This window comes from Symphalangus syndactylus, chromosome 2 (assembly GCF_028878055.3).
Source record: "Symphalangus syndactylus isolate Jambi chromosome 2, NHGRI_mSymSyn1-v2.1_pri, whole genome shotgun sequence".
Lineage (NCBI taxonomy): Eukaryota > Metazoa > Chordata > Mammalia > Primates > Hylobatidae > Symphalangus > Symphalangus syndactylus.
Window position 1 is genome coordinate 55,782,246 of NC_072424.2, and position 72,089 is coordinate 55,854,334.

Sequence of the window (72,089 nt, forward strand, 5' to 3'; positions counted from 1 at the left end):
AATGGCAAATTGGTTTATATGATTAGACATACATATCTGTGTGTTGTGCACAGCAGCTACAGCTGGAGAAATACGTAAGATAAATATTCTCAGCTAACAGAAAAATCTAAAGAGGTAGAGGCACGGCAAAGCCATGCAATTTAATACGAAATTAACGTGTAAAAAATAAAATCCTTTGGATATATATGTATATATATCCATATATATATGGATATATGGATATATATATGGATATATATATATATGGATATATATATATATATATATATATATATATATACACACCCAGTAATGGGATTGCTGGGTCAAATGGATTATAAGTCATTCTACTATAAAGACACATGCACACATATGTTTATTGCAGCACTATTCACCATAGCAAGACTTGGAACCAACCCAAATGCCCATCAATAATAGAACGGATAAAGAAAATGCAGCATATATACACCATAGAATACTATGCAGCCATAAAACAGAATGAGTTCATGTCCTTTGCAGGGACATGGATGAAGCTGGAAACCATCATTCTCAGCAAACTAACACAGGAACAGAAAACCAAACACCACCTGTTCTTACTCATAAGTGGGAGTTGGACAATGAGAACACATGGACACAATGAGGGGAACATCACACACTGGGGCATCTTGCGGGGTGGGGGCAAAGGGGAGGGATAGCATTAGCAGAAATATCTAATGTGGATGACAGGCCTATGGGTGCAGTAAACGACTATGGCACATGTATACCTATGTAACAAACCTGCATGTTCTGCACATGTATCCCAAAACTTAAAGTATAATTTAAAAAAAGAAATCACTGCAAATCAAAACCACAATGAGATACCATCTCACACCAGTTAGAATGGCGATCATTAAAAAGTCATGAAACAACAGATGCTGGAGAGGATGTGGAGAAATAGAAACACTTTTACACTGTTGGTGGGACTGTAAACTAGTTCAACCATTGTGGGAGTCAGTGTGGCGATTCCTCACGGATCTAGAACTAGAAATACCATTTGACCCAGCCATCCCATTACTGGGTATATACCCAAAGGATGATAAATCATGCTGCTATAAAGACACATGCACACATATGTTTATTGCGGCACTATTCACAATAGCAAAGACTTGGAACCAACCCAAATGTCCAACAATGATAGACTGGATTAAGAAAATGTGGTACATATACACCATGGAATACTATGCAGCCATAAAAAATGATGAGTTCATGTCCTTTGTAGGGACATGGATGAAGCTGGAAACCATCATTCTCAGCAAACTATCGCAAGGACAAAAAACCAGACACTGCATGTTCTAATAGGTGGGAATTGAACAATGAGGACACTTGGACACAGGGTGGGGAACATCACACACTGGGGCCTGTGGTGGGGTGGGTGGAGGGGGGAGGGATAGCATTAGGAGATATACCTAATGTAAATGACGAGTTAGTGTGTGCAGCACACCAACATGGCACATGTATACATATGTAACTAGCCTGCAAGTTGTGCATATGTACCCTAGAACTTAAAGTATAATAAATAAAAAAAGATCACTGTACAATATCCTTGAGCATTTTCAACATGTCTTCTGAATAGGAGCAAATCCAAATTATTGTATTTGTAGAAGATAATATTTTCCAGATGTGCTACATTTAGATTTCTTATATCCTGTGCTTAATATTATAATAAAACCCCTGAGCAACGAGTTCAGAATCTTCAATGTGTTTGTTTCTGACAGATGATGCTCAGCCTCATGATAACTGTTGAGGCACTAAAGTGTAACTGAGGTAAGTTTCCAGTAAAATGTGCAGAAGTGTGCAGATTTAAAATTAAAATTACAGCACTATAAAACCCCTAAAATCAATATGGCATTTCTATATTATATCATAGAATGGCATTATAATGTTCATCTAAAATATCTGTTTAATAAAGATATTATAAAAAGAAAGCAAAAGAAAAACAATTTGAAAGTATGTACGCTTAATCATCTTAAAGTGTTCATATTCACCAACACTATTCTAAGCACTGTTCATATATCATTTGATTTAATATTTACAAACATTTTTGGAATATATTATTGCAATGTGATTTTTCAGATGAGAACACTGAAGCATAGACAGTATATTGATTCTATCAAACATCACATGGCTAACAACTTATGGCTCGAGATTTTGGCCCTAAACTGTAGGCTTAAAGAGCCTGCATATTTCATCTCTCTGCTCTACTTTCTTCATGCATTATATTCACATACCCAATTTATAAGAAATTGCTTTTCAGAAGAATAATTTTACCCATTTTTAAATTAACCAGAAACAGGGACAGTATGCCCATGGTAGTTTAGAAATAAATTCTATCATAACTTTTCTTTGTTATTTTCTCATTTTTCAAACTATTACTCTTTCATTTATCCTTTGTTGCTTATGACTCAGAAATTCAATGTAACCAAGTGTCATTTCCAATATCTAGATACATATCTGGCCCTTTAAGAAATCTAGGAATAAATGCTTCAAATCAATAATCAATTACCAATAACATACTTAGTTTTCAAAGGATGTATCAAATTTCACATGCATATTAAAAAGACAGGTCTTGATTTGCTTAGTACAAGGATAGCTGCAATTTCTTATCCTTTGAGATTATATCCTATACAGCTAGAGTAGACCGATGAGACTGATTGGACCTTCCTGTGAAGTTAGGTAGAGGAGGTGTGTGCCAATTCAAGGAGCAGCATTTGCCTCATATACCAGAGGCACATTAATCCGTTGGCACAGGCAACCTTCCATAGCCACCTCTGTAACCTGGGTTTACAGTGGATTCCTAGTCTTGGGACTCTTTTCCAGAATAGTAATCAAGACATGTCAAAGAGCAAATATGATTCTTTACCACTTTTCTCACTGATTATTAAATTTAATAGCATTATCATTTTATATACTTTAACCTTGTTTCTGCCTTACACATTTTTGTGTGGGCTCCATTAAAATAAATTTGTGAATATTTGTTTTTATGTTACTCAAGTTTGCTCGCATTTTTATGATAGGGCAATCTGAGTGCACAAGGCCTCGAGGTTATTGTATTATCCACTCACTAGCGTATATAGTTTTCAAGGCTTCATGAAATTATTCTCTGCAGAATGGCAGACAAGCTTCTTGTTATAAGATACTTTACTTCTTCGATGCATTTATACAATCTTAGACAAATGCAGCTTCTTTATATATTTTAAAGGAAATATCCAACAATCTGCACTGCATATACTTTAATTTTTATTTTAATAAGTACATAAAACATATTATGTAAATTTGATTTTAAAATATTTTGAGAAACTAAACAGTTTTTCTCACTATAAAAATACCCACAAAATTTTCCAAAATCATGTTCACTGTAAATTAATTTGTTGTTTACCACAACTAAGTGTTTGTTAGTGAGAATGTTAAAAAACCAGGTGTAACACCTAATCCTGTACCACTTGGCTGCACACATTAGTATCATTTTGTGCACTTCCGTTTATCATTACCCTTTGGTTCAGATGTCCCAGATACTTGTAAATTCATATAATGCTTTCTTATGGAAATTGATTTAAGTGTGGTTTACACTGGAACATGATAGAATTCTATGTAAGAAACACTTTGGGGGAAATTTTACAAATGAAATTATTTTTCATTCTTAAAAATAAGACAAATTCCTTGGGTTTACTTTGTAAATAAATAAGTAAATAAATAAAGAGGCTTATTGCTTTCAACATTTAAAATCACAGCCCTTTTGAAAAAAAAATACAGGATTATATGATCAATGACAATACACTCTTTCTACAACTGAACGATAACAATCATATGCCAGATATTTGCTACTTTCTGAAATGAAAAGGGAAAATAAAAGTTAGGTAACTCCAGTTACTTAGACTTTTCACAAAAAGAAAAGAAACAAAACAAAACAAAAACCAGATAAGCAAAAATAAAACTGTAATAGCGTATGAGTTTGAAGGCACACATAGAAACATGTCTTACTTTGGTACACACAGGAAAATTTCTGGGATTTTCCCTAACTCAAAATGAAGAAAGGCACTAACGTTTACTATGTGATTTATTTAAGTAGATGTTTTCTAATCATGGGAATTAAGTTATAAAAACATTCTCATCTTTAAAATATGTAAGACTAGTCAAATGCATCATTGCAACAAGATGATCCTGTGAGATTTCTACAGTATCCTTTTTCTATCTTCAAGTAGCACTGTAATACAGAAAATATTTTACAAATTCCCTCAAAGGCAGTTTCCTGAAATATTTTCCCTGTTTTTTCTCCCTTGGAAGACTGGGAAATACATAAAATATGAAACAAAATTCTAAGGAAGTTTGATAAATAGGTAATCATATAAACATGTGTAGTTGGCATTACATGAATGAAATACATAAAGTAATTAAGATGACCTGGGCGGCCCAAGTCTGAAAAAAAATTTCACTTTTCTTCAAATAATTTTTCCCTATTTTTGGCGTTCCGTGTTGACATTTGGAATTCAAGATATTCAGACTCACAGTATATCACATAAGTTTAATCTTAAAAGTGAAAAGAAATATTTATCTCAAGTGAATTGTTCTGTCATTACACTCTAATTTTTTATTTACTTACTTTTTTCTTCCTTGGAAAAACAATCATTTCTTCTAACTTTTATATCTCTCTGTTTCCTGTCTACTTGCCTACTTTTTCAATGTCTTTATATAATAAATTCCTATGTTATATTACTTTGTATGTATATAGTTCCATATTTGGTTGTCTATTAAGAAAATCTTGCAGATGTTGTAAGAAACTGTCTTTGACTTTTTCTGCGATCTGGTAAAGGTTGTAGCTGGAAAGAAAGTTGCTATCTGGTGGTAATGGGAAGTCATCTCTGCAAAAGTTGTGGAGAGGAGAAAGGCAAGTGGGTCAGGAAGGCTAGAGCAGAAATGAAAATCAGTAAAAGTTGGACAAGTAGAGCCAGGAATGAAAATACAGAGTCTGAAGTTTTTCAGCCATATGTGGTAAACCACTGGAGTTCAGCAGAAAAGTGTGAGAATTGATTTACATTTTTTGATGTTTTGTTGTTGCTGTTTTTCCAAAGAACTGAAAACAACATAGTGAGGATAGGATTGGGATTGCAAGGTAGTAAAAACAGAGATAGAGAGGCCAACGAAAACATATTATTGAACTTCTGGCAGAAGGTGATGATGGCTAATGTCTGAACCTTATAAATCATGAATAAGTGAATATGGCTGAATAGAAATTGAACACTGAAATTCCCCAACAATAAAGTGGAAAGCAGACCCTAAAATATGAAGGACTAATTTTAAGGAAATTATAGGAAAGTACAAATGAAACTAAATTTGTTGAGTGGCACTGTGCTGGGCACTTGACATGTATTATATGTCTAAATCTTCTCAATCATCAATGAAGAATTGATTGTCATTCAAAAGGTTGATGAATCTGACTCAGATATTAGATATATGATCTGAGCTAAAATGTTTCTTGGTTGCTTAATGGGATTTATTTCAAAGCATTGTCTGACAGAAATGTATGGGAAATACATGACTGAAAATTTTATCCCCAAGAAGCACATACAGATCAAAACAGAATGAAGAAAATGTAGATTAATTTATGGATGATTGCTTTAGGGTAGATTTTTAAAGCACTTATTAGTAATACATACACGGTGTCCATTGCCAAATGACGGTTGGGAACAATGCAGTGAATTATTTTGTGGTTTGACTCCGTGTATCTCATTCTTAACACTTTAATGAAAGATGAAGCCACAAGTTAGGAGTAACAACTCAGTCTCTGGAGGTCCCTGTGAGGAAGCACAGTTGTGCTTGAGCCAAGTAATCAGGCAGACACTGGGTGCCTAATTAGATTTCCTGACAGAGGGAGCTCTTTTATTCATGGTAAAAGAAAAGGAACTTCCTCCCCGTTCCAATTTAGCGGTTGAAAAAAATAACTTCCTAATGTTACTGTTGACAGTTGATGTATGATTATAGGATATTATTTAAAAATATTAGCAAATGGGTTTTTTTAGAAAGCACACATTATACAAATATTCAATAATTCTATTACTTGAAAACTTTAAGAATCTAGAAATGTATTTAGACATTTTTGCTTGAGTTTTTAAAAGTCATTTTCATTGCCTTATTGTTTAAAACGTCAATTACTTTTTTCTGATGATGTTATTAAAATTATTACTAACTATAGCAGATTTAGAAGGCTTCTTGGATATCTAAAATTGTAGTTTGGATAGCTTTGATTTATTGATTGATTGAGGCAGTCTGTTGCTCAGACTGGAGTGCAGTGGCATGATCTCGGCTTACTGCAACCTTTACCTCCCTGGTTCAAGTGATTCTCCTGCCTCAGCCTCCCGAGTAGCTAGGATTACAGGCGTGCACCACCATGCCCAGCTAATTTTTGTATTTTTAGTAGAGATGGAGTTTCACTATGTTGTTCAGGCTGACATCATAGTGATCCTGACCTCAAGTGATCTGCCTGCCATGGCCTCACAAAGTGCTGGGATTACAGGCATGAGACACCGTACTCAGCCTGATTACTATTTTCTATGTTGTATTGAACATTATTTCTAGCAACTTGGTATTCTCCAAATAGCATTTACCTTTTGTATTTTGGCTTAGATATTTTAATAGGTTTACAGCATTAAAAATCTTTAAATATCTTTCTTCCTTAAAATAGAATATAAAGTTTACTGTATGAAAACATTCCTGAAAGAGAACTCTGACGAGCAATGCAGTATGAAAATAAATGCTCAAGGTAATAAAAGCCACAGTTTAGACAACTAGGCTTTATAGTTACAATCACTTTCCATATTCAATGTCATTATTTTTGTTAGTGTGGCAATTTATAAAACTTATTTAGCAGTGATTCTTTGGTGGCAACCATTTCTGAATGACATTTTAAAAGATGCAAAAGGAAGCTACTGTTAAACTTACAATTCGTTTAAGTGTAAATAGATCATACAATATAAAATATATTCTTAAATATATACTTGGCAACACTATAAAATCATATACCCAGAACGTTTCATGATATATTTTGCTCTCCCTTGTAAGCCATGAATGAAATGTAAATTATCGAGGTTTCTGAGGGTAGCAGTAGAAACCCCTTTGTTTTGTATAGTGTAAGTTAGTATAAAAAATAAAACATTTAAAAAGAGGTATGTGTATCACAACCATTCAGAGATAATGCCTCTGTATATATTGATGCCTTTCGATAAATTTTTTCCTACAGTGATATAGAAATTTTCCTTTGACACCAAATATTATTTGAAAACTTTATTCTCAATAAATAAAATATCATGAATCATATAAACGATCCCCTATGATGAATATTTAATCCAAATTCTATGATCACATGATATTACAGATGACCTTCATATCTAACGTTTTAATCATATTGATTATTGTTTTCGTTGGATAAGTTAATACATTTTAAAAATTTAAATAAATTAATAGCATTCCTTTATATGAAATTAATGAATCATTCCTTTATATGAAATTAATGAATCAAAGGAGAGAAGTACGTTGTCTTTTAAACATGCTTACAAATGTTTCACAAAAGACTTGTGTAATTTAAACATACATCAGGAGTACATGACAGTCCATGTCACTGAACTTTGAAATGCATTGCATATTATAGTTGTTATGTTATCAAATAGTTACCTATAATTATACCTGTAACATTTTTTATTTAAATAGTAGCTACTTTAAAATACTCATGCTTACTAGACATTAATTCTGCCTGAATTTCCTGTTCATTCCCTTTTCCCAGTCTTAACTAAGAATGGGCCTCTTCTTTTTCTTAATGATTTCTAAAAACACTTTGAGTATTAATTATACTAAGTTGTCATCTGTTTCAAATAATTTTTCAGAATTACTGTATACCTTTTAACATTATAAGGTATTGTTGATATTCTAAAATTGTAAACTTTTGCAGTATAATTCTCTACATTTTACTTTTCTGTAATTATTATGTATAGTTAATGGTTGCATATATTCGGGAGTACATGTGATGTTTGGTACAGGCATATAATATGTAAAGATCCAATCAGGGTAATTGGAGAATTAGGTAAACACTAATTCCACTGCTTTATTTATTTAAAAATATATAATAATTTATTGTTAACTATAGTCACTCTATTGTGCTATCGAATACCTGTTCTTACATTTTCACTTTATGTTTTCCTCTATTGCTCTTGTATACAAGACTTCTTTTTCAATAGTAGATTTTAAAATACATATGCATCATTTATTTACATTGTATTATATTATCTTATTCTTTATATTTATTTTACATTGAAATTTTCCAAACATTTGTAACATATTTGTTCTAATTTCAAAGTAAATTTTCTGAGTATTAAAAATTAGGTAATTACATTATATTACATGTTTATTTTCTGTTTGATATTAAGGGCTATCTTTTTTTTCTAAATTGTTTTAAATTTCAAATACCTCAAGTTTGTCTATTCTGGTTTAAAATAATGGTTCCTAGGTGTGTGTGTGTGTATATATATATATATATATATATATATATTTGTTTTGGAAGATGATTGGAAGATGGTAAGATGTTGTGTTAGTCCATTCTTCTACTGTTATAAAGAAATACTTCAGACTAGGTAATTTATTTTGAAAGGACAGCATTAATTGGCTCATGCTTCTGCTGGCTGTTTATGTAGAAGAGTGCTAGCATCTGCTTCTGGTGAAGACCTAAGGAAGCTTACAATCATGGCAGAAGGTGAAGGGGAGCTAACATGTCACAAGGTGAGAACTAGATCAAGAGTGAGAGAGGGAAGAAGTGCCACACTCTTTTAAACAACCAGATCTTGCTTGAACTCACAGCAAGAACTCACTTATCACCAAGGGGATGGTGCTAAGCTATTCCTGAGAAACGAGCCACCACAATCTAGTCACCAGCTACCACGTCCCACCTCCAACACTGGGAATCACATTTCTGTATTTTTAATTTTTGTGAGTACGTAGTAGGTGTATATATGAATGGGGTACCTGTTTTAATACAGGCATATAATGTGTAATAATCAAATCAGGATAAAGGAGTTATCCATCACCTCAAGTACTTATCCTTAGTGTTACAAGCAATGCAATTATACTCTTTTAATTACTTTTAAATGTACAATTAAATAATTATTGACTACAGTTTCTCTGTTTTGCTGTGAAATTCTAGGCCTTGTTCATTCTTTTTTACTATTGTATTGAACCCATTAACCACCCCTGCTTCCTCCCCATGCACCCCACTACTTTTCCCAGTCTCCGATAAACATGCTTCAACTCTGTATCTCCATGAGTTCGATTGTTTTAATTTTTAGCTTTCACAAAGCTAACTTGTGTAATTTACCTTTCTGTGCCTGGCTTATTTCATTTAACATAACGACCACCAGTTTTATCCATGTTGCAAATGGCAGGAATGCATTCTTTTTTATAACTGAATAGTACTCCATTATATATGTGTACTACGTGTTCTTTACCCATTTGTCTCTTGATAGACACAGAGTGCCTCAAATCTTGGCCATTGTGAATAGTACTGTAATGAACATGGGAGTGCAAAAACGTCTTCATTATACTGGTTGTCTTCTTGTGGGTATATATTAATACCTAGAAGAGGATTGCTGCATTGTATGGTAGCTGCAGTTTTAGTTTTTTGGGGAACCTTCAAACTGTTCTTCAAAGTGGCTGTACTAATTTACATTCCCACCAACAGTGTGTGAGGATTCCTTTTTCTCTACATGGCCACCAGCATTTGTTATTGCCAATTTTTTTTTAATAAAGGCCATTATAACTGGGTTGATATGATACCTCATTGTAGTTTTGAATTGCATTTTTCTGATGAGCAATGATGTCAAGCAGCTTTTTATATGTCTGTTTTACATTTTTATGTCTTTTTCTGAGAAATATCTATTCAGAGCTTTTGACCATGTTTTAATTGGATCATTAGATTTTCTTTTTCCTATAGAGTTGTTTGAGTTCCTCATATACTTTGGTTATTAATCCCTTTTCAGATGGGGAGTTTACAAATGTCTTCTCTCATTCTGTGGGTTGTCTCTTGACTTTATTAATTGTTTCCTTGGCTGTGTAGAAGCTTTTTAACTTGATGTAATCCTATTTGTCTATTTTTGCTTTGGTTGCCTGCGCTTGTAGGGTATTGCTGAAGAAATATTTGGCCACTCCAATGTCTTGGAGAATTCCCCCAATGTTTTCTTATAGTAGTTAAACAGTTTGAGTTTTTAGATTTAAATCTTTAAATCATTATGATTTGATTTTTGTATATGGCAAGAGAAAGGGGTCTAGTTTCATTTTTCTCAATATAGATATCCAGTTTTCCCAGCACCATTTATTGAAGAAACTGTCTTTTCCCCAATTTATGTTCTTGGCATCTTTGTCAAGAATGAGCTCACTGTAGGTGTGTGGATTTGTTTCTGGGTCTTAATTCTGTTCCATTGATGTATGTGTCTGTTTTTTGGCCAGTAACTTGCTGGTTTGTTAACTATAGCTCTGTATTATTATTTGAAGTCAGGTAATGTGATTCCTCCAGTTTTGTTATTTTTTATCAAGACAGCTTTAGCTACTCTGGGTCTTTTGTGGTTCCATATACATTTTAGGATTGCTTTTTCTATTTCTGTGAAGAATGTCATTGGTATTTTTTTAAAGGTTGCATTGAATCTGTAGACTGCTTTGGATAAAATAGACATTTTAAAAATACTGATGCTTCCATTCCATGAACATGAAATAGCTTTCCATTTCAGGGGTCTCTTCAATTTCTTTCATCAGTGTTTTACAGTTTTCATTGTAGAGATCTTTCAGTTCTTTGGTTGAGTTAATTCTCAGATATTTTACTTTATTTGTAGCTACTGTAAATAAGATTGCTTCCTTGATGTTTTTCAGATTGTTCATTGTTGGCATACAGAAATGTTACTAGTTTTTATATGTTGATTTACTATGGCGCAACTTTACTGAATTTATCAGTTCTAATGGTTTTCTGGGTGGAGTCTTTAGGTTTTTCCATCTGCAAATAAGGATAATTTGACTTCTTCCTCTCCAATTCGGGTGTCCTTGGTTACTTTCTCTTGTCTAATAGCTCTAGTGAGGACTTCCAGTAGGATGTGGAATAACAGTGGTGAAAGTGGACATCTTGTTATTTTCTAGATTTAAGCAAAAATAATTTTAATTTTTACCCATTTGGTATGATGCTACCTATGGGTTTGTCATATGTGATTTTTATTCGGTTTAAGTATGTTGTTTGTATACCCAGTTTTTTGAGAGTTTTTATCATGAAAGAATGTTAAACTTTATCAAATGTTTTTCAGCATCAATGGAAATGAGTATATCATTTTGTCCTTAATTCTGTTGATATGATGTCTCATGTTTATTGATTTGTGTATGTTGAACCATCCTTACATCCTTGGAATAAATCCTACTTGGTCATAATGAATGAATTTTTTAATGTGTTTTGAATTAAGTTTTCCAGCAATTTGTTGAGAATTGTTAAAATTGTCATATGAATGTTCATCAGAAATATTGGCCTGTAGCTTTTTTTTTATTTTTATGTGTTTTTGTCTGGTTTGGGGATTATGGTAATACTGGCCTAGTAACATGAATGTAGAAATATTCCCTTCTCCTCTATATTTCGGAATAATTTGAATAGTATTGGCATTACTTCTTTAAATGTTGTTAGAATTTAGCAGTGAAGCCAATGGGTTCTTGGCATTTTTTTAAAAGGGGAGAATTTTGACTACAACTTCAATCTTGTTAGTTATTATTAGTCTGTTCAGGTTTTGGATTTCTTTATGATTCAATATTGATAGGTTATATGTGTCTAGCAATTTATCTATTTCTTACAGATTTTCCATTTTATTGGCTTATGGTTGCTCATGGTAGCCACTAATGATCCTTTGAATTTCTATGATGTTAATTGTAATGACCATTTTTCATGCCTAAATTTATTTATTTGGGTCTTCTCTTGATTTTTTTCTCAGTTGGGCTAAAGGTTTATTTTTGTTTATCTTTTCAAAAAAACCTTTTTGTTTTGTGATCTTTTGTATTGTCCTGTTTCAATTACATTTGTTTTTTCTCTGATCTTTATTGTGTATTTTCTTCTACTAATTTAGGGTTTGGTTTGCTCTTGATTTTTTAGTTCTTTAAGATGCAACACTAGGTTATTTATTCAAAGTTTTTTTGTTCCTCTTGGTGTGTGGGTTGCAGGCGAGAGGGTAGAATGATTGGGAGAGGCTAGTCTCTAGCCATCTTGCTCCACCCCTCCCTGGGATTCACATTTCAACATGATATTTGGAGGGGACAAACATCCAGATGATATCAGATGTATTTTTCTAAATTCTGGAGATTAATCATCTCTTGCTTTTAACAGAAATGCTAAATTATCAGAAAATAAATTCATTTATAACTTTCTATCAAACGGTATAATTTAAAAACTATAGGACTTATATGATTATACAGCCCATATGCCCCAAAATAAGCCTTGAAGAGATTCTAACATGTTTGCTGCCCCTCTTTCATAGTAGAATGGTTTACCCAAGTAACAACGTCCATATCTCAGCAGGAATTCTGCCACTGTGCTTTATATTCACAGACCTATCACTATTCACAGTTTATGATATATGAAGAAGTTACATAGTTTCTCACTAGAGATACCATTAGAATTATCTTTATCAAAGACAAAGCTTTTAGGACCTCAAAAAGAATAGGAATTATTAAGACCAAAGGGTCCAACAAAGTATCTAATTTAACTCTTTATTTTAATAATATGAAGCACTACTTCTCTTTCTCATTTTATCCATCCTTCAATTCTGGTGAATTAGCAAAGAATGAACAACTAGTGTTGAATTGGTTTTGTATTAGACTCCCAAGAAGACTGATACAATTCTTTAACTCAATTAAATTCAGAAAACTAGTGACTTGGGAGTAGAAGTAAGAATGAATATTATTCCCTCTTGTCTTCAATGCCACCTGGAAATCAAAAACAAAACCTAAAAGAGGTATAGAAAGAAATCTTTCACAATTTTGACAATGATCATGAGCATGATTTACATCTTATTTGCAGTTATAAGCCACTCATAGATAAATGTTTGTATGTATGTAAGTGGGGAAGAGATTTCTATATGAGTAATATACTTATTTATATCAAATCTCACAGACATCATAATTTGAAAATTTTATCATGCGAAAAATATGATTATAAATTGAGACTGATGTTTCAGGTTTAGCCCAAGAAGATTCTCAAATAGGATGTGTAATTGAATTACAAATTGAATGTGCAATCTTAAATTGTTCAGAGTGTTTTGAGTTTTTCACAGAAAAAAATCCTAAATCAGAATTATTGTTGGTTTCTATTGTTCTGTTCAAAATTTCAGCCACTCCTTTCTCTATTAATGCCATCAATTTGCAAGGATACATCCAAGAGGCAACTCAGAATGAACTACTTGGGGTTACGTTCAACCTTAAATGTTTGTATAACCTTTTCAATATTATTTTTCAGCTATGAGTGTCCAGGTGATTCAGTTATATATAAAGGGATATAAGTAAAAGCATTAGGTTCAATTTCCAGGTGATATCTTTAAAAGGAAGCTACTTGCCCTTCTTGATTCTCTCCCCAAAACACCCCCAACACACACACTCAGACTTTACTTGTAGGCAGGGACACAGTTGTGGTGTTGGTGAAGCATAGGACTTAGGGTGAGGAGATATCTCAGGGAAGGGCAGAGAAACATAGGGAATAGATCTCTGTTCCTGTAATACCTTGTAGGGGAAATTCACAGTTTCCCAATGTTGATTCTCAATTTAGATATTTACAATAAAATAAATATCAATTTTCTGTCTTATTTTTATTCAGTTACTGCTAAATAAATTGAAAAAAAATCTTACCTGTTGTATTATTCTATTTTTGTCTATTATACAGAAATATTTCATTTGAATTCCTCATATATATTCCCATTATTTTTTGTGTACATCTACTCATAGTCCCCAATGTTAAATACCAAGAAGTGAAAATGTCAAGTTAAATTTTTCAATGTTAAAATAATATATGATTAAAACTGCTCTCTAAAATAGCTGAACTATTTTCCACTACCATACAGCAGTGCATGTGAATACACATTTCCTGATTGTCTTCTAGTATTTGATACTATCAACTATTATCAACTATTAGGGTTGCCATGTTTTCCAAGTACAAATATGTTTAAAACCATCAGTACATCATCATCACTGTTTTTAGTCACTATTAATTTTTCTTAGACCCACATATTTATATGTATATTGTTCTGCATTCATTCCTTAATTTCTCATCTTCCATCTGGAATAATTTTTCATTTGCCTAATGGGCACTCACCCCCGTCTTTGTTCTTAGTACTGGCAATCTTGTAATATTTTCTAACACACTCTGTGTGTCCACAGATTATTTTGCTTTATTTCTCAATGGATACTTGCAGTGATAAAATTGTGGTTCAATGGTTATTTTTTTTTTAGCACTTTAAGACCTACCATTTTTTGTGTTCTAGCTTCCATTGTTTCTACTTTGGTTTCATCGTTAACAAGTTAATGTTAGTTTAATTACCTGTGCCAGTTATTAAGTTGTGTTTCAGCTACATATTACCTATCTACAAATTTATTTGTGGGGTTGCTTATTAGAAGGTATAAACCACATTTCTGCTTTGCCAACCAGTTCTACATTAATCTCTGCCTATGGGGATGATTGAAAAAAACGAGAAGACTGGAAGAGAAAGAAGCAACTTGCTTCTTTCCAGTTGCTTCCAAAGGGCCTCTTTTTTGCTTGAGGTTGCCCTTACAGACTTTAAAAATGCCTTTTTTTCATATTTATCTTCCTTTAAATATTTACAATTATTTTAGGTTTTCAAAAAATTACACTAATCACACTATATATTTTATATTTTCCTTTAACTACATAACAATTATGTCTATAAATTTATTCATTTCCAAACCATTTTAATTATGGTTTCCTTTTATATTATACAAATAAAATAATTTATTAAACCAGTTCCTAATTACTAAATTTTGAAGTTTCTTTAAATTTCTATTTCATTATGTTTTGTAGCTATTAATTTTAATATGACATTTACCTGCCATATAATACTCTTTTTCAAATTAAGCTAAGCATTTTATAGATGATCATTTCTGCTATGATGCAAAAACCGTGAGAATAAGTCATTGCTTTTTTTCTTGCTAATGAGGGACTTGAGATTCTGAAAGTTTAGGTGGTTTACTTAAGCTCACACATTAAGTAATTGTTTGGCTTTCTTTTACGTTACACCAAAGCTAAACTATTTTAACAATATTTATATGAAATAATTCTTATTCTTTGCATTTTGTCTGCTAGCATACTTGCTTTATTGCTTTGGTCTCTATCACCTATTTGCTATACTTCTGAAAAGGGGTCACAGTTTTTGTTTGAGGATTAAAACCCCATTCAACCTTAGGGTATACAGTTTGGGTGGGACATCACCTCTACAAATAGGAAAGGGGCATGTAATCTAGTTCTAAACAAGTTGATAGACTTACATCCTCGGTCACAGTTAATTCACTGCTGCCTATGTGACTCAGACCATATCAACCAGACTTACTTAGAGCTATTTTTGTATTTTTTGGGTGAGTAGGGGGAGCATCAATGGCAAATTTGGTTTTGAACCTCAGCACTTGTGAAGCTGCAGTCAACCAGTCCTGCATAGGCACATGAAGAATAAACCCAGCACATGGAGAGGGGCAAAGCTAAGTCGAGAGATGGGGGCCAATCTGCTTCTCATGGTATGACTAGCACCCAGAATTCAATGATTCCGAAAGCCAGTTATACCCATCTAAATCTCCTTTTAACAATCATCTATTAACAGCTTTTTTTTTTATTTAGTTTCTTCACTGAGCCAGTCAATACACTAAGGACTTTATCTGATATAGTAATTTTTAATGCTTAAAACAACTTTGAGATGTAGATATTATTGCTATCTTTATATTACACATAAGAAAAATAAGGCCTGGAGTGTTTTATAAGACTTGTAATATATCTGAATTCATGGAGCAGATGTTATGATTAAAATTTGGTCATTCAGAAAGTTAAGTTTAACATTTCTCTCTACTGTCTTTTTTTTTTTTTTTTTTTGAGCAAGTGTGACTTGTTTTTCTGCTGTTGCAACCACAAATATCCTTACTTATGAAGTAAGGAATTATGACCACCTTCTTTATAATCTCTTCTATTGTTTCGTGATATTCTATTTTAATTTATTCTCCTTTCTAATTGTCAATATACATGAAATAATCTCTGTCTGGACTTTTATGTCCAGGCCATCCTTCTATTTTTTATTTATCACCCTTTTCATGGTGCAGAATATATTGATAATTGGGATTAAATGGAATTTAATATGGTTATGAGTTATATTCCCCATTGTCAGTAACTTTTGCGGGATAACAAGCACTCTTAGGATATGACACATATGCTAGAAATACTGATTCTGTCTTGCTGTCTGTCCTTCACCAAATGAACATATAAACTAGTCCTTAATAATGCAGCTAGCAATGTTCAGGTTCTATCTGGACATAAAATACGTATAAGACATTGTAGACAATAACTTTTTTTTTATTGTTATACTTTAAGTTTCAGGGTACATGTGCACAACGTGCAGGTTTGTTACATATGTATACATGTGCCATGTTGGTGTGCTGCACCCATTAACTTGTCGTTTAGCATTAGGTATATCTCCTAATGCTATCCCTCCCCCCTCCCCCCACGCCACAACCATCCCCAGTGTGTGATGTTCCCCTTCCTGTGTCCATGTGTTCTCATTGTTCAATTCCCACCTATGAGTGAGAACATGTGGTGTTTGGTTTTTTTGTCCTTGTGATAGTTTGATGAGAATGATGGATTCCAGCTTCATCCATGTCCCTCCAAAGGACATGAACTCATCATTTTTTATGGCTGCATAGTATTCCATAGTGTATATGTGCCACAGTTTCTTAATCCAGTCTATCAGTGTTAGACATTTGGGCTGGTTCCAAGTCTTTGCTATTGTGAATAGTGCCGCAATAAACATACATGTGCATGTGTCTTTATAGCAGCATGATTTATAATCCTTTGGGCATATACCTAGTAATGGGATTGCTGGGTCAAATGGTATTTCTAGTTCTAGATCCCTGAGGAATTGCCACACCGACTTCCACAATGGTTGAACAAGTTTACAGTCCCACCAACAGTGTAAAAGTGTTCCTATTTCTCTACATCCTCTCCAGCACTTGTTTCCTGACTTTTTAATGATGGCCATTCTAACTGGTGTGAGATGGTATATCATTGTGGTTATGATTTGCATTTCTCTGATGGCCTGTGATGATGAGCATTTTTGCATGTGTTTTTTGGCTGCATAAATGTCTTCTTTTGAGAAGAGTCTGTTCATGTCCTTGGCCCACTTTTTGATGGGGTTGTTTGTTTTTTTCTTGTAAATTTGTTTGAGTTCATTGTAGATTCTGGATATTAGCCCTTTGTCAGATGAGTAGGTTGTGGAAATTTTCTCCCATTTTGTAGGTTGCCTCTTCACTCTGATAGTAGTTTCTTTTGCTGTGCAAAAGCTCTTTAGTTTAATTAGATCCCATTCATCAATTTTGGCTTTTGTTGCCATTGCTTTTGGTGTTTCAGACATGAAGTCCTTGCCCATGCCTATGTTCTTAATGGTATTGCTTAGGTTTTCTTCTAGGGTTTTTATGGTTTTAGGTCTAACATGTAAGTCTTTAATCCATCTTGAATTAATTTTTGTATAAAGTGTAAGGAAGGGATCCAGTTTCAGCTTTCTACATATGGCTAGCCAGTTTTCCTAGCACCATTTATTAAACAGGGAATCCTTTCCCCATGGCTTGTTTTTGTCAGGTTTGTCAAAGATCAGATAGTTGTAGATATGCGGCATTATTTCTGAGGGCTCTGTTCTGTTCCATTGGTCTATATCTCTGTTTTGGTACCAGTACCATGCTGTTTTGGTTACTGTAGTCTTATAGTATAGTTTGAAGTCAGGTAGCGTGATGTCTCCAGCTTTGTTCTTTTGGCTTGGCAATGTGGGCTCTTTTTTGGTTCTATATGAACTTTAAAGTCGTTTTTTCCAATTCTGTGAAGAAAGTCATTGGTAGCTTGATGGGGATGGCATTGAATCTATAAATTACCTTGGAAAGTATGGCCATTTTCATGATATTGATTCTTCCTACCCATGAGCATGGAATGTTCTTCCATTTGTTTGTATCCTCTTTTATTTCATTGAGCAGTGGTTTGTAGTTCTCCTTGAAGAGATCCTTCACATCCCTTGTAAGTTGGATTCCTAGATATTTTATTCTCTTTGAAGCAGTTGTGAATGGGAGTTCACTCATGATTTGGCTCTCTGTTTGTCTGTTATTGCTGTATAAGAATGCTTGTGGTTTTTGCACATTGATTTTGTATCCTGAGACTTTGCTGAAGTTGCTTATCAGCTTAAGGAGATTTTGGGCTGAGACAATGGGGTTTTCTAGATATGCAATCATGTCATCTGCAAACAGGGACAATTTGACTTCCTCTTTTCCTAATTGAATGCCCTTTATTTCCTTCTCCTGCCTGATTGCACTGGTCAGAACTTCCAACACTATGTTGAATAGGAGTGGTGAGAGAGGGCATCCCTGTCTTGTGCCAGTTGTCAAAGGGAATGCTTCCAGTTTTTGTCCATTCAGTATGATATTGGCTGTGGGTTTGTCATAGATAGCTCTCATTATTTTGAGATACATCCCATCAATACCTCATTTATTGAGAGTTTTTAGCATGAAGGTTGTTGAAATTTGTCAAAGGCCTTTTTCTGCATCTATTTAGATAATCATATGGTCTTTGTCGTTGGTTGTGTTTATATGCTGGATTATGTTTATTGATTTGCATATGTTGAACCAGCCTTGCATCCCAGGAATGAAGCCCACTTGATCATGGTGGATAAGCTTTTTGATGTGTGTCTGGATTCGGTTTGCCAGTATTTTATTGAGGATTTTTGCATCAATGTTCATCAAAGATATTGGTCTAAAATTCTCTTTTTTAGTTGTGTCTCGGCCAGGTTTTGGTATCAGGATGATGCTGGCTTCATAAAGTGAGTTAGGGAGGATTCCATCTTTTTCTATTGATTGGAATAGTTTCAAAAGGAATGGAACCAGCTCCTCCTTGTACCTCTGGTAGAATTCGGCTGTGAATCCATCTGGTCTTGGACTTTTTTTGGTTGGTAAGCTATTAATTATTGCCTCAATTTCAGAGCCTGTTATTGGTCTATTCAGGGATTCAACTTCTTCCTGGTTTTGTCTTGGGAGAGTGTATGTGTCGAGTAATTTATGCATTTCTTCTAGATTTTCTAGTTTATTTGCGTAGAGGTGTTAATAGTATTCCCTGATGGTAGTTCTTATTTCCGTGTGATCGGCAGTGATATCCCCTTTATCATTTTTTATTGCATCTATTTGATTCTTCTCTCTTTTCTTCTTTATTAGTCTTGCTAGTGGTCTATCAATTTTGTTGATCTTTTCAAAAAAACCAGCTTCTGGATTCATTGATTTTTTTGAAGGGTTTTTTGTGTCTCTATTTCCTTTAGTTCTGCTCTGATCTTAGTTATTTCTTGCCTTCTGCTAGCTTTTGAATGTGTTTGTTCTTGCTTCTCTAGTTCTTTTAATTGTGATGTTAGGGTGCCAATTTTAGATCTTTCCTGCTTTCTCTTGTGGGCATTTAGTGCTATAAATTTCCCTCTACACACTGTTTTGAATGTGTCCCAGAGATTCTGGTACGTTGTGTCTTTGTTCTCGTTGGTTTGAAAGAATGTCTTTATTTATGTCTTCATTTCGTTATGTACCCAGTAGTCATTCAGGAGCAGGTTGTTCAGTTTCCATGTAATTGAGCAGTTTTGAGTGAGTTTCCTAATCCTGAGTTCTAGTTTGATTGCGCTGTGGTCTGAGAGACAGTTTGTTATCATTTCTGTTCTTTTATATTTGCTGAGGAGAGCTTTACTTCCAACTATGTGGTCAATTTTGGAATAGGTGTGGTGTGGTGCTGAAAAGAATATATATTCTGTTGATTTGGGGTGGAGAGTTCTGTAGATGTCTATTAGGTCCACTTGGTGCAGAGCTAAGTTCAATTCTTGGATATCCTTGTTAACTTTCTGTCTCATTGATCTGTCTAATGTTGACAGTGGGGTGTTAAAGTCCCCCATTATTATTGTGTGGGAGTCTAAGTCTCTTTGTAGGTCTCTAAGGACTTGCTTTATGAATCTGGGTACTCCTGTATTGGGTACATATATATTTAGGATAGTTAGTTCTTCTTGTTGAATTGGTCCCTTTACCATTATGTAATGGCCTTCTTTGTCTCTTTTGATCTTTGTTGGTTTAAAGTCTGTTTTATGAGAGACTAGGATTGCAACCCCTGCCTTTTTTTGTTTTCTATTTGCTGGGTAGATCTTCCTCTATCCCTTTATTTTGAACCTATATGTGTCTCTGCACATGAGATGGGTTTCCTGAATACAGGACACTTATGGGTCTTGACTCTTTATCCAGTTTGCCAGTCTGTGCCTTTTATTTGGAGCATTTAGCCCATTTACATTTAAGGTTAGTATTGTTATGTGTGAATCTGATCCTGTCATTATGATGTTAGTTGGTTATTTTGCTCATTAGTTGATGCAGTTTCTTCCTAGCCTTGACGGTCTTTACAATTTGGCATGTTTTTGCAGTGGCTGGTACCGATTGTTTCTTTCCATGTTTAGTGCTTCCTTTAGGAGCTCTTTTAGGGTAGGCCTGGTGGTGACAAAATCTCTCAGCATTTGCTTGTCTGTAAAGTATTTTATTTCTCCTTCACTTATGAAGCTTACTTTGGCTGGATATGAAATTCTGGGTTGAAAATTCTTTTCTTTAAGAATGTTGAATATTGGCCCCCACTCTTCTGCTAGATTGGGGAAGTTATCCTGGCTAATATCCTGCAGAGTGTTTTCCAACTTGGTTCTATTCTCCCTGTCACTTTCAGGTACACCAATTAGATGTAGATTTGGTCTTTTCACATAGTCCCATATTTCTTGGAGGCTTTGTTTGTTTCTTTTTATTCTTTTTTCTCTAAACTTCTCTTCACGCTTGATTTCATTCATTTTGTCTTCCATCACTAATACCCTTTCTTCCAGTTGATCGTATCGGTTACTGAGGCTTGTGCATTCGTCACGTAGTTCTTGTGCCTTGGTTTTCAGCTCCATCAGGTCCTTTAAGGACTTCTCTGCATTTTTTATTCTACTTATCCATTCATCTAATTTTTTTTCAGTTTTTAACTTCTTTGCCATTGGTTCGAACTTCCTCCTTTAGCTCAGAGTAGTTTGATCTTCTGAAGCCTTCCTCTCTCAACTGGTCAAAGTCATTCTCTGTCCAGCTTTGTTCTGTTGCTGGTGAGGAGCTGCATTCCTTTGGAGGCAGAGAGGCACTCTGATTTTTAGAATTTTCATTTTTTCTGCTCTGTTTTTTCCCCATCTTTGTGGTTTTATCTACCTTTGGTCTTTGATGATGGTGATGTACAGATGGGGTTTTGGTGTGGATGTCCTTTCTGTTTGTTTGTTTTCCTTCTAATGGTCAGGACCCTCAGCTGCAGGTCTGTTGGAGTTTACTGGAGGTCCACTGCAGACGCTGTTTGCCTGGGTATCAGCAGCGGTGGCTGCAGAACAATGGATATTGGTGAACCGCAAATGTTGCTGTCTGATCGTTCCTCTGGAAGTTTTGTCTCAGAGGAGTACCCGGCTGCGTGAGGTGTCAGTCCGCCACCCCTACTTGGGGGTGCCTCCCAGTTAGGCTACTCGCGAGTCAGGGACCCACTTGTGGAGGCAGTCTGCCCGTTCTCAGATCTCCAGGTGCTTGCTGGGAGAACCACTACTCTCTTCAAAGCTGTCAGATAGGGACATTTAATTCTGCAGAGGTTATTGCTGTCTTTTATTTGTTTGTGCCCTGCCCCCAGAGGTGGAGCCTACATAGGCAGGCAGGCCTCCTTGAGCTGTGGTGGGCTTCACCCAGTTCCAGCTTCCAGGCCACTTTTTTTACCCACTTAAGCCTGAGCAATGGCGGGTTCCCCTCTCCCAGCCTCGCTGCTGCCTTGCAGTTTGATTTCAGACTGCTGTGCTAGCAATGAGTGAGGCTCCATGGGCATAGGACCCTCTGAGCCAGGTGTGGGATATAATCTCCTGGTGTGCCATTTGTTAAGCCCCTTGGAAAAGTGCAGTATTAGGGTGGGAGTGACCCAACTTTCCAGGTGCTGTCTGTCACCATTGTCTTTGACTAGGAAAGGGAATTCCCTGACCCCTTGCACTTCTGGGGTGAGGCGATGCCTCGCCTTGCTTCAGCTCACACAGGGTGCACTGCACCCACTATCCTGCACCCACTGTCTGGCACTGCCCAGTGAGATGAACCCAGTACCTCAGTTGGAAATGCAGAAATCACCCATCTTCTGTGTTGCTCATGCTTGGAGCTGTAGACTGGAGCTGTTCCTATTCAGCCATCTTGGCTCCACCCAACAATCACATATTATTTTTAAAATATAGAGTGACTTTCTTTATGTTTTCTTCTGGTCTTCACACTGTTTTATAAAATTTTAGTTAATGTTAAACACTACAGAGTAAATATTTTTAGATTGAAAAAAATGTTATTTTGGGTAGAAAGAATCTGACGTACTACAATTACTTATAAGGTAACATTTTTATATTATTTACAAGTATATTTACAGCAACATTTTTAACATGAACTTTTAAAAATATGAAGGAATCACATATGCAATTTAAATGGAATACAGGAAAACATTTTCTTTTGTGATAATAGTGTAATATAACTGTAATAACCTTCACAAGAAAATGATAGCATTGTCCTGCCACAGAAATAAAATTTTATGTTTTTTGATAGGAACTAGAAAAACTCACATTATTCTGTTCTAAACTGAATCGTTTAAAAAACATACTGCTGCAGAATCACACAATTTTTTTGTAAAAATATGTCTTATATATCCCAAGATGCTATTATTGAAAACAATAAAATGTACTATTGTAAGATCAACGAGGGTTGAGATGACTATATTCTTATAAGCTGAAAAAGACAATCAGCATGATAATTAGAGCATGTTAATTACTCTCTACCAGAAACAAAAAAGGCAAATGATATACAGCAGGAAATTAACAGCAGTTACTGTTCAATATTGCATGACTTTTCCATTAAGAATCATATGAGAAGTTGTTAAATTATAGAAAATGAGAATAATGAGGCTAGAATATTAAAGGGCTTTAGGTTTCCGGTCTGGCTGTGGAGGAAATCATTAGAAATGATTCTGAGCAAGTGTTACATTCTGTGTGGGTTCAGCAAGCTTGTGGAATACAATGGGGAAATCTTCATGTATGCTTTTGTTTTTACAAGCTTGAACAAGACTGAGTATTCTGGCTCAGCTAGAAGCAGTTCAGTAACCTTTCCTGAATAATACATTTGCCAAAATCTAACACCATTTCACCCTTTTCTTTAAAATTTTTGGACTGATGGAACAATGAGTATAATTTGCCACACTCTCGGGACAATCCAAAGAGTAAGAAAAAGTCTTTTAATTACAAATCATTTTTTAAAGGAAAATGATTATATAACTCAGATTTCGATAAAATGTAAATATGGCAAGAAACTAAGAAACCTTAACTTTTTCATATGTACTACAAAGAAGGAGTCACATGAACTATCTTTTGGAAAGTTTTAATGTGAAAAGAAACTTCATTACAATCATAATACATCACCTAATTTACCATCATTCCTATATAATTTCTTCTGTAAAATGATACAAATAGAGAAGGAGTAAAACCAGAAACTGTGATACTAAATATACATTTGGAAGAATGTGCAAGTGTACTTTATAATAAATACACTTTAAGTTCTGAGGGAAACAATATGCTTGTTCTAAACAGATAATTAATTTATCCAAGCCAATAGGACATGCTTTAGTAGACTAGTAAATTATATTAAAATTAAAATTATTGGTTCATAAAAAAGGAGGGGAGATGAGTCAAAACTGAATATTTGCAACATTTTAGTTTTTGTTTATTTAGGAATTTTACAATTAGTTGAGTACAATCAATGTACGTTTATCTTGATTTATACCATAGTATATATAACAGCCATACTACTTAATGATTTAACTACTTTATTTTGTTTTACTCTTAGTCTAAGATCCTGTGTTTTAGTTTATTTTAAAAAGTTCAATGTAAAATTAAAGACAATGTATTCTATGAGATCATGATCTTTATATGATTTAAGCAATAGCATGTTTTCACCTGTAGAGCAGAGTTTGAAGTTTACTTCTTCATACTGTCCAATAACTCCAGATCCACTATGAAAACATTTTATTTTTTGCTTGAACACATCCTGTTTTTCCTAATAAAATACTGAGTTCTTATCATAATCCCTCATTTGCCTTATTTTCTTCTTAACATCTATTTGTTACAGACTGCCCTTTGGTTTCATTTGTGGAAAGACATTTTAAAAGCATCCTTGTAAGTACTATATCACTAAAACTATTCCACAACAAAATTATTGGCATAAGTAGATCATCATAGCTAAACGCAAGCTGTTGCTAACTACACATAAGCAAGCTTAGCCATCGCTTGTATAATATCACTGCACTCCAGGTAGGCAATTCAGTCCTTTGGAAATATCTCCAAAACATCCCTCAAAATGATTATTGCCCAGTAAATACACATTTTGCTGCTTAGTGCCATGTTCTTATTTTTGTTGTTGTTTTTCCACCACAGCAGTTTTAAAAACAGTTTCTCTGACATTAATATCATACTGTTTCTAACCTTTAGGATCTGTGCCATATTTTTCATCAAAATTCAAACAAATAGATTAAAAAAGTGAGATTCTGCTTGTTTTTTTTTTTTTTTTTTTTTTTTTTTTTTTTTTTTTCTGAGACGGAGTCTTGCTCTGTCACCCAGGCTGGAGTGCAGCGGCACAATCTTGGCTCACTGCAAGCCCCACCTCCCGGGTTCACGCCATTCTCCTGCCTCGGCCTCTCCGAGTAGCTGGGACTACAGGCGCCCGCCACCACGCCCAGCTAATTTTTTGTATTTTTTAGTAGAGACGGGGGTTTCACCGTGGTCTCCATCTCCTGACCTCGTGATCTGCCCGCCTCGGCCTCCCAAAGTGCTAGGATTACAAGCATGAGCCACCACGCCCGGCCGATTCTGCTTAAGTTTTTACAATTTCCACCCTACGTCATTTAGATCATGTAATCTTCTTTCACTGAGCACACAGAAAGCAGTAAGACAGCTTTCACTGCAAACTAATTAGATGAAAACAATCATATGAGCCATCTTCCTAACTACCGCTAATTTTCACAGCTGAATCCATTGTAATATGAACGACACATATTCTGACAACATCCAAAATGGAGTATGTATACAGGCACCACCTGAAGGTGTTCTTATGATTATATTGAACATTAAGTTGTAGAAGTACATAGTGGGCCCAGGATCTGATATACCCTCGGGAGAAACACTTCAAATGAAAGACAGAAGTAAAAGCAAACATGCAACAACAGCAACAAAATATGTATCCTTTGAAAGCCCCTAAACCACACAATTTTTAATACATTTTCAATTCTGGTCCATATAATAGTTCCACATGGCAAATAGGACATGTGTGAAATATTGAAGTTTACAATTAACTTATATAGTAAAGTAAATTTAAGTAATGCAATTTTACAGAGAATATAAAGCATCAAAAGGTAAACAATGAAGTAAATGACATAAATTTCACAGATTTTATTTCAGTTTTAGGACTCCAAATCTTCTACTCTTTTTATGTAACACACAATGATGCCACGCAGATCATTAGCATAAACACAAGTCCATGTTTTATATAACATGTATCACTATTTCACATACATCAGGAGAGTTAATCTTTTTTTAAATTTTATTATTATTATACTTTAAGTTTTAGGGTACATGTGCACAACGTACAGGTTTGTTACATATGTATACATGTGCCATGTTGGTGTACTGCACCCATTAACTTGTCATTTAGCATTAGGTATATCTCCTAATGCTATCCCTCCCCCCTCCCCGCACCCCACAACAGTCCCCAGTGTGTGATGTTCCCCTTGCCATGTCCATGTGTTCTCATTGTTCAATTCCCAGCTATGAGTGAGAACATGTGGTGTTTGGTTTTTTGTCCTTGTGACAGTTTGCTGAGAATTATGGTTTCCAGTTTCATCCATGTCCCTACAAAGGACATGAACTCATCATTTTTTATGGCTGCATAGTATTCCATGGTGTTTATGTGCCACATTTTCTTAATCAAGTCTATCATTGTTGGACATTTGGGTTGGTTCCAAGTCTTTGCTATTGTGAATAGTGCCGCTATAAACATACGTGTGCATGTGTCTTTATAGCAGCATGATTTATAATCCTTTGGGTATATACCCAGTAATGGGATGGCTGGGTCAAATGGTATTTCTAGTTCTAGATCCCTGAGGAATTGCCACACCGACTTCCACAATGGTTGAACTAGTTTACAGTCCCACCAACAACGTAAAAGTGTTCCTATTTCTCCACATCCTCTCCAGCATCTGTTGTTTCCTGACTTTTTAATGATTGCCATTCTAACTGTTGTGAGATGGTATCTCATTGTGGTTTTGATTTGCATTTCTCTGATGGCCAGTGATGATGAGCATTTTTCATGTGTTTTTTGGCTGCATAAATGTCTTCTTTTCAGAAATGTCTGTTCATATCCTTTGCCCACTTTTTGATGGGGTTGTTTGTTTTTTTCTTGTAAATTTGTTGGAGTTCATTGTAGACTCTGGATATTAGCCCTTTGTCAGATGAGTAGGTTGCAAAAATTTTCTCCCATTCTGTAGGTTGCCTGTTCACTCTGATGGTAGTTTCTTTTGCTGTGCAGAAGCTCTTTAGTTTAATTAGATCCCATTTGTCAACTTTGGCTTTTGTTGCCATTGCTTTTGGTGTTTTAGACATGAAGTCCTTGCCCATGCCTATGTCCTGAATGGTATTGCTTAGGTTTTCTTCTAGGGTTGTTATGGTTTTAGGTCTAACATGTAAGTCTTTAATCCATCTTGAATTAATTTTTGTGTAAGGTGTAAGGAAGTGATCCATTTTCAGCTTTCTACATATGGCTAGCCAGTTTTCCCAGCACCATTTATTAAATAGGGAATCCTTTCCCCATTGCTTGTTTTTGTCAGGTTTGTCAAAGATCTGATAGTAGTAGATATGCGGCATTATTTCTGAGGGCTCTGTTCTGTTCCATTGGTCTATATCTCTGTTTTGGTACCAGTACCATGCTGTTTTGGGGGCTTCATTCTTTTCTCTAATTACGTACGAGAAAACTGATTGATAGAATTTAAAGTCTGGTTCAATAAAGCAGCCTGGTTTTAAAAATATTCTAATACCTGGTCTTGGATTCTTTCTACTATATAACAGAATTTACAAATAGGAAGTATCTGGCCTGTCATTTACTCAACAAATAAATAATTATCACCTCCCAAGTGTTAAGTACTTTTCTATTCACACTGAGGGTAAAAAAACACAAAAATATTTCTGCTTTAATGCTGCTTCTATTGTTTATATTATTGCTATTTTTTGCTAAGGGATAGAAAGGTAGTAGCAGGGTGAAAAGGAGCAAGAGCAGCACGGGTGTGGGGTAGCATACCTCTACCTACCTTTTATATGGTTATATTTATGGAGGTACGTGATTTATCATTATTCCCATTTAAACTTAACCCTGAGTTCATAGGGAATTTTTGCTTTTCCTACCATAGGATTTTTTTTATTTTTCTTTCTCTTGGCAAGCATATTCGTATATAGTCATCTCTCTTTCTTGGCCTAGCTGATTCCCGTTTGTCATTAAAGACAGAACTTAGTGATTATCTTCTCTAAAAAGTTGCTGTTCAACTTTCCAATATAAATTGCCACTCCTTTTTTTCTTATTTTCAGCATTTATGATTATCAGAGGAAGTGCTATGCTTTAATTCATCTTTTTGTGTGTTTACATTACCATGCAATATTTTTTGATGAAAAGTCACATTTTTTCCAGCAATTGGCACACTGCCTGGCACTTGGTAGGGAGTCAATAAATCTTTATCCAGTTAAATGCCACTAGAGTTCTATGGTGTTATTTGTTCTAGTGATTGTCACAAACAGACAATAATTACAATGATATAAGTGCTTCTTTTTCCTTTTTTAATGGGAAATTTTACAACGAATATCAAATTTTTGAAATTGAGTCACTCATGAAAAGAGAAATTTTTGTCTTTTTACAGAGCAACAAAACATTTTGATTATCAGCCTGATTAGGAATCATTAATCTAAAGGATATCCTGATCACATTTATATACTCAACGTTTTTTCTTGGAAGCCATTCAGGCACTCCATCTTTTTAGTACATGATGATGTAAAAAGGGGAATAACACATAAGAAAAACTTGACAATGGGAAAACTAACAACCTGATTAGAAAACGGGGAAAACATGCGAATAGAAACTTTAGCAAAGATGTACAAGTGACAAATAGGCCTATGAAAAGATGATCTACTTTATATTTCATGAAGATATTGTAATTTTACACAACACAGATACAACTACACAGCTATTAAGAAATCAGAAACACTGTCAGTACCAAATGTGGTGAGGATGTGGAACAACAGAAACTCTCATTGATTGATGGTGGGAATTGGAAAACAGTTTGGTGGTTTCTTACAAAATTAAAAGTACTCATAGCAAATGAACCAGCAATCATGCTACTTTGTATTTACTCAAATGAGTTGACAAGTTTATATAAAATAGATGTTTCCAGCAACTCTATTCATGATTTCCAAAACTTGGAAGCAATCAATATGCCATTCAGAAAATGGACAGGTTAAGAAACTATGGCATATTTGGACAGTAGAATATTATTCAGCACTAAAAATAAATTACCTACTGGATCATAAAAAGATACGCAGGAAACTTAAATGCATGTTACCTAGTGAAAGAAACCAATATTAAAAGGCTTAATACTATATGATTCCAAGTATACGAAATGCTGGGAAAGACAAAACTATGGAGAGAGTAAAAAGATAAGTTGTTGACAGGGATTGGAGGAAAGGAGGGGTGAATAAGAGGAGCACAGAATACTTTTAGGGCAGTGAAACTATTCTGCATGATACTATAATTGTAGATATATGTCATTACACATTTGTTGAAACCTGCAGAATGTACAATACCATGAGTGAACCGTAATGTAAACTAAGGATTTTGGGAGATAATGAAGTGTCAGTGTTGGTTTTTCCACTGTAACAAATGTATCACTGTGGACCAGGTTATTGATGCCAGAAAGTCTGTGAACATGTAGGGTTAGGGGTATGTGGGAACTCTCTGTAATTTCCACTTAATTTTGCTATAAAGCTAAAAATGCTGTAAAAAATTAGCCCATTAAATTACCTAATACTAAGGCAAAAAAACATGGTATAATAAAATTCAATTTATTTTTCAACCAGAATAGCACCATACGTGAAAATGAGTATTAAGTCATCGAACAAGCCTTGTATCTTCAAACTAGACACATACAAAAGTATCACTATTATTGTTTGGATATTTTGTCCCCCGCAACTCATGTTAAAATGTGACCTCCAATGTTGGAGGTGGTCCTAGTGGGAGGTGTTTCGGTCATGGGATGAATGTCTCATGAATGACTTGGTAATGCCCTCATGGTAATGCATGAGTTATCACTCTATGAATTCAAGCAGGATCTAGTCTTTTTAAAGAACCTGAAACTTTTTCTCTCCTTTTCCCTCTCTCTCTCTCTCTCTTGCCATGTGTCATGCCACCTCCCTTATTGACTGTCTTGTTCTATTCTGCTTGTTCTATTCTGCTGTTAATACTTCCAGTTTTATTATAAAATTACGGTAGTGACAGTTCAGTATAATTCTTTCTCAAGATGGCTTATTTTGTCTTTCAGCTCTTGTATTATTTTATTGGATTCCTTAGATTGGGTTTTAACTTTCTTCTGAGTTTTTTTTTTTTTTTTTTGAGACAGAGTCTCACTTTGTCACCCAGGCTGGAGTGCAATGTCCCGATCTTGTCTCACTACAACCTCTGCCTCCTGGGTTCAAGCTATTCTTCTGTCTCTGCCTCCCAAGTAGCTGGGATTTTAGGCACCCCCTAAAGCAAGCCTCCCGAGACACTGCCTCATGGTAATGAATGAGTTATCACTCTATGAATTCATGACTGCAAGCCTCCTGAGACACTCACCAGAAGCAGATTCTGGAACTGTGCTTTGTGTACAGCCTGCAGAACTGTGAGACAAATAGACCTCTTTTCCTTAGAAATTACTAGGTCTCAGGTATTACTTTATAGCAATACAAAATGGACTGACACAATCACCAAAAGGAATCTCTGAAGCTTCTGTTTGTATTAAACTTTTGATTTACATGTCACAGAACAATGAGTATTATTTTATATTCTTTTTTGTTTATGTTTGCAATTTTGATTATTTATATTTTATATGCGTACCAAACATTTTAAATGTTTTAAAATTCCAATATGGCTAAATAATACATTATCGCCACCAAAAACATTCAAACCATCATGTTTTATGTTCAGAATATATAATATTAATTAATAAAAAAGCAATAAAAATAGGCAGAAGTATTAGGCCAAGATGGCCAACTAGATGTAGCCAGGAAGAGCTTCTCCCATCAGGAGAGACCAGACCATGAGGAAAACCAGCACACTCTGAGAAGATCTTTAGAAGGAAGGCATTGAGAGTATATGAAGACCCTGCCACTATGTTGCTGCTGCACAAGCACATGTGCAGACACCACTACTCTGCTGCCACCAGCATGCAGGCAGACCCTGCTGCAACACTATCCCATTGCTGCCAGCACACATGCATAAGTGTGGACTCACTACCACTGCCCCAATGATGCACTTTTGCCAGCTCCTCTAATGGGAGTGTTACTACCGGTGGAGCAGGAACACCTCATTCCTTCCATCACAGCAGATGCTTAACCTCAGGGTGTCAGAGGAAAAAAGACATGAGCCAGCCATTCAGGATTTGCTCTAACACTGCTGAGCAGAGGCATGCAGTGCTGAGCTAAGCCATCATCCCCTGAAATCATGCAGAAATAAAACCAGTCAAATGAACTCAATTTATACAATAGTCAAACTTGCAAGGGTGTGAAAAGATTACAAAAGCAAAAAAGCCCCATCCAAATAGAGTGATTTCCAGGATTAAAGGAATATCAGGCAACACAGATGAGAAATAAACATTCCAAAAATTGCAGCAACTCAAAAAGCCAGAGTGTCTTCTTACTTTCAGATGACTGCACTAGCTTCCCAGCAATGTTTCTTAAACAGATTAAAATGGCTAAAATGACAGACATCCAATTTATAATCTGGATAGCAACAAAGGTCATCAAGACTCAGAAGAGCAGGACGTGGTGGCTCACGCCTGTAATCCCAGTATTTTGGGAGGCCAAGGTGGGCAGATCACTTGAGGTCAGGAGTTTGAGATCAGCCTGGCCAATGTGGCAGGAACCCGTCTCTACTAAAAATACACAAAATTAGCCGGGCATGGTGGAGGGTGCCTAAAATCCCAGCTACTTGGGAGGCAGAGACAGGAGAATAGCTTGAACCCAGGAGGCAGAGGTTGTAGTGAGACAAGATCGGGACATTGCACTCCAGCCTGGGAGACAAAGTGAGACTCTATCTCAAAAAAAAAAAAAAAATACTCAGAAGAAAGTTAAAACCCAATGCAAGAACTCTAAGGAATCCAATAAAATAATACAAGAGCTGAAAGACAAAATAGCCATTTTGAGAAAGAATTATACTGAACTGACAATACTGTAATTTTATAACAGAACTGGAAGTATTAACAGCAGAATAGAACAAGCAGAAGAAACACTCTTAGAGCATGAAGACTGGTTCTTCAAATAAAGTCAATCTGACAGGAATAGATAACAAATAAATAAACAGATCATCAAAAAATGGGATTATGTAAAGAGACCAAACCTATGACTCACTGGTGTCCCTGAAAAAGAAAGAGAACAAGCAAATGGAAAACATTTTTGAAGATATTGTCCACAAAAATTTCCTCAACCTTGCTAGAGAGGTTAACACTCAAATTCAGAAAATTCAGAGAACCTTTGCAAGATACTACACAAGAGGATCATCACGAAGACACATAGTAATCAGATTCTCCAAATTCAATGCAAAATAAAAAATCTTAAAGGGAGCTAAAGAGAAGGGGCTGGTCACCTACCTATAAAACTAAACCCGTTAGGGTAACAGGAGACCTTTCAGCATAAATGCTACAAGCCAAAAGAAATTAAGGGCCAAGATTCAACATCCTTAAAAGAAGAAAATCCAACCAAGAATTTAATATTCAGCCAAATTAAACTTCATAAGAAAAGGAGAAATAAAATTCTTTCCAGACAAACAAATCCTAGGGGGATGTATTACCACTAGATCTGCTTTAAAAGAGGTCCCTAAGAAAATGCTAGCCATGGAAATGAAAAATTGCTACTGACCAATAGAAAAACACACTTAAGTACACAGACCTAGAAACTGTAAAGGAACTACACAATCAAGTCTACCTAACAACCAGATAACAACATGCTGACAGGATCACATTCATGAATATTAATATTAACCTTGGACATAAATGGGCTAAGCACTCTACTTAAAAGACACAGAATGGCAAGTCGGATAAAGAAGCAAGACTCAACTGTATGCTGTATTAAAGAGACCCATCTCACATGCAATGATACCGATAGACTCAAAGTAAAGGAATGGAGAAAAAATTACCAAACAAATGGAAAACAAAAAAAGGAGCAGTTGTTGCTATTCTTATGTCAGACAAAAAGACTTTGTTGATTCATTTTCCAACAATGATTAAAAAGGACAAAGAAGGAAAATACATTATAATAAATGGTTCAATTCAACAGGAAGACTTAATGATTCTAAATATATATGCACTCAATATTGAAGCTACCAGATTTATTAAACAAGTTCTTAGAGGCCAACAAAAAGATTCAGATAACCAGACAAGTGGAAGAATTAATATCATTAAAATGACCATTCTGCTCAAAGGAATTTACAGATTCAACCCTATTCCTGTAAAGCTACCAATGTTATTCTTCAAAGTATTAGGAATACAAACTATTCCCCAATTTATATGTAACAAAAAACAAGCCCAAATATTCAAAGTGATCTTAGCCAAAAGAATTCACAGCTGGAGGCATCACACTACTTGACTTCAAACTATACTACAAGGTTACAGTGACCAAAACAGCATAATAGTGATATAAAACCAGACACATAGACAGATGGAACAGCTTAGATAACGCAGAAATAAAGATGCATATCTATAGCAAACTGATCTTTCACAAAGTCAACAATAACAAGCAATGAGAAAAAAAAATCCCTATTCAATAAGTAGTGCTGAGACAACTGGCAAGCCACATGCAGAAGGTTGAAACTGAAAACCCTCCTTTCACCATATACAAAATCAACTCAAGATGGATGAAAGATATAAATGTAAAATCTAAAACCATAACAACTCCAGAAGAAAACGTAGGAAAAACCATTGTGTACATAAGCCCTGGCAAAGATTTCATGACTCCAAACACTACTGCAACAGAAACAAACATTGACAAGAGGAATCTAATTAAACTAAAGAACTTCTGCATAGCAAAAGAAACTATCCACGGAGCAAACAGATAACAGATAACTTACATATTACATAACTTACCATTACAGAATGGTGGAAAATATTTGAAAGCTATGCATCTGACAAATGTTTAATATTCGGAATTCATAAGGAACTCAAATCAATAAACAAGAAACAAAACAAACAATGCCATTAAAAAGACGGCAAAGAACATGTACAAACACTTCTTAAAAGAATGCATACACATGGCCAAAAACGAGAAAAAAATGTTTAGCATGACTAATGATTAGAGAAATATAGATTAAAACCACAATGAGATACCATCTCACAGCAGTCCCAATGTTTATCATTAAAAAAGCAGAAAACAATAGATCCTGACAAGACTGCAGAGAAAAGGGGACCCTTATACACTGATGGTGGGAATGTAAATTATTGTAGCTACTTTGGAAAGCAATTTGGATATTTCTTAAAGAATTTAAAACAGAACTATAATTTGACTCAATAATCCTATTATAGTATATATACCCAAAGGTGTGTGTAAATGGTTCTACCATAAAGACACATGCATATGTACATTCACAATAACAAAGATACGGAGTCAACCTCAACGCCCATCAGTGATGGACTGGATAAGGACAATATGGTACATATGCACCATGGAATTCTATGAAGCCATAAAAAAGATGAAGTTGTGTCCTTTCAGTAACATGCATGCAGCTGGGGGCCATTATCTTAAGCAACTCTACATGGGAACAGAATATCAAATACCAGATGATCTCACTATTAAGTGGGAAGTAGTCACTGATACATATATTTGCAAAGAAGGGAACAATAGACACTGAAGCCTACTTGAGAGTGGAGGGTGAGAGGAGGGTAACGATTGAGTACCTATCAGATACTATGTTCATTTCCTGGGTGATAAAATACATACACCAACCCTCCATGACACACAATTTACCCATGTAACAAACCTGCACATGTAACCCAAGAACCTAAAATAAAAGCTGGAAGGAAAAACAAAAAATAAAACATAAATAAAAATGAGCAGAAGACTTGGAACAAATATTCACAAAAGAAGATATAAATCTAAATACACAAAAAGATGCTTAATAGTCTTTGCCATAAGAAAAACACATTTAACCCAAATAATAAATGGCATTATGCTTATAAAAATAAAAGTTAAAAGCCTAATAATATCACGTTTTAGTGAGGATTTGAAGCAAATGGAGCTCATAAATTGCTGGTGAGAATGAAAAATGCTATCGCCACGTTAAAAAAAAGCTTGGCCATTTCTCATAAATTAAATATCCACTTATAAAGTGCTAGATACTTTTTTAAAATCACATTAGATACACCGAGGCAAAACACAAAAAGTTTCCTGTTTTTGTGTAGCTTGTATTTGGTGCAAAGATACCATAAACAACAAAAATATATGAATTATGAAGTATATAAAATGTTAATAATGACACAGAAATTTCACATCTATGTATTTATTCAAAGGGGATATATATATATATAATATTTATCCTAAGGGAATATATATATATATAAAAATAACCACAAAAACTTTTACAATAATATTAGTAGCAGATTGATTAATTACTGCAAAAATGAAAACAATCTAATGTCTATCAACATGTTATCAGATTAACAAACTGTTGTGCATTTATATAATGGAGGATACTGCAGACAAAAATGAATAAACTTCTGTTATACACAACAGCAGGAATATGTCTGATATAATGGAAACACCATTGCATTTGTATCCACTACTTTTTATCTTGGAAGCCATTGAGGCATTCCATCTTATTGGCATATAATGAAGTAGAAAGAGGAATTAAAACTTAAAACATTTAAAACTTAACAATAAGAAAACTAATAACCTGATTAGAAAATGAGAAAAGATCTGAACAGTGTGTGCATATGTATGTATAAACATATCCATATGTATGGAATATACATACATATGTAATGTATCAATATATAAAAATAGTTTATTGCTGGTAACATTTTGTGAATTTCTAAGTAAAGCCAAAACTAAGCTTACAGAAATAACAGAAATACTAGTGTTGTGATTTGACTGCAAGACTGACGGGAAATTTTCAAGGGTGATGGAAACGTTCCACATTTTGGCTATTTTGGAGATTGAATAAAACTCATCAAACAACTATAATCTGTGCATTTTGTTATATTTAAATTACACAACAATAAAAATATTTTAAAGTATTTTATAAATTATGATGTAGTTTAAGAAGAGAAGCTAAAAGATGTTTTGACAAATAGTGAAAATTTAGAAAAATTTCATATCCTCTTGTAGTATTTCCTTTGTAAAGGTCAAAACCTTTGATCGTTTTGACGAAAACATTATATTTGTTATTTTAAAATTAGTTGTTTTATATTCATAATTATTTCTTAACTTGAAAAGTATAATTTATTTGTAGAATAGAGTATATCACAAGTATACATCATGACAAAAAATTGTGCTTTTTTTTCTCTCATTGTATTCCGTTTGATTAGAAAAGTGCCTAGCACTTGGTAGGTGATGAGTATTTATTTGTTGACTAAATGAAAGTCCAGATATCTCCTATTGGTACATTATGTTGTACAGTAGAAATAATCCAGGTCACAGATCACTCCCATGTAACTAGAATACTGATTCTGAATGTATCCATGTAGCCAGACTCAGATAAAGAAATAGAAGATTAGCAGTCTCCAAAATCTCCCCTTGTCTTCCTTTCCATCCACTATGCTCTAAAGGGTAAATTAGATTCTTGTTTCTAACACCACAGGTTAGAGCTTCAGACAATCTATGTGTATAGATTATCTTTAATTACTTCCATTCTAATATTCCGTGCTTATTATTGTCAGTATCTTGCCAAGTTTATTTTAGTTTCAAGAAACGTTACCTTAATTTTAATTTCTGGTCTTTCACTTGTATAAAACTTTAAGAGCTTCCTAACAAGTCTAATAATTTGAAGTCTTTAACTCACCCAGTCTTTTTTACCATCTTAAGCTCAGATTTTATTATTCTACTTATTTGTGCATACTGGTATATGCAGGTTTGTATGTGTATATATACTATGTATATATGCATAATATGTATGGACCTACATATATGTATACAGGAATAGCTGTGTTTACACACACACACTCTCATATTTTTATGTCACCATGTTCATACAGTATCCTTTTTAAAAATCTTAATTATCTTCTCAATTTTTCTCCTCTTACAATGAATTGATTTACTAATTAAAATTCCACCTATTCTTTAAGTTTCACCTCCAATTAGAAGTCTTTTAAAATGTCATCCATTAAAGTTTATCTAATTCTCCACTGTGAACTCAAATAATTTTTTTAAATGTATTCAGATATCTGGTGTCACGACCCTGCTTGGATTACAGCTGCGATGTTACGCCCCTAAGTAGGTTTTGAGATCTATGAAGATTAAGATCTTATAGGAGTCCATAATTTTCTATTTTCATAGTAATTTTCTTAGGAATCTTCTAAGTAAGTTGTTCTTTATATTTACCCCATGTTATATAAAATAATTTGTTGTAATTGTTTAAGCTACAGACGACTCCACCTCACCCCACGCTATTAGTTTACAAAGGCAAATGAGGAAATCTGGATTTCAATTAACACCTCTGATGATTATTTGGTGCACTATATGTTTAAAACCTCTGCCCAACCCAATAGGCCAATGCAGTCATTTACTCATAAATAAATAGCATACAACCAAATTATACCGTTCTATTTGATGATCTATAACCAGGTTTAATGCAATCAGAAAATGTAGTTCAAATTTTATTTCTAAATAATAGTAGCCAATACATACAACATTTCCCATGTAATAGGTGCTTTTCTAAGTGCTGTGTATATATTAACTCACTGAAACCTCACCATAATTCAGAAGTGATTACTACTATTGTTACCATTTTACAGATAAAGAAAATGAAATCAGAAAACATTAAGTACTTGCTAAAGATTGCATCTCCTTTAAATCTGGCCGCAGTCTGTTCTTATAAACTATACTGTACTGTTTGTAATGCATAAGGTAACATAATTTTATATAGTAAATATTATACATATAAAGAATCTTAAATTTGATCAAAGTTGTTATGGAGCATAGAAGACATAAAGTGTCAATTAGTTGATCACAGGAAAACACAACACATCCTGTTTAGCCTTTTATCTGATCCCCAGATGGAAATCATTACTTCTTAGCAGTAGAAAACACACTCAGCCATTATTCAATCCAAATTGCTAGTTTATGTGAATTAGGTGCTTGCTACAATTATTACTCATGAAAGACTATCTGGTTTAAGGTAAAAAAATATTTTTGAGAATTAGGATTAAAATATCTCTCACTATATTTGTAAAACCAGAAAAACTCCCAAAGACAAACTTGGCCATGAATCTTAATCACTGGTATTTAATTTGGAACCATTATTTTTATAAATTCCATTCACGATTCGTTTAAATATCTGATTTTAGACATGTAAAATATTCAAATTCATCCAAATAGAATGACCATGTTATTCAGTAGCTTGTGTGACTAATTTAACTCAAAGGCTGTGTCACACCATTTTTATTATTGTATAGTCATTATTTTTGGTCAAATTTACTTATTTATTTGTTGGTGAAAGGTTAACTGTGGTGTGAGGTTATTTTTATCACCTTCTACAGGCAAAGCACGTCTTATACCTTATCTCATATAAGCCTCATAACAAACTAGAAAGTAGATATTGCTTTGAGATGAATGTACCAAAGCTCAAAAAGCGACTTAACAAGCTGGTCACATAGCAAGTAATTTTCAGATCTTGGAAAGAAAAAAATATATATTTTTACAGAAAATAGGTATTTTTGAAATAGACTATTTCATAGATAATGATGATGACAGATAGATAGATGGCTAGAGATATAGGTAGATCACCTACGTGTGTGGTGTGTATATGTGTTTGTATGTTGCATATCACATAAATATCATTCATATCCCAAATTCAGGAATTACTTATAGAATGGCAATTTACCTTCATTTCTGATATCAAGAATATGAGTCTTGTTTATTCTTTAAACAAACTTTTATTGGGTACTTCCTCTGTGCTGGCACTATTCTAGGTGCTGAAAATAATCTTGAACCATACTGACAAGGTCTCTGCTCTTAAAGGCTGATATTCTTGGGAGAAAACACAGAGATAAAATCATAGAATTAAAATTAAACGTTGCTATTTTATGCAGATATAACAGAGGATTCTTTATGTACACACATACATACATACATACATACATACATACATACAGTAAGCAAGGTCTCTCCACGGAGATCACATGAGGCTAACATCTCATTACAGGAAGCCAGGCTTATGTCCCTCACTTTCTAAGGAAAAGGCTGGTACACAGTTTCTGAAGCAGAAGTAAGCCTGGCTCATTTCCAGTTCTGAGAAAAAGGTCGATTTTATTTGAACTTAATGGTCAAGGAAATACAACTATCTGTTTTGGTGAAATATTTTATCACGCTTGTTTTTCTTAACACTGGAAAATCAATGGAAGAAGAAATGCCAGTATCAGAAAAGTTACTAGTGGGCAAAAGAAGAACACTACAAATTTGCATTTTCTCTATATACAATTCATATTTCTTTTGATATGGAAGAGAAAAAAAACAAAGATTCATGCTGTAGTTATGCCTATCCAGATGCAACCTAACAGTTAAGCTCAGATAAATCTTATTGTGTCTATAATATGATAGCCTTTATAGGAAAAATTGCATAAGAAAACACAGCAAATAATGAAAAGAGATAACAACATGGCCATTACTAGAGTAGTCAAGGTATATATATTTCTGAAGAAGAAAAAGGATGAGAAAAATTTGATTTCTTTGGCCTAGGTTTGGACATGGACAATATTAGAAACATCCAAAAACTATCCCTTTTTAAAATCAATTTGAATTTGCTACAGACTTTTATTTACTACATAAACAACAATCTTTGCACCAAAGATGCCACTATCTAAATATGAACCCTAAAAATATACACATAATAAATATTTTGGTATTATTCCCCTAAAACAGTAGTGAATGGAGATTGAAAAGAATAGGAAGAGAACTGATAGGTATTTTCCTGAGAAATAGTGGAGATAGTTAGAGCTTTGAGATGGAGAAAATCATACATATATAATGACTTGAAAATAAAATAGTAGCTGTGAATTCACTCAATTTCAAAAAGCTACCCTAAGCATAGAAAGAAGAGTTGAAGAACAAAGGGTACACGATATCTAAGAGGACCAGAAGCTATTACCAGAAGCAACAGATATGAACTATAGCTCTTCTGCTGACCTCAGGCACCAAATTCCATTTGGACAGTACATTCAATATTGATGAGTCTGTTTTCCTTTCATTGACTATTCTGCCTTACAGTGTACTTTTGGGATTTTAAGCTAACAAGTACTATGAAAACTGAACTTGGAATCTAGGGCATAGCTGGACAAATCAATCATACACAGAAACACAGAAAAGTGCCTTGCTTACTAGAAAAAAATCCATAATTCCATTTCACAAGGCAAAAGAAATATCTAAATGACCTTTCCAAATAGGTCAAGTGCATAAGCACATATATATATATGTATGTATGTTTTTCCTTCCTTCCTTAAGTTACAAGCAATTGCTATACAACCTGAAGAAAAAGGCTAAGCTGACATTTATCTACCCACTGGAACCAGCATATTCATAGATTCAGATGTAAATAAAGACACTAGAGAGGAATAGATGAAAGTAAAGGATGTAAGAACTGTCAGCATGAACTTATGAGACTACTTGACAAACTCAAGTGTTCAGTTACTGGCATCTGAAAAAAGGTGACTTCTGTAGTATACCTGCTCTCAGAATTTATAGAAAGGCAGGTTCATATTTGAGGAAAACAAGATATAGATCTTGTGGAAGACTAGGGAGAGAGAGAATAATCATTTGCACTTACTGATCTATTCTAATGTTAATACTGAAGACAAAAAGTAGAGGAAAAAGTTTCTTAGAATTTTGAGTCAGGCTGGGCGCGGTGGCTCACGCTTGTAATCCCAGCACTTTGGGAGGCCGAGGCGGGCGGATCACGAGGTCAGGAGATCGAGACCACGGTGAAACCCCGTCTCTACCAAAAATACAAAAAAAATTAGCCGGGCGTGGTGGCGGGCGCCTGTGGTCCCAGCTACTCGGAGAGGCTGAGGCAGGAGAATGGCGTGAACCCGGGAGGCGGAGCTTGCAGTGAGCCGAGATCGCGCCACTGCACTCCAGCCTGGGTGACAGAGCAAGACTCCGTCTCAAAAAAAAAAAAAAAAAAAAAAAAAAAAGAATTTTGAGTCAAACTGATAGAGGTGATGATAGCAAAGCAGAAAACTCACTAGAGAAATGAAATAAGTAAAACTGTTATCCATCTGGCCATCACTATGAGATGGTTTCAATTCGATGTTGAGAAAAGCTGACAGAACAAAAGGTGATATGTTTTATATGTGACAAAAATAACAAAATAAAACTATGTAATTTTAAAGAGCATTTTTAATAGCTCAAGATTTTGTTAAACAATGGAGATAAAGCCATAAAACAAAATAATTTTATTAAAGCAACATATGTACTAGAAATATTTTGACTAATAAAAGAAACCAAAGCAAAGCTAAATATAGCTACTTAGAATGCACCAAATCAAAAAGTTCATGCCTGCATTTTTTCAAAGTACAGTGTTATAAGAATTTAATTTAAGAATCATAACATCATATACTAATTTCTCTAGTAAATATAGATTAAGGTTTATACAAAGAGCTCATAATTCATAATTTTATTAATAATGTAAAACCTAATACAAAAATATAAATATGGCCAATAATATTTATGTATTTATGTATGTATTTACATATGTATGCTTGTGTTTATTTGACTAAATTTCTAAAACTTTCATTAGCATCTTCTACATACACATATGGATTATGCTTTTTGATACTCTCTTTTTAAAAAATGTTTTTTAATCATCCCAATCAGCATTATACTGAAATTTGAGTAAATGACAAAAAATTTCATTACAGCAACATATGTAATATAAATATTATGACTAATAAAATAAACCAAAGCCAAGTTAAATGTAGCTATTTTAGAATGTACTCTATCAAAAAGTTCATGCCTGCATTTTTTTTCAAAGTATAGTGTTATAATAATTTAATTTAACAATAATAAAGTCATGTACTAACTTATTTAGCAAATGCAGATTAAGGTTTATACAAAGAGCTAACAATAATTTTGTTTATTAACAATGTAAAACCTAGTAATACAAAAATGTTATGAGTGAATATTCTTGTCAAATTGAATTAATAATTAAATAAAATATTCTGTCTTATCCTTTCAGGGTATTCTTTTTATTTAATTATAATCTCTCAAATAATTATAGAGGAAAATATATTGTTAAAATATGTATACATATTAACACACATGTTTCTACTTAACACCTGGAGAAAGCCAAGTTAAATATATGTGAAAGATCATAGTATGCAAATTTATATATCATAGGCTTTTGGATTAAAAATATATTAACTTATACATTTGGCTAAAAGATTAAATGGCCAATTCCCCTCAGAACTACAGTTAAATTCCATAATTATTTTTATTCATTAATTAATTTTAAAACAAGTATTGATCCTAAAAACATAAAAACATTATTCATTGTTTTTAAAAATTATATGGCTGAAAAGATGCAATCTGCATTTTTATCACATCATAAAATCTTTTAGAGTTTCATCCTAAAATATCACTTCCAATCTCATTTTTCATTTTCTAAAACTTAGCCAACTTGTTTTGAAAATATGACAATTTTAAAAGAAATAATATGTTGTTGGATTACCAATAAAAGCTTAGGCATGGTAAAGCTTCATTAAACAATGTAGACAAAAAGAGCTTCACAGATTAACTGTTGCAAGAAATTATCAAATTTGACTCATTTCCATGATTATTTTAGATTCTCCCCTAATTTTTAAATGTTTTTATTTTGAAATACACTTCAAAATGATTATATATAATATCAGAGAATACTAATAAGGGGAATGAAATAGATTTCCATAATACATCACTCAGTTTAATGGAGAGAAAATAATTATAGTAACTGTGAAGTACGAAGGGTGCTCTTTCTCATTTGCATTAACTTCTATCCCTTTAGGAAGAAACACACTTCTAAATTGTATGTGTTTCTCTCATTCTTCTATTTATAATTTTCCACATATAAACATTAAGTGAAATATCAATTGGTTTTTTATTTATGGATATTATGTAAAATAATTCTTATTGTGTATTCCTTCATATTGTATTCACTCAAAAATATTTTATGAGATTCATCCATGTTCATGTATATACTTGCAATTCATTCATATTCACTCATACTGTGTAGTCATTTTATGCATATACAAGAATATATCAGTTCAACTAACGAACATGTGGATTTTGAAATTCTATTTTTGTTTTAAATAATAATTACTATTATTATTTATAAACTTACTCTGTATTTTACAGATATTAACTCATTTTATCTATTATGACCATCTCTTAAAACACTTAAAAATGCCTTCTGGGATACATCAACATCATTTCCTCTGGGGTGATATTTTTGGAGAAGATTGCTGTGTCATGTCCATATTTGCTAGGCAATGTCAAATTGGTTCTCAAACTGATTGCATTAATTTATGTTCCCATAGTTTTAGTGTTTCCTTTGTTCAACACTCTAGCCAACATTTGGTATTGATTCATTATTTCATGTAGATCTACTAGATATGAAATCTCATTTTGCATTTAACATTCTTGTGATAAATAAAGGTTGAAAATCTTTTCATATTTTGAGTCATTGATGCTTTCTGCAGTAAGCCTGTTTATATCTCTTTCTCATTTCTCATTTTTTCTTATTGATTCAAATTATTTTTCTGTTAAATCTCAACTATTATAAATATTTTCTCCTACCTCGTGAATTTTTTCTTAACATATGCTATTATCTTGATTTTGTTTTGTCTCTGTGCTTTCCATGTCTTTTAGTAAAAATAAATAAATAAATAAATAAATAACAATGTTAATGTAGCCTATCGTATCTGTTCTTTTATTATTTCTGTTTTGTACATTTTAAAAAATATTTTCCTTCCATAGGACTGTAAATATCCTTTCAAAATATTAAAATTTTGACTCTCAAATTTAAGTATATCAGGTATATCAGGAAGTAATATTTTGTGAAATTTAGAACCGAGATTCATTTTCTCATTCTTTCACTGACTTTTTCTTTCTTCTTTCTCTCTTTCTTCCCTTCCTTCTTTCCTTCCTTCCTTCCTTTCCTTCCTTCCTTCCTTCCTTTCTTTTTCATTTCTTTCTTTCTTCTTTTTCGTTTCTTTCTTCTTTCTTTTTCATTTCTTTCTTTTTTGATATGCAGAAAGCTATCAGCACCATTTATTGAGGAGCTCATCTTTTCTACAACAAACCGCATGCAATGAATACTCCTACTTTTTATTCAGATAGAGCTCCCATGTTATATTCCATAAGTCCATTTAGCTCTACATGCAACTAAATAACCTAGCTTAATTTCTTTTTATTCGCAATGAAACAATCCTAGTATGCCAATTACCCATATCTGGTTCTTTTCCTTAAATATTATTTTAAATATATTGTATATTTTGCTTCTCTAAATATATTTTAGAGGCAAATTTTAATTTGCATGAAATGATTATTGGAATTACATTGACTTAGAAGATCAATTTGGGGAGAATTTACATCTATTCATTATTAATTCTCACAGACAGAGAACACAGAATATACTCTACTGACAATTTCAATCAAGTTAATAGAGTTAGTAACTTAAAAATGGAGGACTTGTATATAACTGGTTGGATTACATGTACAAATATGTTAATTTTGTTTCTATTATGTATGTTATTTTTAATTAAATTTTTTTTCTCTCTTCTACTAGTTATTTTTCAAATATTAATATTTTATTTGAAAAACTTGTTAAATTCCTTGGTTAATTCTACAACATTTACATTTACTTACGGCATTCTTATGTAGACAACCATAGTATGTAAAAACAATAATTTTCATTATTTTTTCTTCATTCCTTAAGTTTTATAATACTTTTTGTCTTTCTGCCCTCTATTGAAGTTTCTGTACATTTCAAAATGAGAATAAAAAATTAGTTATTTTTATTTTGTTTCTGTCTTTAATAGATAATGTCTAAAAACTCACAAACAGGCCTACTTTTTATAGACATTTGGTGAATAGATATTATAAAATTAAGAAAGTTTTGCACTTTAAAATTTGTAATAAAGTTTTTGTAATGGTCTAATTCTAAATTGTAACTTTATCTGTATCTGTTATACATTATGTTTTTATTGTTGCAGTTATTTGTGAGTGTGCTTCTTTCTTTTGGTCACTAAAAATCCTGCCTATATTTATTCATTTTATTTCTTTACTGAATCAACTTCTGACTTTGTTGGTTTCTATATTTTACATTTATTTTTGTCACTTTATTTTCTGCACTTCTGTTTATGATTTTCTTTCTCAACAGATTTTAGATTTGTTTTAAAGTTAGATGCTCAAGTCATTAATTTTTTCATGTATCAAGTTTCTAATATGAAGCATTTGGCTGCATCCCATAACGGAACTAAATTAATGTAACCACTTTCTCCTGTAAATTTAAGTTTGCTCATAAACTGTGACCCAGCAGTTTCACTCTTAAATATAAGCCCTAGAGAAATACTTGTACAGGTGCAATAAGAAGTTTTTAAAATTGGATTCATAGCAAAAATTTTATTGTTACACATATATATGTATGCACACACATACACATATATATGTATATATATTCTGTAAATGTTAGGTGTAGCAAACTACAAATAATATTTAAGCTGGTTGATAATGTCATGTAGATTTTCTATACCCTCACAGATTTTGTATCTAGTTATTTTATTAGCTAGTGAGATTGTTGTGTTAAATTCCATGAAGATAATATGGATTTGCTTTTCATGTTCATACTGTCAGCTTTTTTGTTTATTATACCTTGATGCTCTGCTATTAAATCTATATTTAATTGCAATTGGTATATTTTCTTTAAGAATGAACTGATAAATCATGACAATCATCATACACATTTTTTATTGATCAAACATCATCTAATTATTGACTAAATTTGTTGAATTTGATTGTATACAAATTATCCCTCAACAGTAATAAAAAATAAATGCAAAAATTTTATCAGTTTAAGCCCAGGAATGTTTTCCTTGCAAATCTAGCCTATCATATTGTTAGAAACTAAATTCCTATATGCATTACTCAGTTGCAAAAGAGAAGAGTATTAAACGTGTATTTCTTAGAATATTACATATATGTAAGGACAGCATGCTTTATCATGCTGTTATTGTTAAAAATGTTCTAAACGTTTTTACTGATGGCAGTATTCTTGTGTCTATTAATCATTTTACTTCTTTATTTATAAGAACAATATTGCTGAGTCAAATTTTCGTATCAGGAGCATCATTCTATTTTTATATTTTGTTTCTGAGGTAACAGAGAGGGATTATCTGATTTTGTACAGGTATATAGGAGCAGAGCGAAGAAAACACCAAGTATATTCTGCAGTATCAATAGGCTGACTCTAAGAGTCAGTATTTATTTTTGGTCAGTTCATCTCCTGTGTGTGTGTGTGTGTGTGTGTATGTATTTGTGTGTGTGAGTGTTTGTGTGTGTGTGTTCTCAGAATCTGAAGTTTTTGCCTTTCCTGGTTAATCTCAAGTTATTCTGATTGGTAGATGTTTGAGTCAGACAAATTTGAAAACCTGAATACAAACTTTTCTCTGGCTTATAATGAATTCGTTGAATGTGATTATGCAAACTAACATTAATATTTAGTGAAAACAAACTTTGCAAAGTGCTATAATTTTATATGAAAGTGATAGAAAGATACATAAGGATTCCAGCCATAGTACAATATGATATTAAGAAAAACTGTACAGTTATGCTAAATCTTACATTTATATACTTTTATTGATATTTGAGAGAACAATATGAGCATTGCTTTTTTAATTTATTAAAAATGTATTCAAATATTGTAATTATTTGAAGAAAGGAAAGGAAATTCTTGGCTATGCTTTTATTTCTTTACCAATTTTCCTGCCGAGAATATTCTTTTTTTTTCTCTTAACCTGGTGAACTACTCTTTATCCTTCAAGTCTCAGTTCATTTGTTTTTTTTTATTTTTGAATTTTTATTCCTAACCCTACCCAAATTTAGCTTTTTCTGTCCTCTGGTAAAATAGTATTTTGTTACATATTTTAATAAAAAGATGTTTATTTATAAATTGTTTCTTTATAATTTATCTCATATTTATTTGAGTCAAGTGCAGAGTCTCATTCACTCAATTTCTGACATAAGTTTCAAAAACTACTTGCTAGATTATTATTTTAATTATTCTTGTCTTTTAAATTAAGACATTTCTGCTGGGTGACAGCAGAATGGCAGAGTAAGGTCTGCCATTCCAATGAGTGAAACTGCCTATCCAATGAGAAGAAGAAGAAAGATTAAACATCAAAATTAGCATTTCAGAACTATTAAAAATAACCAAAGAGTTGTAACAATACTGAGAGTTGTTTTGAGAAAAATAATAAATCTTTGTAAAAATATTGAGTCTGATGGCATTTAAAATAATCTCTAATTATTATCCTCCTTGACCATTTTCCACTGTGACCTAGCAAAATAACAGCCTCAAAAACAGGGTAGTCATGAAAACCAGAAACCTGGCAGTTACAGGAGGCAACAAAATCAGTTTGGTCCTATCATTTTCTGACAGAAAGAATACATTTTGGTATTCTATTACATAGTATGATGACTACAGCAAATAACAAAGTGGTATAACTACATAGGTTGAAGAGAAGATTTTGAATGCTGTCACTACAGAAAAAAGATAAATTTCTGAAGTGATGAATATGGTGAATACAAAAATTTGGCCATTATACAATATATACATGCAATTAAATATCACATTGTACCCCACAAATATCGTGAAATTGTATTGTAAAAAATGTATTAGCCAGGCGCGGTGGCTCATGGCTGTAATCTCAGCACTTTGGGAGGCTGAGGCAAGTAGATTACCTGCGGTCAGGAGTTCGAGACCAGTCTGGCCAACATTGTGAAACCACATAGACTAAAAATACAAAAAATTAGCTGGTTGTGTTTGCAGGTGTCTGCAATTCCAGCTACTCGGGGGTCTGAGGCAGAAGAATCGCTTGAACCCAAAAGATGGAGGTTGCAGTGAGCCAAGATGGAGCCACTGCACTCCAGCCTGGGCAACAAGAGTGAAACTCCATCTCAAAAACAGAAAAAAAAGTATTGTATTGTAAAATTATCTGCCAATTATCAATAAAAATTAAATTTAAAAAACGAATTATTAAAAGCTTCCCAAATAGAATTAAAAAAATTAATCTATTCATAAAAAGCTCCAAGACATTTAAGTAAGAAAAACTCAAAGAGATTCTCAGATACATCAAAATTAAACTGTCAAAGACAACAATGAGAGAATCTGAAATCAGAAAAAAGGACTCATTATGAACAAGAAATATACAATAAAATAAATAACCAATGTCTTATTAGAAACTATAGAGGACAGAAGGTGGTGAGTTGATATATTCAAGGCGAGTGGTGAAGTAAAAAGACTGGCAACCAATAATCTTGTATCCAGCAAAAGTAATTTTTAAAAATACAGGAAAAATAACACACTCTCATATGAACAAAACTAAAAAACAAAACACTGTGGCTAGCACACCCACCTCCCATACAGAAAATACCAAAGAGTCCTTTAAGCAGAAAGAGCAGAACACTGGAAAGTAGTTTATTCAACATGGAAATATTAAGCTCACCAGTAATGTGTATAAATATATAAATATAAAAGACATAATAATATTTTTATAATAACTTTTTCTCAGTGATTTAAAGATAACCATAAAAACATAATTTTAAAAATGAGTTAATAGATTTTTATTGTATAAGGATGTCATTTGTGGGACAATAATAGCATTAAGGAGAGGGAAGAAAATAAACCTATACCAATAAAGTGGTGGTGGTGTTTTAAAATTAACTTTCTTTACTTCCATACTAGATTGTTGTACATTAAAATAGTAATTATAGACATGAGGCCATTCAAAATAATAAACATACTAAGGGACTTGAGAAGTATTTTAAAATCATACTCTAGAAAATAGCTATTTAATATAAATTAAAATGTTAATAGAGGACTATTAAAGAGCCATAAAACATAAAGAAAACCAATAGAAAAATAATAGAAAATAAGGCAAGTTCTACATTATTAGAAATTAAGTATATGTATATAGAGCAAACATTAAAATGAAAGGCAGAGGTAGAAAACATAAATTTGTAAAAAAATGATTCAACTATATCACTACACAAGAGTTACATGTTAGATGCAAACTCAACTAAGTTGAAAATAAAAGGAGGAAAAGGTACACTATGCAAACAGTAACCAAAAGAGATATGGATGGGATGGCTATTTTTTTTTTTTTTTTTTTTTTTTTTTTGAGACAGAGTCTCGCTCTGTCGCCCGGGCTGGAGTGCAGTGGCGCAATCTCGGCTCACTGCAAGCTCCGCCTCCCGGGTTCACGCCATTCTCCTGCCTCAGCCTCCGAGTAGCTGGGACTACAGGCGCCCGCCACCGCGCCCGGCTAATTTTTTGTATTTTTTAGTAGAGACGGGGTTTCACCGTGGTCTCGATCTCCTGACCTCGTGATCCGCCCTCCTCGGCCTCCCAAAGTGCTGGGATTACAAGCGTGAGCCACCGCGCCCGGCCGGCTATTCTAATATTAGACAAAATGGACTTTAAGATGGAAATTATAATTGAAGAAAATATATAGTGATTAACTTACTAACGACAATTTATAACAATTAAAGGGTCAAATAATTAGGAAGACATAAAAATTAAAAGCATATATGAATCGGTCATCAAAGCCCCAAGACAGTTGAAGTAAAACTTGATGAAATTAAAAGAAAAAATAACAATACATAAATATTTGTTGTTGATTTCAGTGCCCCACATTTGATAATAATAAAAGGAGAAAAAATTAATATGGATATTAAAGACATTAAAAAAAATCTTGTCCCCAGGATAAAACCTATTGTAAGTCACAAATAAATTCTCAATAAATATTAAGAATTGAACTCATACAATGTATGGTTTCCAGACAAAATAGAATGAAATTAGGTGTCAATGAAAATATAAATTTGAGAAATTTATAAGTATGTTAAAATTAAACAATGCAGTTTCAGTTTTCAATATGGAATGAGTCAAACAGAATCACAATCAAAATTGAAAAATAATTGGGGAGGAAGACGAAAATACAACATACTAAAGAAATTAAGTTAAAGTGGTACTAGAGGGACATTTATAGCTTTAGACACTGTAAATCAAATCAATGACAAAACTTCTAGTGTAAAAGTAATTGAAAAGAAGAAAGAATCTGAATCAATGTTATAACAAACATTACAGTTAAAAAAGGAAAATAGGGAAAAATTATAAAATTTAAAAAAGGTTTATTATTTTAAAAGATCAGTACAATTTATAAAATTTAACTAGAATTACAAGAATAAAAACAGTAGGCTCACATTACTAAAACTCAGAAAGAAAGAGGATGCATTGTTATTGACCTTACAAAAAATATATAATGACATATATATACACACACACACACACATACACACACATATATATCCATTTTTATGATGATGATAAAGACATACCCAAGACTGGAAAGAAAAAGAGGTTTAATGGAATTACAGTTCCACATGGCTGGGGAGGCCTCACAATAATGGCAGAAGGAAAGGAGGAGCAAGTCATGTCTTACATAGATGACCACAGGCAAAGACAGAGAGTTTGTATAAGGGAACTGCTCTTTTTAAAACCACCAGATCCTGTGAGACTCACTAACTTTCATGTGAACCGCCTTAGAAAACCCACCCCCATGATTCAACTACCCTGTGATTCAACTCCCACTGGTCCCTCTTACAACACATGAGAATTGTGAGAGATACAAATCAAAATGAAATTTGGGTGGAGACACAGCCAAACCATATCATTCTGTCCCTGGCCTCTCCCAAATCTCATGTCCTCACATTTCAGAACTAATCATGCTTTCCCAACAGTCTCCCGAAGTCTTAACTCATATCAACATTAACTCAAAAGTCCACAGTCCAACATCTCATCTGAGACAAGGCAAGTCCCTTCCACTTATGAGACTGTAAAATCAAAAGCAAGTTAGCTACTTCCCAGATACAATGGGGGTACAGACATTAGGTGAATATAGCCATTGCAAATGGGATAAATTAGCCAAAACAAAGGGGCAACAGGCCCCATGCAAGTCCAAAATCCAGTGGGGAAGTCAAATGTTAAAGGTCCAAAATGATCTCTTTTGATGTCATGCCTCACATCCAGTTCACATTGATGCAAGAGGTGGGTTACAATGGTTTTGGACAACACCACCTCTGTGGCTTTGCAGGGTACATTGTCTCTCTTAGCTGCTTTTATGGGCCAGCATTGAGTGTCTGTGGCTTCTCCAAATGTACATTGCAAGCTGTCAGTGGATCCAACATTCTGGGGTCTGAAAGACATTGGCCCTCTTCTCACAGTCCAGCAGGTGGTGCGCCAGTAGGGACTCTGTCTGGGGGCACTGTCCTAGCAGAGGTTCTTCATGAGAGCCCCACCCCTGCAGCAAACTCTGCCTGGAAATCCAGTTGTTTCCATACATTCTCTGACATCCCAGCAGAGGTTCCCAAGCCTCAGTTATTGACTTCTGTGCACCCACAGGCTCAACACCATGTGAAAGTTGCTAAGGCCTGGGGCTTGTACCCTCTGAAGCCACAACCAGTGCTGTACCTTGGCCCCTTTTAGTCACAGCTCGAGAAGCTGGGGCAGAGGGCACCAAGTCCCTAGACTGCACACAGAATGGGAGACCCTGGGCCTGGCCCACTAAACAATTTTTTCCTCCTAGACCTCCAGACCTGTAATGGGAGGGGCAGCTGTGAAGACCTCTGACCTGCCCTGGAGGTCATCATCCCCACTGTCTTGGGGATTAACATTCCACTCCTTGCTACTTATGCAAATTTCTGCAGCCAGTTGGAATTTCTTCCCAGAAAATAGAATTTTCTTTTCTATTGCATTGTCAGGCTGTCAAACTTTTATGCTCTGCTTCCCTTATAAAACTGAATGCCTTTAACAGCACTCAAGTCACTTCTTGAATGCTATGCTGCTTAGAAATGTCTCCCATCAGATAACCTAAATCATCTCTCTCAAGTTCAGTGTTCCACAAATCTTTAAGGCAGGGGCAAAATGCTGCCATTCTCTTTGCTAAAACATAGCAAGAGTCACCTTTGCTGCAGTTCACAACAAGTTATTCATTTCCATCTGAGACCACCTCAGCCTGGACTTTATTGTCCATATCACTAACAGCATTTTAAGCAAAGTCATTTAACAAGTCTCTAGGAAGTTTCAAACTTTCCCACATTTTTCCATGTGCTTTTGAGCCCTCTAAATTGTTCCAACTTCTGCCTGTTACCCAGTTCCAAAGTCACTTCCACATTTTCAGGTATCTCTTCAGCAGTGCGCCACTCTACTGGTACCAATTTACTGTATTAGTTTATTTTCATGCTGCTGCTAAAGACATACCCTAGATTGGGAACAAAAAGAGGTTTAATGGCATTACAGTTTCGAATGGATAGGGAGGCCTCACAATCATGGTGGAAGGCAAGGAGGAGCAAGTCACATCTTACATGGATGATGGCAGGCAAAGAAAGAGAGCTTGTGCAGGGAAACTCCTCTTTCAAAAGTCATCAGATCTAGTAAGACTTATTCACTATTGTGAGAACAGCATGAGAAAGACCTGAATCCATGATTCACTTACCTTCCACTGAGTCTCTCCCACAACATGTGGGAATTGTGGGAGCTACAATTCAAGATGAGATTTGGGTGGGGATACAGCCAAACCTTACACACACACACACACACACACACATACACGCACACACGTTAATAATGGTTGCTGAATTTAGTGCCACACATTTATATTTATATATATTTATATATCATATATAATGTAATTTTTTGTTATATTTATATATAATATATATAATATAAATATATATTAATATAAATATATATAAATATAAATGGCTGTCCAGCAGCACCAAAAATATATAAACAAGGACTACAAGGGAGATTTACACAACTTTTATTAATGACTTCAATGCAATGCACATATTTCTAGAAATACAAGCTACCAAAATTTACTCATTATAAAGAGAAAATCTAAAAAGACCCACAATAAGCCAAAATGGCAAATAGAAGCCATCTGGCTTTACTACCCACCACCCCAAATACAGAAAATCAAAACCAAATATACATTGCCAAGATTATCACCAGCAATATTCCAGAACTTAAATATGAGGAAAAGAGTTCCCTGGAACACAGAGAACTGAAAAAATTAGGAGCATATGGTAAGAGAATCAGACTTTCATATCTGCAATATTCTTTCCCCAGTCTGCCAGGCACCAAGCATGCAGAATGTCCTCCCACCCCCAACTCATCAGATAACAACATCAGGAAAAAGTAGATCCAAGTAGACACGAGCTTCTACATCTTTTATTCCCTGATAGAAAAATCTATCCCTGCCTTAACCCACAGGAATTAATGTGAGGGCCCGAAGGGAGAAAACTTCTTGAATACAGCTAGATACAGGGGAGAAGGTAGGACTAGTATCCCCAGGCAGGAAAACTTTCCTCTGTGTTTTGGCCAAAGAAGAGGTTAAAACAGAGTGGCTGTCTAGCAGCACCAAGCTATAGGAGATAAGTTTCAGGCCACGCTCAGTGGCTCACGCCTGTAATCCCAGCACTTTGGGAGGCTGAGGCGGGCAGATCACTTGAGGTCAGGAGTTCAAGACCAGCCTGGCCAACAAGATAAAACTCCATCTCTACTAAAAATACAAAAATTAGCCAGGCTTGGTGGCGTGTGCCTGTAATCCCAGCTACTCGAGAGGTTGAGGCAGGAGAATTACATGAACCCAGGAGGTGGAGGTTGCAGTGAGCTGAGATGGCCCCACTGCACTCCAGCACTACAGCCTGGGTGACAGGAGCGACACTTCCTCTCAAAAAAAAAAAAAAAAAAAAGTAAGTTTCACAAGTCCAATAGGCACAAACTCCTAGCCAGTTTTCCCACACTGCCAGAATATTCCCTGGGGGACTTCTACCATTCAGGCTAGGCAATGCTCTTACCTTTGCTAGAGCTGAGGTAAACACAGGGTTAAGGTGCCATCTAGCGCTGAAGAAGAGGCAGTGATCTTGGAAAAATATATTCAACAGGTATATTGCAAATAAATCTATACACAAACATATCGAAAAATCGAAACAAGCCAAACAGAGAAAATTGGAATAAATAACTAATCCTTCAATGTGAAGACATAAAAGTAAATGCAGAATAACAATATAAAACAGAGAACTATAAAACCCAACCTCCCCAGACAAACGAGGAGACAGAGAATTATTCTAATGAGAATATGAAAGGCAAGCTGTCTGATCAAAAGTTCAAAATAGCATATTTAAGGAAACGCAATAATCCACAAAATAAAAAAGGAAAGCAACAGAAATTTATGGAGAAATGTAACGAAGATTGAAATAATTTAAAATAAAACGGAAATCTTAGAAGTAAAAAGTATATTTGCTATACTGAAAATTTTATTACAGGCTCTCAACAGCAAAATGGATGAATCAGAGGAAAGTCTTACTGAGCTTGAGGATAGGCCATTATAAAATACACAGAGGAGAAAAGCGAATGAAAAAGAGTAAAGAACAGGATATAGATAATTAAATTTCCCCAAAAGAAAAAAATTAAGAATTATTAGGATTTGGCTGGTCACGGTAGCTCACGCCTGTAATGCCAGCACTTTGGGAGGCCGAGGCAGGCGGATCACAAGGTCAGGAGTTCGAGACGAGCCTGACCCACATAACAAAACCCTGTCTCTACTAAAAATACAAAAATAAGCCATGTGGTGGCAAGCGCCTGTAATCCCAGCTACTTGGGAGGCCGAATCAGGGGAATCGCTGGAACCTGGGAGGTGGAGGTTTCAGTGAGCCAAGACTGCGCCACGGCACTCCAGCCTGGGTGACAGACCAAGACTCCATCTCAAAAAAAAAAAAAAAAAAAAAGAATTATTAGTATTCAAAATGTGGCTGAGGAAGAGCAAGGAATAAAAATTGCATTCAAAGAGTAATAACAGAAAATGTTCCAAAATTTGAAAAAGATGTAAATACCCAGACATAGAAAGGTAAGAGATTGCTGGATTAAACACAAATAAAACTACATGATGGGATGTAATAATCAAACTCTCAAATGTCAAGAGAAAAGAGAGGATTCTAAAAGCAGCAAGAGATAAGCAGCACATATATAAAGGGGCTCCAACTTGTCTGGAAAAAAAGCTTCTTAATAAGTAACATTCCACCATAAGGATGGAATGGGATAGCATGTTCAACATGCTAAAAAACAAGACTGCCAAACACGAATTTAGTGTCTAGAAAAGCTATCTTTCAAATACCAAGGAGAGATAAAGTCTTTTCCAAACGAAAGCTGAGGGAATTCTTTACCACCAGACCCATCTTTAAAAAAATGCTACAGAGTTATTCAATCTGAAAAAAAAGCAAGAAAAAAAAAAACCTAATATGCAAATATAAATCACTTGAAGGCCTAAAACCTAGTGGTAAAAGTAAATACTAAAAAAAACTCAGAATATTCTAACACTATAATTATGTGTGTAACCCACTTGCAATTTTATTATGAAGACTAAAAGCCAAATCTATCAAAATCAATAATATCGATATCAATCTGTTAAGAGATAGGCAATATAAGATTACATGAATTGAAGCCAAAAAATAGGCCAAAAGGAGCAGGGGTTGGGGGTGGAGTTGAAATGCAGAATTAAATTTTCTTTTTGTCATTGTTTGTTTCTAGTTTTTCTTTATAGTCAAAGAAAAGTTGTCATCTGTTTAAATAACTGGTTATACCATTAAGATGTTTTTCTAAGTCTCACAATAACCACAAAGCAAAAACATATCATAAATACACAAAAAAAGCACTGAATTAAAACATACTTTCAGAGAAAATCTCTTAACCAAAAAAAAAAAAGGCGGTAATAGAGGAAGAAAGAAAGAAAGGTGATACAACACAACCAGACAACAAGTAAAAAATGGCACTGGTAAATCCTTACCTATCAATAAGAACTTTGAATGTAAATGTATTGAATTCTCCAAGAAACAGTTATAGCGTGGCTGAATGAATAAAGAAACAAGACCAAACTATATGCTGCCTTTGAAGAAAACTGCTTCATCTATAAAGAAAAACATAGACCAAAAGTGAAGATATGGAAAAACACATTACAAGGAAATAGAAACCAAAGGAACAGGAGTAGCTATACTTATATCAGATAAAATAGGCTACAAGTCAAAGACTATAAAAAGAAGCTACAAAGGTCACTGCCTAATGATGAAGAGGTCAATCTTGCTACAGCATATAACAAACAGGTATCTGCATACCCAACACAGAATTCAAGTATTTAAAGCAAACACTAACACATCTAAAGAGAGAGATGGACTCTAATACAATGATAGTAGGGGATATTAGCATTCCACTTTCAGTAATAAACAAATCATCCAGACAGAAAATCAACAAAGACACATCAGAGTTAAGTTACACACTTGACTAAATAGGCCTAACTTAAATTGACAAAATATTTCACCTAACTGGTGCAGAATACACACTATTTTCAACAGGATGTGAAACATTATACAAAACAGATCATATGCTATGTCAGGAAACAAGTCTCAACAACTTCAAGAATCCAAATTATATCAAGTATTTTTTCTGAACTCAAAGAAATAAAATTATAAATCAATAAGAAGAGAAATCTTAGAAACCACACGAGCACATGGAAATTAAACAACATGCTCTTGAATGACCATTGGGTCAAGGAAGAAATTTAAAAAAATAATTCTTGAAATAAATGCATATGGAAACAACATAACAATATCTATAACATACAGTAACAGCTGTACTAAGGGGTATGTATGTTTAGAGCATTAAACATCTACATCAAAAAAATTCAAATTAACAATTTTATGATGCAACAAAGAGAAATAGAAAAGCAAAAACAAATCAAACCTGAATTTAGCAGAAGGAAAACATTAGTAACAATCAGAGCAGGAAAAAAAGTGAAATTGAGATTAAAAACGCAGGCCGGGTGCGGTGGCTCACGCCTGTAATCCCAGCCGAGGCGGGTGGATCACGAGGTCAGGAGATCGAGACCATCCTGGCTAACACAGTGAAACCCCGTCTCTACTAAAAATACAAAAAAAAATTAGCTGGGCGAGGTGGCGGGCGCCTGTAGTCCCAGCTACTGGGGAGGCTGAGGCGGGAGAATGGCGTGAACCCGGAGGGGCGGAGCCTGCAGTGAGCGGAGATCGCGCCACTGCACTCCAGCCTGGGCGACAGCGAGACTCTGTCTCAAAAAAAAAAAAAAACAAAAAACGCAATACAAAAGATCAGTTAAAAGACAAGTTATTTTTAAAACATATTCAAAATTGACAATTCTTAAGCTAGACTAACTATGAAAAATAGAGAAGATAGAAATATATAAAATTAGGAATGAAAAAGAACTCATAACAACTGATATCACAAACACAAAACAAAATTATTAGAAACTATTATGAATAACTATACACCAAAAATTGAAAACCTGAAAGACATGAATAAATTGTTTGACATATAAAACTTACCAAGATTAAATCTTGAAGAAATAGAAAACCTGAACAAACCAATGAAAATTAATCAGATAGTGTATTAGTTCATTTTCATGCTGCTGATAAAGACATTCTTGAGACTGGAAAGAAAAAGAGGCTTAATTGGACTTACAGTTCCAGATGGCTGGGGAAGCCTCAGAATCATGGCAGGAGCGAAAAGGCACTTTCTTACATGGAAACAGCAAGAGAAAATGAGAAAGAAGCAAATGCAGAAACCCTTGATAAACCCATCAGATCTTGTGAGACTTATTAAGACAAGCCACCATGATTCCATTACCTCCCCTTGGGTCCCTCCCACGAGATGTGGGAATTCTGGGAGATAAAATTCACTTTGACATTTGGGTGGGGACACAGCCAAACCATATCAGATAGAAAAAGTAGTAAAATGTCTCCTCAAAAATAAAATAAAATTAAAAATAAAAAATAAATCCCAGAACCCGGTGACTTCATTGCTGAATTTTACTGAACAATTAAAGAAGAACTAATACCAACTCTACTCAAACTGTTCAAACAAATTGATGAGGAAGCAATACTTCCTAACTCATCCTCTGAATCCAACAATGCCCTAATACCAAAACAAGACAAGGACAAAACAAAAAAAGAAAGCTACAGGTCATGGCCGAGCAGGTGACTCACGCCTGTAATCCCTGCACTTTGTGAGGCTGAGGCGGACCGATCAACTGATGCTGGGTATTCGAGACCAGTCTGGCCAACATGATGAAATCTCCTTTCTACTAAAAATGCAAAAATGACCGGGCGCGGTGGCTCACGCCTGTAATCCCAGCACTTTGGGAGGCCGAGGTGGGTGGATCACAAGGTCAGAAGATCAAGACCATCCTGGCTAACACGGTCAAACTCCGTCTCTACTAAAAATACAAAAAAATTAGCGGGGCGTGGTGGCAGGCGCCTGTAGTCCCAGCTATTCAGGAGGCTGAGGCAGAAGAATGGCGTGAACCTGCGAGGCAGAGCTTGCAGTGAGCCGAGATCGCGCCACTTGCACTCCAGCCTGGGTTACAGAGCGAGACTCCATCTCAGAAAAAAAGAAATAAAAGAAAAAAAAAGAAAAAAGCTGGGCGTGGTGGCACACTTCTGTAATCACAGCTACTTGGGAGATTGCACCATTGCACTCCCGCCTTGGTAACAGAGTGATACTCTGTCTCAAAAAAAAAAAAAAAAGGAAAAAGAAAGCTACAGGCCTACATCCTTGATTGACATATATGCAAAAATCTCAACAAAATACTAGCAAGCCGAATTAAACAACACGTTAAAGAGACCATCCACAATTATCAAATGGTATTTATCCCATGGATGCAAGGATAGTTAAACATAAGCAAATCCATAAAAGTGATAAATTGCATTAACAGAACCAAGAACAAAAAAATGATTATTTTAATAGGTTCTAAAAAACATAAAATAAAATAAAATTCAGTATTCCTTTATTATAAAAACGTTCAACAGAACGGGTATGGACGGAATATATGTCAAAAGAGTACAGGCTATATATGATATACTCATAGCTAACATTATACTGAATAAGGAAAAATTGAAAGGCTTTTCTGCCACTTTCCCATTTTTATTCAGCATAACACCAGAAATCTCAGCCAGAAAAATCAGATTAGAGAAATAAATAAGGGGCATACAAATTGAAAAGGAAGATGTCAAATTTTCTTTATTCCCGGAAGACATGATCATATATTTAGAAAACCCTGCATACTCCACCAAAACACTGATACAATTAATTTTTAAAATTCAACAAAGTTGCAGGTTATAAAATCAACAGAATAATCAGTAGTGTTTATATATGCCAACGATGAACAATCTGAAACAGAAATCAAGAAAGCCATTTTATCTAAAATAGCTACAAAAATATAAAACACCTGGAAAGATATTAAACCAAATAAATAAAATATTTCTACAAGAAAAACTATAAAACACTGAGGAAAATAGTTGAGAAAAAAATGGAAAGATATTCCATGCTCATGGATTAGAAAAAGTGAATTGATAAAATATCCAGTACCCAAAGCAATCTATAAAGCCAATAAAATTCCAACCAACTTGCCAATGACATTCTTTACAGAAAAGTTAAAAAAAATTCTAAAATTTATATGAAACCACAAAAGACCCAGAAGAGCCAAAATATACTACTAAGTTATAGTAACCAAAACAGCATCACAGTTGCATAAAATCAGACACATTGACTAATGGAATACATTACAGAAACCCAAAATAAACTCATACATTTATACCTAACTCATTTTTGACAAGGTACCAAGAATACACATTGGGGAAAGGACAGTCTCTTCAATAAATTGTGCTGGGAAAACTGGATAACCATATGCTGAATAATTAAATTGGACCCCTATCTCTCAGCATATACAATAATCATATCAAAATGAATTAACAGCTTAAATCCAAACTTCAAACTATAAAAATACTAGATGAAACACTGAGGAATTGCTCCAGGATATTGGTCTGAGGAAGATATATTGAGTAAGACCTCAAAAGTACAGGCAACCAAAGCAAAAATTAACAAACAGAATTATATCAAGATAAAAAGTTGTGCACAGCAAAGGAAGCAATCAACAAAGTGAAGACGTGGCCCACTGAATGGTAGAAAATATTTACAAGCCAGGCGCAGTGGCTCATGCCTGTAATCCCAGCACTTTGGGAGGCCAAGGCGGGCGGATCACAAGGTCAGGAGATCTAGACCATCCTGGCTAACATGGTGAAACCCCTTCTCTACTAAAAATACAAAAAATTAGCCAGGTGTGGTGGCAGGCGCCTGTAGTCCCAGCTACTCGGGAGGCTGAGGCAGGAGAATGGCCAAAACCCGGGAGGCAGAGTTTGCAGTGAGCGGAGATTGTGCCACTGCACTCCAGCCTCTCCAGCCTGGGTGACAGAGCAAGACTCTGTCTCACACACAAAAAAAAAAAAAAAAAAAAAGAAAGAAAAAGAAAAGAAAATATTTACAAACTATTCATATACCAAGGATTAATAACCAAAATATAAAAGAAACCCAAATAGCTCATTTCCAAAATAAATAAATGATGCAATTTAAAAATGAGCAAAAGGTCAGGCATGATGGCACGAACCTGTAATCCCAACACTTTGCAAGGCCAAGACCAGATAATCACTTAAGCTCAGGAGTTTGAGACCAGCCCTGGCAACACATTGAGATCCATTCTCTATAAAAACAAATAATTCATCAGGCATGGTGGCATGTGCCTGTAGTCCCAGCCACTTGGGAGACGGAAGTGGGATAATCACTTTTGCCTTGGGGGTAGAGGATGCAGTGAGTCATTGTCATGCTACTGCACTCCTGCCTGGGTGGCAGAGCAAGACATTATCTCAAAATAAATAAATAACAAAAATCAAAGTAGACATTTCCTGAGTAAAGACATGTGAATGACTAATAGCTTTATTTTAAAAATGCTCAACATCACTAATCATCAGAGAAATGAAAATTAAGACCAGAGTGAGATATCATCTCACCCCGGTTGAAATGACCTTTAACAAAAATGCAGGCAATAACAAATGCTGGCAAGAAGCTGGGCGTGGTGGCTCAGGTCTGTAAGCCCAGCACTTTGGGAGGCCAAGGCAGGTGGATCATGAAGTCAGGAGATCGAGACCATCCTGGCTAACATGGTGAAACCCCGTCTCTACTAAAAATAGAAAAAATTAGCCTGGCATGGTGGCGGGTGCCTGTAGTCCCAGCTACTTGGGAGGCTTAGGCAGGAGAATGGTGTGAACCTGGGAGGCAGAGCTTGCAGTCAAATGCTGACAAGAATATGGAGAAAGAGGAACACTCATACACGGTTGGTAAGGATGTAAAATAGCCTGACCACTATGAAAAACAGTAAGGAGTTTCCTCCACAGTCTACAAATAGAACTAACATATGGGCTGGGTGTGGTGGCTCACGCCTATAATTCGAGCACTTTGGGAGGCCAAGGTGGGAGCATTGCTTCAACCCAGGAGGCACAGGTTGCAGCCAAGCAAGATTGCACCACTTCATTCCAGCCTTGGTAACAGACCAAGGTCCTGTCTTAAAAAAAAAAAAAAAAAAAAAAAAAAAAAAAACCTGTATAACCAAAATAAATAAAATCAATTTATCTGCATTCCCATGTCTATTGCAAAACGATTCACACTAGCAAACATGTACAATCAACCTAAGTGCTCATCAAAGGATGAAAGGATAAGAAAATTTGTACATATACACAATGGAATACTATCAGCCATAAAAGATAATAAAAACTTGTCATTTGTAGCAAAATGGATTGAACTGGAGGTTGTTATATTAAGTGAAATTGGGCAAGCACAGAGAGACATGTTCTGTCTTATATGTTCTCACTCCTATTTGGGAGCTAAGAAAGTGCATCTCATGAAGCTAGGGAGTACATTGGCACTTACCAGAGTCCAGGAAGGGTTGGGAGAAGGGAAGTGAAGAGAGGTTGATAATGGGTACAAAGTGCAGTTAGATTAAAAAAATAAAATCTAGTGTTTGATAAATCACAGAGTGACTATAACAAATGACAAGTTATTGTATATTTAAAATACCAAATAGTAAATAATTCAAATGTTCCTAGCATTCATAAAAATAAAAGTTTAATGGGATAGATATCCCAATTACCCTGATTTTGTTATTAGACATTAGATGAATGTCTAAATATCACATATACCCACAAAATATGTACATTTCTTCTATATTAATAAAAAATTAAGAACCATTGAAAATAGACTTTCAACAGTGAAAGAGATTCATTTAGTAATGAAAAGACTTCCAACAATTTAAAGCCCAGGCTCAGTTGAGTTCACTGGTGAATTCTATCAAACATTTGAAGAATATTTAATTCATATGACTAAGATTTAATTAGAAAAATTAATGCCAATTATTCACAGACATTTTCAAAAAATAGGAATGGGGGAACCCTTCAAAATTTATTCTATGAGGCCTGCTTTTGCTTGATATTAAAACCTGCAAAAGATCACAAGGAAAGAAAACTACAAACCCATGTTCTTATACATGTAAATTAAAAATCCTCAATGAAACATTAGAAAGTCACATTCCAGCAACATATAAAAAGATTATATACCACTACAAAGTGGGATTTATTCAAGGAATAAAAGTTTGTTTCAATGTACAATTATCGGTCATTGTAATAAGCCATTATACATAATGAGATAAAAACCACATGATCCTCTCAATAGACCCAGTAAAAAGCATTTAATAATATTCAATATTATTTCATGATAAACTCTCAGTAAACCAGGAATAGACCTTTTCTAACAGATGAAGCTATCTATTTTAAAAACTCTCCTTTAACACATTTGTTATTGCTAAAACACTGAAGCTTTACCACTAAGAGATGAACAATTCAATATTGAATAAGAATAAAACTGGAGGAATGACACTATGCGATTTTAAGTCTTACTATAAATCTGCAGTAAGTGTACAAGAAAATGTGGTGATGATTAAGAAAAAAACAGAAAAATAGACTAAAAATGATGGAAAGTCCAGAAATAGACCTACAAAAATAAAATTATTTGGTCTTAAGAAAAAGAGCAGATGAAATACAATGTGAGAATGACAGTATTTTCAACAAATGGCACTGGAAAAATTGAACATCTATATACAAAAATAAATAAGTCTAGAAGCAGATCTTATATCCTTCAAAAATTAATGCAAAAGTAACCGTAAACATAAATGTGAAAGGCAAAATATAAAACTCCCAGAAGATAACATAGGAGAAAATATACATGACCTTGGGTATGGTATTGGTTTCTTAGATACAACACCAAAAGCAAAAAATAAAATCCTGAAATAAATAATTGATTATCTTGACTTATTAAAATAAACATTTCTGATGTATAAAAGGCAATGTCAAGATAATAAGAGGGCAAGAAACAGAGTGAGAGAACACAGTTCCAAAAGACATATGTGATAAAAGTCTCATTCATAATGTACAAAGAACTCTTTTTTTTTTTTTTTTTGAGACAGAGTTTCGCTCTTTCACCCAGGCCGGACTGCAGTGGCGTGATCTAGGCTCACTGCAAGCTCCGCCTCCCGGGTTCACGCCATTCTCCTGCCTCAGCCTCCCAAGTAGCTGAGACTACAGGCGCCCGCCGCCGCGCCTGGCTAATTTTTTGTATTTTTAGTAGAGACGGAGTTTCACCGTGTTAGCCAGGGTGGTCTCGATCTCCTGACCTCGTGATCCACTCGCCTCGGCCTCCCAAAGTGCTGGAATTACAGGCGTGAGCCACCACGCCCGGCCAACAAAGAACTCTTAAAATTCAACAATATGAAAATGAACAAACTGGTAAAAATTAGCACATACTCAGCAAAGAAGATATACAGATGACAAGTAAATAGAAGATGTTCCATAGTATATGTTATGAGAGAAATGCAAATTAAAAAACAATAAGATAACATTATACATCTATTAGAATAGCCAAAATTTAAAAATCTGGCACCAAATGCTGGGCAGAATGTGGAGCAACAAGAACTCCCTTTCATTCGCGGTGGGAATGCAAAATAGTATAGCCATTTTGGAACAGTTTGGCAGTTTCTTACAAAACCAAATGTGCTATTACAAAACAATCCAGTAATCATGCTTCTTAGTATTTACCCAAATAAGTTGAAAACTTATGTACACAGCACCCTGCACACAGATACCTGTAGAAACTTTATTCATGATTGCCAAAACTTGGAGGAAATCAAGATGTTCGTCAGTAGATGAATGAATAAACAGTTGCACATGTAAACAATGGAATATTATAAACTATCAAGCCAAGAAAAAACATGGAATTTTTTTTTTTTTTTTTAAGTAGAGATAGGGATTTTGCTGGTCTCAAACTCCTGACCTCGAATGATCCACCTGCCTCAGCCTCTCAAATTGCTGGGATTACAAATGTGAGCCAACATGCTTGGCTGGAAGATCTTTAAATGTGTATTACCAAGTGAAAGAAGTGAATCTGAAAATGTTGCATATTGTATGCTTTAAACCATATGACATTCTGGAAAAATGGAGTCATAAAAACGGTCAGTGGTTGCCAAGGGTTGGGGAGAAATAGATATAAATAGACAGATCATAGAGGATTCTTAAGACAGTGAAACTACACTTTTTAATACTAGAATGGTGCACACATGTGATTATACATATCTCAAAAACCATGTACATCAAGAGAAACATTTATGTAAACTATGGGTTTAGGTTGCATATATGTGGGTGTAAGTAGGATATGGGGCTCTCTGTACTTCCTGGTCAATTTTGCTGTTAACTTAGAACTGTTCTATAAATAAAATCCATTTTTTAATGGGCAACGTAGATATTTCCCCAAAGAATATACACAAATGGCTAATAAGCACATGAAAAGATGTTAATCATCATTAGTTATTATGAAGTCACAAATCAGAAGCACATGAGATGCCACTTTACACCCATTAGTATGACTATAATAGAAAAGACATGCAATAACAATTTCTCTGACAAGTTAAAGAAATATAAAATAAAAGGTAAGTATATTTTATGTAATTCTATGAAACAGTAACAGTAGATCAGGAGCTATTAGTACTCTTTTTTTAAGTTAGAACTTAAAGCTGAAAATATATGTCCTGCCAAAGATCAAAGAGATAGTAAAGCTAACCAAATGTTGGCGACATGTGGAAATCAGATATCTCATAAGTTGTTGATGGAAATCAGCACATTAAAAACACTTTTGCGCCTGGGCACGGTGACTCAGGCCTGTAATCCCAGCACTTTGGGAGGCCTTAGGCGGGTGGGCCACCTAAGGTCAGGAGTTCAAGACCTGCCTGAACAATATGGTGAAACCCCGTCTCTGCTTAAAATACAAAAAATTAGCTGGGCATGGTGGCATGCGACTATAACCCCTACTCAGGAAGCTGAGACAGGAGAATTGCTTGAACCCGGGAGATGGAGGTTGCTGTGAGCCAAGACCATGCCACTGCACTCCAGCCTAGGTGACAGAGGAAAAAAAAAGACAAGACAAGAAAAACACTTTTGCTGAACTGCAGAAGTTAGACGTTGAATTACTATGGCCCCAAACTACAACTACAAAATATATGCCCCAAATAATTGAAAACACATTTGCACACAATAACTTGTGCATAAATGTTTATAGCAAACTTATTCATAACAATCCAAAAGTAAAAACAACACAAATGTTAATCAAGTATATATTATATATGCATGTGCCTACCTACCTTAAAAAGGAATAAAGCATTAATACATGTTACAATGTTGATGAACCTTGAAAATATGGTAGGATCAAGAATTCAATGAAAACAAATTTTCTTATCATATAATTTAGTTTACATGTAATCTTGAGAACAGGCAAAATTGTAGAGGTAAAAGTTAGATTAGTTGATGGAGGTAGGAATGGTGTGGGACTAGAATTTGGTACAGATTTTGAGGGGCATGCTATGGTTTGAATGTGTGCTCTAAAAGTTTGTGTGGGAAGCTTAATTTATCTGTCATCATAAATAAAGGGTTAATAAGGGCTCTATTCTCATAAATGGATTAATGTCATTTTGACAAGAGTGGGTGTATTATCCTGGGAATGGCTTTGTCATAAAAGTGAACTCTCATTGGTTTTCTTGTTCTTGCCTTTTCACTTTGTAATCCCTCCTTTATGTTATGACACAGCGAGAATTCTCTCACAAGATGCCAATGCCATGCTCTTGGACTTCCCAGTCTGCAGAAATTTAAGCTAAATAAACCTCTATTCTTTATGGAGTACCTAGTCTGTGTTATTCTGTTACAGCAACATAAAATTGACTAAGACAGAGTGTGAGGAGATGATGATAATATTTGAGAATCAGAGAGTGGTGACAGTTTCACAAGTTTGTAAATAACTAAATGTACTGAATGACGTGTTAAAGGAGAGTGATGTTGATGGTAAATAAAACACAATCTATGTATGTATATGTACACACATATATAAATAAATTTATATATATAAATTCATATATATACATACACATATATAAATGTATATATGAATTTATATATACATATATACATTTATATATACAGGCATACACATACATATAAATTTATATATATGTGTACATATACATACACATATGAATATATACCTATATGCATATACATATACATATGCATATATAGGCACTCGTTTTCTTCATAAACATTTATGCATATGAAGAGAGAGCATCATTTTGATGTTGTAGCTTTGGAATCAGTCTTTCTGGGTTTGAATATGGGACATCCATTTCCTAGTAATGTGATAGTAAGCTAATTATGTAACCTCCTTAAGTTTCAGTTTCAATTTCATCATCCCTAAAATAGAAAAGAAAAATGCTATTCTGTCTGAAAATTTCAGTGTATGTTAATAAAAGATCTTCCAATCCAGAGGCATTACATATCATTCTATTCCATTTATTTTTGTCTTCTTCAATTTCTTTTTTTTTTTTTTTTTTTTTTTTTTGAGACAGAGTCTCACTCTGTCACCTAGGCTGGAGTGCAGTGGCGTGATCTTGGTTCACTGCAAGCTCCACCTCCCAGGTTCACGCCATTCTCCGGACTCAGCCTCCGGAGTAGCTGGGACTGCAGGCACTAGCCACCACACCTGGCTAATTTTGGTTTTCTATTTTTAGTAGAGACGGGGTTTCACCGTGTTAGCCAGGATGGTCTTGATCTCCTGACCTTGTGATCCGCCTGCCTCGGCCTCCCAAAGTGTTGGAATTACAGGCTTGAGCCACCGTGCCCTGCCTTCTTCAATTTCTTTAATCAATACCTTATCATTTTCAGTATAGAGATTTTTCACCTCTGCTTAAACTTTTTATAAATCTTGATAAAATCATGCTTTTAAATTATTTTTCCAACAGTTTGTTGTTAAAGTATAGAAACACAATTTATGTTTGTATGATGATTTTGTAAATTGTAGCTTTTCTGAGTTTATTCATTATAATGTCCATAATACCCAAAGCAATCTGTAGAGTCAATGCAATCTCTATAAAATTTCAATGACCTTTTTCCAAAAAATAGGAAAAAAGTCAATCCAAAAGTTCATATGGAAGCGCGCGCACACACACACACACACACACACACAGAAACAGGAATAGTGAAACCAATCTCGGGAAGAAAAAAGCTGGAGTCATCACACTGCCTGATGTCAAACTAAATTACAAACTTACAGTAATCAAAAGAAGATGGTGCTGGCATAAAATGAGACATAGAGTCCAATGGAACAGAATATAGAACTCAGGATTAAGCTAACCAATATGTGATCAATTAATTTTTGACAAGGACATCTAAAAAACAAAATGGTGAAAGGAAACCTCATCAATAAATTGGGCTGAAAAAAACTGAATACCTGCATGCAAAAATGAAATTGGACCTTTGTCTTACACTGTATACAAAAATTAACCAAAAATAAATTAAATATTGAAATATAAGATCTAAAACCATAAAACTCTTAAAGAAATCATGGAAAAATTTTCCCTGACAATTTTTTAAATATGACATCAAAAGCACAGCCAACAAAAGCAAAAATAAATAACTGAGACTACACAAAACTAAAAGTTTCTACACAGCAAAGAAAATAATCAAGAAAATAAAAAGACAACCTACAGAACGGGAAAAAATATTTGCAAACCATATAATTGATAAGAGATCAATATGCAAAGTATATAAATCTTACAAAACCCAACAGCAAACAACACACAAAAAACCCACAACCAACCCAATAAAAAATGGCGAAAGTGTCTGAATAGGCATGTTTCCAAAGAAGACATAAAAATTGCCTACAAATATATGAAAAGCGTCTCACCATCACTCATTATCAGAGAATGCAAGTTGAAACCACAATGAGGAATCACTTCACACTTGTTAGGATGGCTGTTATAAAAAAAAAAAACAAAAAACAAGAGACAAATGTTGGTTAGGGTGTGGAGAAAAGGTAACCCTGTACACTGTTGGTGGGAATGTAAGTTGGTAGAATCATATGAAAAACATTAAGAAAATTCCTCAAAAAATTAAGAATAGAGCTCTTATACAGTCCAGCATATATTCTGGTCATATATCAAAGGAAATAAGTATCTTGAAGAGTATCTGTATCTTCCTTCTTTAGTGTGATATTATTCACAATAGAAAGATATGAAATCACCCTAAGTATCCATCAATAAATGAATGTATAAAGGAAATGTGGTACATATATAATGGAATATTATTCAGCCATGAAAAAGGAATCATGTTATTTGTGGAGACACAGAGAACCGGAAGTATGCTTAGTTAAATAAACCAGACAGACAGAAGCAGAGTAGAATGGTGGTTACCAGGGGTATCAGAGAGGGTCATCATAAGATATTGGTCAAAGTATAAAACTTTCAGGTGAATAAAAACATTGTGGGGATCTAATACACAACATAGGTGATGACGGACATGTTAATTAGATTGTGGTAATAATTACACAATAATATACACATCAAATCATCACATTGTACACCTTTAATATACATAACCTTTATTTTTCAATTAATTATTTAAAAATAAATACATAAATTAACAAATATTTGAGTGTCTTAGTGAAGTATCAATTCTTACTTTGATGGGAAGAATTATGTCTCATTCGTATTGGATATTAAAGCTTCATCACAATAGATGATGCACACAATTTAGACATTTATGCCATTCCCCCAGAATAAAGTTCTATGACAGAGAAGCAATCCAGAGTTTATTCTTTTGCTAAATAGCCACATTTTCGGTAAGAAAAAAATGGCTATTGTCTACTGCCATATCACCCTGAATGCGCCGGATCTCGTCTGATCTCAGAAGCTAAGCAGGGTCGGGCCTGGTTAGTACTTGGATGGGAGAAAAAAATGGCTATCAAATTACTAATTTGACAAAAATATTCCCTGATTTAAAGGATTTCAATAATATCTACTTAACAATTGTGAAGCCTATCTAATGATGACTTTACAAAAGTATTGATTTTAAAATATTTATCAAACAACTTTAGGGTTGTTTGATAAATTTTAAGCTTCCTTAAAAGTATCTTCAAAAAAAAAAAAAAAAACAGAAAAAAAAAAAGTATCTTCAATAATACTAAACATAAAATGTCAAGTTTTCCATAATTTAAGACATTCATTAGTTTATTATCACCAGAAGCTGATAGATTTGATTCCCAATTTACAGAGAAATAATTCTGACAACACTTAAAATGCCTGGTAGATCCAAAAGACACTTATTTAAATCACTGTAGTCTAGAGAGGACAGTAATAATATTCTTCGTCATTTGAATCATCCCTAGTACATTGCACTCACTGCTGTCTACTTAAAGATGCTACAAAATTTTGACTTGTATAGAGTAATAAGTTTGATCTTTATTCAGCTTAGACTTCTGTGAACAGCATAGTGGTAGGGGACCTAAGAGCAAATGATGACAGAAAACTTTAATATGTTGCCTGAAAAGAATCTTGGGTAAACACTGAACTACTTGTGTTTGTTGTGAGGTATCATGCATTTGACTGGCAATCAATTGTTCTAGTTGTAATTAGAACAAGTTGGGGAAATAAAATGCCATGCAACATCAATTCAGTGAGAAAAAGAAAAGTTGATTTTTAATCAAAAGAGGCAAGGTGAATTTTTTGAGAGATCTGTTGAGCTTTGTTACTCTCTAGCTGGAAACTTATGGTTAATTAAACCCTACAGAAATATTTTATTTTGTTTATATACTAAAGATACAAAAATGCCTTAAAGAGTCATTGAGATAAATTTTATCATATATATATATAATGTGTTTGCAATTTTGCATGATATACAAAATTGCATGATATACAAGTTGCAAAATAATTGCTTGATGTATGTATAAATTAGTTACTTTTACACTGGTACTGATACATTTTCTAGGTCCAAAATGGCATTCACTCTTTTGAACTTCCTGGAGACCTTCTATGTTTTCAGGGCAACTTTAAGCATGTTGTTTTGTTTGAAAATTCCTCAGAAATTATAACTTTGAACACTCATACACATATATATTTTCTATACTAATACATGTGAGTATGTATTTTAAATTAAGTTTTGGGCAGGGAGAGGTGGCTCATGCCTCTAATCCCAGCACTTTGGAGGCTGAAGTGGGCGGATCACCTGAGGTTAGGAGTTCAAGACCAGCCTCCCCATCATGGTGAAACCCTGTCCCTATTAAAAATACAAAAAATTAGCCAGATGTGGTCGTGGGCATCTATAATCCCAGCTACTTGGGAGATTGAGGCAGAAGAATCGCTTGAACCCAGGAGGCTGAGGTTGCAGTGAGCCGAGGTCGCTCCATTGCACTCCAGCCTGGGCGATAAGAGTGAAACTTCGTCTAAAAAAATATATTTTTTAACTTAAATAGCTGTCATCTTCAACTTGATGATTACCTCTGAAGGCAAGAACCATAATTTAGAAAGTTTGGTTGCTTCTATAGTGTCAGGAATGCTTTCGGCATTAATGCTTCACATAATGCTAGGTTGGCTAATATTTGTTATTGATTAAATATGGACTCAAAATTACCATTTCTTCTACAATATTAACCTGTTTTTAAGGACTGTGGAAAAGTAGACAAAGAGATGCACTGCCTATTGATCTGGTGAATGTACTATTTTCTATTCCAAGCAGAAAAGAGCAGTAGAAAGAGTTTACAGTCACATTTAGGGAGATGTTGGTTAAAGCATCTGCAACTACAGTTAGATAGGAGGAATAAGTTAAAGGGATCTACTGTATAGCATGGTGCTCATAGCTAAGGACAATACATTGTGTTATTAAAAAATGTTGACAGAGTGGTTGTTGTGTTCTCAGTAAAAAGATGATAACTCTACAAGGGAAAGCACTTGTTAATTAACTAGATTTAACTACCACCATGTGCATATACTTTACAACATTATGTTATACATGATAAATGCATACAATTGTATGTCAATAAAATTAATTAATTGAAAATATTTTATGGTTTTTATTAAGGGCTACTTTAATTTTTTTCTGAATTTTGACTTGGTACAAAGAGATCTGGAGTGGCTGCGCATCCCTCAGAGCTTCATATGGATCCATTACATTAGAGATATGAGGTTGATGGGGCAGGATGAGTGAGAAGTGGCTAGCTTACTGGAAGTCTTTACGAGATATAGTACTCTAGAGAGTATAAAATAAACTCTTCAAAGAATCATGGATCTAAAACTACATCAAATTTGGGGGGTTAAAATGGTCAGCAGTGTGCTGGGACATCCTTTTCAAGGTAAAAAATATTGCAATTTATACTTTGTACATTGAAGTAGTGCCAAAATTGGTAGGGCACTTTGAATCCTGGAGGCAGTACATTGCACATCTAAGAATAATACCCTGGATCATATATGGGGTGATACAAAAAAAAAATGTGCCTGTTTTGAGTGGAGCCCTGCTCTGCAGCAAATCTGGGTGGCCAGAAAAGCAACTCTTAAACATTATGTTGGAGGTGTTGGTGGGTGTGGGGAAAAA